The sequence below is a fragment of the Dermochelys coriacea genome, chromosome 6, assembly GCF_009764565.3.
Source record: "Dermochelys coriacea isolate rDerCor1 chromosome 6, rDerCor1.pri.v4, whole genome shotgun sequence".
Classification (NCBI taxonomy): Eukaryota; Metazoa; Chordata; order Testudines; family Dermochelyidae; genus Dermochelys; species Dermochelys coriacea.
In genome coordinates, this window is record NC_050073.1 from 9,074,741 (window position 1) to 9,144,473 (window position 69,733).

General features: G+C 53.2%; 2 protein-coding genes across 15 annotated transcripts; one reads left to right on the forward strand and one right to left on the reverse strand.

The window, feature by feature from the left end:
* The first annotated feature begins 416 nt into the window (after nt 1-416).
* On the forward strand, nt 417-36,298 carry LOC119857784 (MLX-interacting protein-like). Of its 13 annotated transcripts, none has more exons than XM_038407176.2 (18): nt 491-1,013; nt 9,800-9,906; nt 10,330-10,412; nt 11,731-11,844; nt 12,599-12,640; nt 13,950-14,112; nt 14,576-14,671; nt 15,653-15,790; nt 16,744-16,781; nt 17,136-17,598; nt 18,124-18,167; nt 18,517-18,604; nt 31,491-31,567; nt 31,938-32,054; nt 32,445-32,572; nt 32,972-33,095; nt 33,539-33,668; nt 34,353-36,298. In XM_038407176.2, exons 1-18 carry the CDS (start codon nt 697-699, stop codon nt 34,472-34,474), a joined length of 2,391 nt encoding a protein of 796 aa, XP_038263104.1. In that variant the 5' UTR covers nt 491-696; the 3' UTR covers nt 34,475-36,298. The 13 variants fall into 13 exon arrangements, with proteins under 13 accessions (XP_043372797.1, XP_038263104.1, XP_038263106.1 ...); XM_038407177.2 differs by having other exon boundaries at nt 492-1,013; nt 11,755-11,844; XM_043516862.1 differs by lacking the exon at nt 15,653-15,790 and having other exon boundaries at nt 417-1,013; nt 11,755-11,844.
* A 3,556-nt stretch (nt 36,299-39,854) lies between these two features.
* POLD4 (DNA polymerase delta 4, accessory subunit) lies at nt 39,855-50,622 on the reverse strand. Of its 2 annotated transcripts, none has more exons than XM_043516866.1 (5): nt 50,485-50,622; nt 44,784-44,988; nt 43,004-43,111; nt 41,221-41,317; nt 39,855-40,157 (listed from the first exon to the last, which is right to left on the reverse strand). In XM_043516866.1, the coding sequence occupies exons 2-5, from the start codon at nt 44,977-44,979 to the stop codon at nt 40,130-40,132; spliced, it is 429 nt and encodes a 142-aa protein (XP_043372801.1). In that variant the 5' UTR covers nt 44,980-44,988; nt 50,485-50,622; the 3' UTR covers nt 39,855-40,129. The 2 variants fall into 2 exon arrangements, with proteins under 2 accessions (XP_043372801.1, XP_038262574.1); XM_038406646.2 differs by having other exon boundaries at nt 39,855-40,154; nt 41,206-41,317.
* Nucleotides 50,623-69,733: the final 19,111 nt, after the last annotated feature.

The window sequence follows — 69,733 nt, forward strand, 5'->3', positions numbered from 1 at the left end:
AGATGCTGGTATCCCAGTGTAGCTAGGCCCTCAGCAGTGAAATAATTAACACTGTCGCTGTCATTAGGTTCCAGAGCGAACACGCCATGAACTCTGTCCCTCTGAACTCCCTGCACAAAGGGGCTGGACTCAGGGGTTCTGGGTGGGGGAAGCCCCTTCCATCCCCTAAACCCACTAACCCAGGGGGGCATGGTGCTGAGCGGACCCTACGCCAGGGCCCCGTGCACGGGGCTGGGGGGCGTGGAGAGGGGCTTTGGACGGACTGGCCCCTCTCCCCAGCTCCACTGCGTCCCGCAGCCTGCCGGGCTCAGGCACACGGAACCCGCCGGCCGCGGGGCAGCTCGGGCAATGTAGTTCTATTCGACGGCGTCTGGGCTCGGGCGTCATGTTGTGTCTGCCCGGAGGAGCAATCCGCGTGGGAGAGTGTGACGGAACTACAATTCCCATGGTGCCATGCGCAGAGGGGGAGCGGCGGCTGCTGCTCATGCGCACGAGGTGTCTTCCTTGTTGCTATGGCAGCCTGGAGCAGGGGCCTGGCCCAGCTGCAGCTTGCGCTCCGACTCCTGCCAGTGACCAGGTTTTGGGGACGGATTAAGCCCCCACCAACGTTCTGGTTGCCTTGGCAACAGGGGTGTGGTGCCTGGGTGATTGTGGCACTGCCAGGTGGTTGCTAGGGACGTGCCCTGGTTGCCCAGGATGTCGCGACCCCAGGTCATCCACAGTGGCCACTTCATGGTGTCGGAGCCGCACGCTGACCCCGAGCCGGACCCGGGGGGCAGGACTGCAGTTGGGAGCATGGCGGAGCGGGTGGGGGCCGTGGAGCCGGGGGCTAGCAACCGGCGGGAGGGGGCTGGGGCAGGCAAGGGGGCCGCAGTGCCCGGGGGCGCCTACGACTTTGACACAGTCGACGCCTGCACGTGCCGGACCTACCGCTATGGGCCTCGTAGCAGCAGTGCCCTCAGCATCGACGCCTCTCTCACCAAGCTCTTCGAATGCATGACGCTCGCCTACAGGTGAGAAGGTGGGAAAACGAAGCCTGGTGCTAGTGCCCCGGGGTGTGGCTCCTGCTCGGAAGGGCCGGGGCTGTGAATCGTGGTATTAGTGCCCCGGGGCACAGATCCCGCCGTGGGCAGGAGCTGAGAGGGTGAGTTCTCACTGTTGTGCCTCATAGTGTGGATCCCAGTGGGGAGGGGGAGCGTGAATCTCCATTAGGAGTAACAAGGTTATTTTACCTTTGTATTTGACATGGCTGTGACCTTCTGGACTCCTGTGTCCAGTTCTGGGGTCCACAGTTCAAGAAGGATGTTGATTAATTGGAGAGCATTCAGAGAAGAGTCATGAGTATGATTAAAATATTAGAAAACATGCCATATAGTGAGAGACTCGAGGAGTTCAGTCTATTTAGCTTAACAAAGAAAAGGTTAATTGGGTGAGTTGATTACTGTCTATAAGTACCTACATGGGGAACAAATATTTAATAATGGGCTCTTCAATCTAGCAGAGAAAAGTAGAACATGATCTAGTGGCTAGACGTTGAAGCTAGACAAATTCAGACTGGAAATAAGGTGTGAATTTTTGGCTGTGAGAGTAATTAACTACTGGAACAATTTACCAAGGCTAGTGGTGGATTTTCCATCGCTGGCAATTTGTAAATCAAGATTGGATGTTTTTCTAAAAGCTCTGCTCTAGGCATGATTTTTGGGGTAGTTCTCTGGCCTGTATTAAACAGGAGGTCAGACTAGAATGATCTGGCCTTGGAATCTATGAATCTATACAGAGGAAGCCATTTGTAAGCATGACACTTCCTCACTGCTCTAACCTTTGTTCTCTTCATCATGCTAGTGCTGTAATTTCCTGCTCCAGGCCTCTGCGGTTTGTATACACTCAATACATCAGCTTTGCATTAGTATCTGCAGTGGCTTGTGTATGTGGCAGCACAGGGCATTGTACTGAAGAAGGGTTGCTTTTGCTCTGCCATTGTCAGATCAGGAAATCGGAAAGAGCATCTCTTTCGCGGGGCTGTATAGGTGGTTGCACAACACCTGGATAAGTCAGACAGCATTTGTAGGCCCTCCTGAGAGGGAAGGAAATCTTTGGTGCAGATGCAAACAGTTGTGTCTGCTAGATTTCTTCGGGGCACCCCGTGCTGAGCCTGACTACATTTCCACCCTTTCAAAGTTTTTGCTTTAAGTTTAAGCTTAACTCTGAATTTTCTGCAATCGCTATGCTTGGCTTGTGGTTTTTTTTTATACTACAATATTCCTTATAGGGTGTTTGTTAAGTTACCACTGGAAACCTTCAACCGTAACAGAGATTTTGGTCAGGAAATTTCCATAATTTTATAAACAAGACTAAGGTACTCAGTGAGAAGCCAGGCGTGTTAATTTTGAAAATAGCAATAATTTACAGTTAGTTAACAGCCCTGAATCCCTCCTCCATCCTCCAGAGCCCGAAGTATTTGACTTTTGTATACGGTGTCAGTGCAAATTTACAGGTTTCAGAGTAGCAGCCGTGTTAGTCTGTATTCGCAAAAAGAAAAGGAGTACTTGTGGCACCTTAGAGACTAACAAATTTATTAGAGCATAAGCTTTCGTGAGCTACAGCTCACTTCATCGGATGCATTTCGTGAGACGAAAGCTTATGCTCTAATAAATTTGTTAGTCTCTAAGGTGCCACAAGTACTCCTTTTCTTAGTGCAAATTTAGAGGACTGTTTAGCCGGATTATCTCAGTTTGCACTGGTAGCATAGGCACAGTTTGGGATCTGAGAGACAGGGAATGACTTCGCAGGTGTTAATTGACTGTGAATTACCGCTAATTGGCCAGTTAGCACCTCCTGTTTCTCCCTCTCATTCCCCCAAACATCTAAAGTATTTGATTATGCCCTAAAATCCTCTGGATGGGAGGGCTGAAGGGTGGAATATCTCTCTGATCCACTACTTTTTAGCCACCCCACACAGACTCGCTGCCAGTCACATACTTCCCCCCACCCCCTACACAGCCTAACCCACTGCCAGTCACATACACGCCCACCCCCTATACAGCCTAACCTACTGCCAGTCACATACCACTCCCCATACCTCTACACAACCTAACTTATTGCCAGTCACATACCACCCCCACACCTCCTCCACAGCCTAACCCAGTGCCAGACACAGTCCACCTCCATCCCCTTCAGAGCCTAATCCACTGCCAGTCACATACCATCCCCACCTTCCTACACAGGCTAACGCACATTGAGTCACATACCATCCCCCATATCTCTACATAGCCTAACCCACTGCCAGTCACGTACCACCCCCACCCCCTACACAGATTAACCCACTGCCAGTCACATACCACCCCCCACATGCTTCCCCAGCCCAACCCACTGCCAGTCACATACCACCCCTACACAGCCTAACCCACTGCCAGTGACATACTACCCCCCGCCTGCTAGACAGCCTAACCCACTGCAAGTCACATACCACCTCCACAGCCTAACCCACTGCCATTTACTTTCCACCCTCCACATCCTAGCCCACTGCCAGTCATATATCACCCCCTACACAGGCTAACCCCCTGCCAGTCACATACCATGACCGACACTACCACACACAGACAGCCTGAAGTCTGCATTCCTGGAGCTGTGAGAGTGTGGAGCTGGCCTGGAGAAGACAGGCTCCATGCCCTGGGAACTCTTGCATAGCGCACTGTGGATCTGGTCAAGGGTTTAACAGGAGGTGGAGGGGTTGGGAGAGAGAAACTTTACTCACCCAGGTCTCCTGCATGAAATTCAGGGAGGTGTCCTCTGGACCATCTGTTCACTAGCTTCCTGAAGCCAGTAGGAGACCAATGGAGCAATCAGCATGCATGATGCCATTGCCTGAAGTTTTTCTAAGACTTCTTGGGGTCCCAGCCACATATCTATGAGCATCTGTGGCTCCCCTTCCCCACAAACCTCACTAGGCGGCATGGTGCCAGCATGCCTATTCACATGTATGACAACTTGGAAAACGTCACAATGGAGTTCAGAAGCTTGATGCTTCTCGGTTCGTCTCTGCTGGGCTCATGTTACAACCCACTGTGCTGTCCCATCCCCACAACTTCCTGGACCAGAGAGAGATCAAATCTAAAGCCATACAAGTGCTTTAAGAACAATCAGATGACTTCGATCAGCCTCTGATTTTCCCAGACATCCTTTTGCCAGCTGCTTAGCGAATCCACTGCAGTTTGGGTGAGGGGAGCCTCATTTAGCCAGAACCAACTCCCCTAGCAGATTGAGAGCTAAAATTCCACTTACAGGGAATTTCCATCTTGGGAAGGGAAGGTGGGTGAGGAAAGCTTGTCGGTGCCTGCTGTAGAGCAGCTCCCTGAATCCACCAGCCTCTGGCAACACCTGCACTACCTTCCAGGCCTTGACAAGCCTCACTCTCTCTGCGCAGGTTAGATTCACTGTTCCAAAAGGAATAATACACAGCGGCTTGTCAGATTCAACTCAGGATCTCCACTCTACATAACACACAGCACTTAGATATGGTGAAAACCAGAATAAGCTTATTATCATAGAATATCAGGGTTGGAAGGGACCTCTGGAGGTCATCTAGTCCAACCAATCCCCAATTTTTGCCCCAGATCCCTAAATGGCCCCCTCAGGGATTGAACTCACAACCCTGGATTAGCAGGCCAATACTCAAACCACTGAGTTATCCCTCAAAGAACTGAGATTCAAGTGACAGAGAGAGAATACAGGAAACAAACCAACATATAAAACAAAATCATAACACATTTTCTAGAGACTGAACTTAACTAACAAGGCATTTCCCTATCTCCTACATGGTCACTTACCCTGGTGTTTTCAACTAGTTTGGCTGAGACCCTTTCTCATAAAATCAAACTCACTGGTGGCTTGTCCTCACAGATTGAAGGAATGCCAGGGTGTCTCTCTGTACATCCAGATACATCCAATACACCCAGGTACATCCAATCAGACCTTCGATGCTCATCTGAAGATAGTGTGCCACCCTTGCTGTTCACCTTTTCCTGTTAGTTTCCTGCTCAAGTCTCCGTAAACTATGGATTAGCATTTTGTTCAGATTTTAAACGGACATTCATTGCCAATGATACAATCCTCAATTTGAAAACGACTAGCCAGAGTGAGATAAGCATCTCTTCCCTCCTGTCTGCCATGAGTATGTGGGTTACCTTTTGGTGAACTGTCTTAAGTCATAGACAACATAATTTTTAGTATATGTACATAGCTCTTCACATATTCTCTGTACATATATCTCACAAATGATTGGCAAGACCACTATGACACAGGGTTTCATTAGAGACCTTATATGACATTCTTTTGGTGAACCCAGGGGATCACTGTATTCCTGGGTGCTCCTGTGCCCCCAACAGTTGGTATGAAGAAGTCTTTGGGTCACACCTCCCCTCTTTCATTGATCCAGTAGGGTCAGCCAACTGCTGATCCATAGGCATCAGTTCAGAATTCTCTTGCCTGGACAGTATGTCTGCCACTGTATTTTCTCTACCTTTAAAGTTATTTTTATCTCTATACCTTTTGCATCACATAAATGTTGACAGGTTTCCACACATCCCCCTTTTTGCTTTATGACGTACCCCCTAGCTCTCGTTTTTGGATGCGTGCATTTTTGGTGCGGTTGGCCATTTTAAAAAAAAAAGGGCTTTAATTTTTTTTTAATTTAATTTGTCCTTAACTTGCATTAGAACAAGTGAAAATATAGCTTTCATGTCTTTTCCTCATTTTAGAGGAAAAGATGTTTTTTACACATTTAGTGCAATTCTCAATACTATCAAGTAAACAGGTATACAAAGTCTGAATGACAGATAATACAGAAGTGTTAACTTACATTTTGAGAGAAAAATAATTTTAACACCGTATATTTCTAAATAAAGGCACTTCATAATTTACAAAAATCTTAGTACAGTAATGACAGAATACTCTCTCTCTCTCTCTCTCTGTATAACAGGCATTTTTAGAGAAAAAATATTTTATAAGCAGTTAGTCAATTTTAAATAAAACCTTAAGGTCAAAGGAATAAAGGAAAAGCATTATATAGAATAATGCATTTTTAGAGAAAAATATGGTTTATGCATTTATTGTATTTTTAAAAGTCATTAAATAATTTACAAAATCTTAGTAACAACAGAATAAAGAAGTGTGTGTGTATATATAAAAACATGCATTTTTAGAGGAAAATATTCTTTTTGTTAGTGCATTTCTAAATAAAGTCATTAAATAATTGTACAAAGAGGAATAAAGGAGACGTATTAATACACATAAGCATACATTTTTAAAACAAATAATTGTATGCAGTTAGTACAATTCTAAATAAAGTTGATAAAACAATTGCACAGAAGTCATAAAGTATTAGCGATAGAGAGAGAAACTATAACCAGATAGCTTGTTACATACTCCAAGGGACAGACACGAGATAACCAAGAAAGTTTTTAAAACAGAACAAAAGGAAAGAAGATAGAGAAAAGCATTTCACCCCACAGATTGTTACTGTCCGAATGGCAAAAAACTTTGTTGGCTGAGCCAATCAAAAGATACTCTTTAATCACGGGGTGTCTTAAGGAATCGTATTGCATAAAATATTAAAATGCATCCCATTTTCCAGAATCATGCTGAGCATAGCACTTTATGGATTTATCCACTGATATTTAATAATCTGCCCCACGCTGTAGAGGAAGGTAAAGAAACCCCAGAGCCTCTGCCAATCTGCCCTGGAGGAGAATTCCTTCCCTACCCCAAATATGGCAATCGGCTAAACCCTGAGCATGTGGGCTAGACTCACCAGCCAGACACCCAGGAAAGAATTCTCTGTAGTAACTCAGATCACACCCCAACTAACATCCCATCACAGGCCATTGGGCATATTTACCGCTAATAGTCAAAGATCAATTAATTGCCAAAAATTAAGCTATCCTATCATACCATCCCCTCCATAAACTTATCAAGTTTAGTCTTGAAGCCAGATATGTCTGTTGCCCCTTCTGCTCCCCTTGGAAGGCTGTTCCAGAACTTCACTCCTCTGTTGGTTCGAAACCTTCATCTAATTTCAAGTCTAAACTTCCTGATGGCCAGTTTATATCCATTTGTTCTTGTGTCCACATTGGTACCTCACTGACATACTCAAGTACTTGCTGAATTAAAAATCCTGGATTTGTCACTGAGCTCCATCAAAGTTTCCTTTTAACCCACAGTGCTGCCACCTTGAACCACATGACACTGGGGAGGAGATGGGGGTTGCCACCAGGAGGGAGCATCAAGCAGCATTGGAAGGGGAGTGGGGACTGGCATGTTTGGGCCATAGATGTGGGATTCATTATTTCAGGACATAAACCCTTGCTAGCTTCAATTTTGTGGTGCTCATGCCATTGAGCATGTCAGGAATAAAGCCAAGTAGGCAGAGAACTAAGGATGCTGGCTAGGAATGGACACATCTGTCCTCCCGCAGAGCATTGTCTGCCTAACATGGCAGTACCCAGCCAGTACCTGGATAGGAGTTGTTTACATCCCCCATAGAGCCGGAACCTAGACAGATTTTTGTAACACAGCACATAACCCTTAATGGTTGAGGCCCATTCCGCTTTGTCAAGCTGGATCTCAGGGGCTATCTCCAGCACTGGCTCTCCCTAGGTCTTTGGTTCAGCGCTTGGTGTGCCAAAGAGATCTTGGCTGTCTAGGGGAATCTCCTGAGAGTCCGTGATAGATAGGGTGCCTCTTGATGGCATGGGCAAACAATCCAGCATACAGGGGTTCCACAGTGGGCACCCTGGCAAAAATCCAGTCCAGCTCCTCACAGTAAGTGCATGTCCTGGGAGGTCTTGGTTTTTCAATTCTGACAGATTTCCTGGTGATGGGCCTTATCCCAAGAGTGTCCCTTCTCCTGCATATGCTGCCATAGCCACTCCTATATCTGCGTTATGGTGATTCTTGGGTAGATGGAATTGGACATGCTCTCCATCCCATGGAAGTCCCGGACCTCTGGATGGCACCACATGGATCCATGGGGTGGTGTATGGGGTGAGCCGGGGTGTCTGGTGGGGGATACTGACCTGCTCTGTACGGGATGTACGGAAGTACAGGGCATAGCTTGCTATAAGGGATTGGGGGATGTGAGCTTGCCACGAGCTGTGATCACAAAGGTGCATATTTGAGTGTGTGCTGGTATTTAACCTAGGTGTGCGCGTGTGACATATGGTCAAGATGTTCCTGGAACAGTGGAGGGCATACAAGTCATAGAGTTTAAGGCCAGAAGGGACCATTAGATCATGTGAAGTAATGCATTATGGGAGGGCTATCTGAAGCAGTGTAGATAATCCAAAATTGGAATGCATCCACACAAACCTTACAGCTCATTCTGGAATAGAGTTATGTCACTTCCAAAGCAGGGCTCTCCAGGGTCAGTCCAGGAAACTTGTGGCAGTGAAATGTGGTCACTGAGGAAGGCTGAAGAGCAGCAGAAGGATGTTTTTGATTCTTGTTGTCTTCGTCAGCTGCTCCATATCAAATGGCAGAGCAAGATTAGCAATAAGGAGATTCATAGTTGAACTGTCACCATCAGCGCAGGTTTAGGCTCAGTGGCTTTCTTGGTACAGACATATTACTAGGATGGAAGACCAACAAATTATTAAGTGTGTTTACCAAGGAATGTCACTACATGGCCAGCGGTCACATGGACACCAAAAGGTTTGGTGGCACAGGAAGACCTCTGATGATGGACACAAACTGAACATACAGCTAGACTGTCTTATGGATCTTGGTAGAGACTGAGCTAGGTGGCATGCAATTTGCCTTTGTGGCTTACCCTTATGATGTGGATGATGATAACTTCCAGCACAGGATAAGACACTAGATAATGATGAAAAAAGAACTTGTGTGTTTGGATGCAAGGCAGTCCATGCCAAAAAAACTAGATCCATCAAAGAAACATCCCCATGTGGAGAAGCCCTGAGAGTCTTTGCTTTTCTTAATGCCCTGCATCTCCTGGGGCATGTCTTCACTGCACAGTTAGCTCTGGGTGATTGGCACCCAGGTTGGCCTAGCCCAGGTGTCATGTCCTTACTGTTTCTGCACTTGTCTCTATATGTCAGATTGAGTATCCTCTGGTTCTTTGTGCTGACACACTCAGATTCTTTCCAAGTCAGATGTGTCAATTGCAGCAGAATTTGTCTGTCCTTGTGGGGAGTTGTGGGAAGGCATTGGAGGACTATCAGCACTCAAATTATTTAGCCTGCATCCTCACTGCAAAGTGGGTGGGTTCCAGCCCAAGTTAAACCAGAGCCTGGGTTCTAACCTATTCCCATAGTTGGATCAGCTAGCCTGATTGAAGCATCTCCAAACACAGGTCAGAGGTTTTCCTGTGTGTGGATGGAGAGAAATTGGGCTCTGTACGGGATCCATGGGGTGGTGTACGGGATGAGCCGGGGTGTCTGGTTGGGGATACTGACGTGCTTTTTACAGGATCCATGGGGTGGTGTATGGGGTGAGCGGGGGTGTCCGGTGTCAAATACGGACCTGCTCTGTACGGGATCCATGGGGTGATGTATGGGGTGAGCAGGGGTATCTGGTGGAGGATACTGACCTGCTCTGTAGGGGATCCATGGGGTGCCTGGTTGGTGGGATACTGACCTGCCCTGTACAGGATTTCTGTCCCTTCTCCATCTCTGTTCTCTTCTGTCATTGGCTTGCTCCTCCCATTAGGCTGTGTTCTTCCCTGCCCCCGTCCCCCACTCTCTGGATCTGCATCATTAAAGGATTTTGTTCCTTTTGTTTTTCATAGTGGGAAAATCGTGTCCCCCAAATGGAAAACGTTCAAAGGCCTGAAGCTGCTGCCGCGTGACAAAATTCGGCTCAATAATGCCATCTGGAGGGCATGGTATCTGCAGTGTGAGTGGGGGCTGGGGCTGCCCAGGGACACACGGGGCTCTGGAGTCTCCCCAGAGTGGGCACAGTGCAGGCAGTGGCAGGGTGAGCTGACCAAACAGAGCAGCCCATCATACCAGAGGGGCTGCTCAGTCTCCAGGGCTCTGAGCTGAATGGGTGAGGCAACGCCACCTTCAGGGCAGCAAGAACCTGCTTCACTAGACAAAGCACCACATAAAGAGCTTTCAGCCACTGCCCCATCCTAGAGGGGAAAGGTCCCATGTCCCATTCCCTCCGCCCGCCCCCAAGACAGCCAGTCTCCCTACCCTGGGGCCAGATCAGAGTCGGTGGCCCCATGTCCTATTGCAAAATCCCTATGGGAGTGCACCCTGATCTGTGGCAGAGGAGGCTATAGCAAAGGCAACTGTTGTTTCTTGCCCCCTGCAGATGTGGAGAGGAGGAAGAATCCTGTGTGCAATTTTATGACGCCGCTGGAGTGCAGTGACGGGGACGACCACCGCAAACCGGAAGTGAGCGAATGGGGATGAGGGGCAGGGCCGGTGCAACCACAAGGCGACCTAGGCAGTCGCCTAGGGCGCCAAGTGGTTGGGGGAGGCGGTGGAGCGGAGGTAAGCTGGGGCAGGGGGGCGTGGGGAGGGCCGCCTGCAGCAAGTAATGGGGGCGGCACACAGGGGAACCGCTCCCCGCCCCAGTTCACCTCTGCTCTGCTTCCTCCCTTGAACACTGCCCCGCTCTGCTTCTCTCCCTCGCAGGCTTGCGCGCCAAACAGCTGATTGGCGCCCCAAGCCTGGGAGGCGGGAGAAGCAGCCACGTTCTGGGGGAGGAGGCGGAGCAGAGATGAGCTGGGGCAGGGAGCTGCTGCACAAAGCTCCCCGGGCTGAGGGGGAGAAGGAGGGAGAGGGCTGCAGGGAGCTGCCATGGGGCGGGCAGCCCGGGCTGAGGGGAGGGATGTAGGGAGGGGGTGGCGGGGAGCTGCCACGGGGGGCTCCCTGGGCCGAGGGGAGGTGGGGAGCTGCCGCAGGAGGGGCGCCTCAGGGCAGGGGCGGTGGGGAGCTGCCACGGGGGCGGTGGGCTGCACAAGGGGAAATTTTGCCTAGGGCGTGAAAGCTCCTTGCACCAGCCCTGATGAGGGGCACTGCAAGGGGCTCCTCTCCTGCAAGCGACTTTATTGCACCAGTGACACAGATTACTTCATAGGTCCTCCCTGCCTCCTCACCCGTGAGGGTTGCCCCTCACTTACCCTGCCCGTCCCCTCCCAGAGGACTCTGACCAATAGTCCTAGGGTCATCTCTCCACTCCACTCTCCCCAGATTGGGTCCTCATAAGGGCTCTCTGACATTTTTCCATCCAAACTGCCTTTGGCAGAAGATGGGTTTTCCACTAAACAGAATTTTCCAAAAAAATTCTGTGCTTTGCAGGGAAATTCTGATTTTTTCATTGAAAAATGGAATGCCCAAAAATTAAAATGTGATTTGGCAGTGCTGTCCTTCGGTTTCCTCATGTCCCTAGTCTCCATTCTGGGCTGGGCTCCCCAGTGGGACTACATCTCCCATGATGCACCATGGTCAGGGATGCCCACAGTGCACTGCTTCCTTTGCCAAGAGGGAAGATTGTGGTGTTCATGGGAAATATAGTCCAACCAGGAAGGCCAGGGAGAATGGAAGCACGGGGCAATCAAACTACAGCTCTCAGGAGGCATGGCCATAGCATTTATTAATTGAAATATTTCATTTTATATCTGAGATTTTTTGTTTTTTGAATTTCTGCTGAAAAATCTGAATTTTCTTTGGAAACTCCCTCCCACCCCCGTTTTCCAATTGGCCCTAGCCCCACCCTGCCCTTGCCTTGCAGGCCGTGATCATGGAAGGGAAGTACTGGAAGCGCCAGATCGGAGTGGTCATTCGGGAGTATCACAAGTGGCGGACATACTTCTGCACACAGGTAAGACCCCACCGCCACCACCACCACCCCTGCATCTCTGGTGCCCTCCCATTGCTCTGAAAAGTGCCCTGTTCTGCTAGCAGTCCCAGAGGCCACTGTCCTGTATGCCAAAGCAGATACAGCCCAGGCAGCAGTAGATGGTGGCCCCCAGACCTGGTCAGTCTTCAGCCTCTCTGCTGCCACTGCCATCTAGGGAAAAGTTGGCAGCAGTGGGGGCTGGGTTCTGTGATGTGCCCATCAGGAGTAAAACTGAGCCCCCCCTCCCTCTCGGGTGTAAAATGCTTTGAAATCTCTATGCCAAGTAAGGGGAAGAGGGCACTGAGCAGTCTCCAGGTAGAGAGAAACTGCCATTACTGCCCTGCAGTCTAGGGGTGACTCAATGCCCAACTCTGGGCTTCCCTGGAATCCGTCCATCCATCAGTCCCTTCCCCCATCCCTCCATTACTGGACAGCTGGCTGTCATCTCTGCCAGCAGCCACCCCTGCCTGCCCACAGCCCTCTGTAGATCTCCCCAGCTGCTATAATACTAAGTTGGTGGGACCTCCCTGGCCCCTGCATGATTCCCCACTTCCTTCTCAGATCACCCAAATTTACCCCCGTGATTGAGAAAGCAAAGGCTGGCTCAGTGAAATCCCAACCTTCTGGGGATGGGGAGTGAATGGGCAAACAGCCCCATGCCAGAGGACACAACACCCTGGACTGGTGGGCAAGGACCATGTGTTGGTTTTAAAGCTCCTGTTTGTTTAATGTTTAGGTCCAGAAGAAGAAAGATAAACCTGAGTCTTTATCCACCCAGGTACAGATTTCTTGCTCTGTCCCTACAGCTTGCAGCACCTCCTGCTGGGAGAGGCTGGCACTGGAGTAGCCCAGAGTTCCCCCCAATTCCTAACACTCCTGCCCCACTCCCTACAGCACCCCCTGCTGGGAGCTCTCCCCCACAGCCGGAGCTCCTGACCCTGTCTTGGTACATGGCATCGGCTGCAGAGCTAGGGCCAAGGCCTAGCCACGAGTGGCACTGCAACCTGGTGCATCAAACTCAGATTTGAAGGTGGTGGATGGACGGGTTCATAGTCCAGGGAGGTCAGGCTGGTGGAGGGAGGGGTGGGGGAAGCACATGAGAGGGGAAGAGGAGTGTCGGGGGGCCAAATCTATGCTGCTGCCCCAGTCCATTTTAAATGGCACTCAAGAGCCCCAGCGTAAGATGCATCTGCACCTGTGTTCCCCCTCTGTGGTCCTGCAAGGGCACCCACTCTCAGCTGCACGCTTCTCAGACGCCACCTCTCTTGGGTGGAGACACACATCTCCCTCGCCCTGCCTAGGGCATTTCCAGGCTGTGCAGTCCCCTGACTGTGCTGTGATATCCCCCAGCAAAGCAGACTGTCTAAACAGGCCAGCATCTGTGCTGGGAAATCTCATCAGAAACTAATAACAATGACACTGCTAGCAGTTACAAGTGATCACGTGGCTTTTCTGAGCAGGCACTTTTATTCTTAAAGTAAAAGCATTAAAGAGAAAACATGAAAGCAATAACACAAGTTACACACTGGTAATAAGCTTACCAGAGATCACCCCAACTCCAGCAAGGGCTCTGGCCGATGATCCGTCCTCCAGACCTCACTCAGGGATATTTCTGTCGTCACCAGTTCATAGCAGCTCTCAATCAGAACTAGCTCCCCCAGGAGTTAGGGAGTCCCTTCTTTATCCCTTTCGAAGAGACCATGAATGGGTATCAGCCAGGCAATGGGTTTCTCCCCAAGGCGCCACTTCAAAAGGGTAACTCCGCTAACTTGCTTCCCCCCTCACCCAAGTATTTCCAAGGAAACCCACTTAACTAAAAGATCAGTCTAGTCTAGCCCATCATTTTAGAGAGTCCTTTGAGCACGTGCCACTTCCCAGGGTTTGCATTAATCCTGTCTCCCCCTTAAAGGAGTTACATCCTCCCACAGTAATCCGGACACAGCTTTAATAATACAGCAACCTTCCAAGACACTTCACCTTAACTCAGCAAGGTTTGTTCAGGGTGCTGCCGATTATTGTCCCATCTGTCTCAGGATCTGGGTCACCAGTTATCAGTCTGTCTCTCTCTCCTCCCCCCCCCCGGGCAGGGAGTGGCTCATGCTGCCCCGGGCGAGGGGCTTAGCAGTGAGGCCAAGGGCAGCTGCCCCATGGAGCTCGACCTGGACACCCTGGACAGCCTCATCTCTGACCTGGCCGACACCATCTTCTACAGCCGCAACCCATATGGGGGGCCCAACCCCCGCAGCCTTGGTGAGCACTGATCAGCGTCCCTAACACAGGGTATTCCCCTCTCCATGCCCCATAGACATTCCCCTCTCCAGGTCTCAGCCCCCTTTCCGCATCTCTCCATAGAAATTCTTGTCTCTGGATCTCTTCCCCTCCCCAGAGGGATTCCGCTCTCTGGATCTCTGCCCTGCCCCCATGCTTCATAGGCGCTTCTTTCTCTCATTTGCATCCCCTGCCCCCGCAAGTGCTAAAAGGGGGTGGTCCTGAGCTCTGACTCTCCCCCCCCCGTATCCCCCAGGCATTCCTGTCTCCGGATCTCTGCCTCTCTCTATCTAGGGGTGTGAATGGGCCCCCCTAGAGTCCTCGTTCGCTGCCTGGCAGTCTGGTGCCTGAGGGGAGTGAGATGGGTTGGGCAGGGCTCTGCTTTGGGCGGGATGGGAGCAGCTGGTGCTGTGTCTGACACCCATCACCATACTGTGTTCCCCAGCTCACCAAGGCAATGCGGACATGATTCAGCCCACCCTAACCCAGCTGCATCCTAACTTTGAAGAAGATTTCATGGACACCCTGGACCCCATTCATGGTAACTTGCACTGGCTACTGTGCATGGATCCCATCTGGGGTGAGGTGGGCTATCCTGGCGCATGGCGAGGGGGAGGGGTTTCCAAACACCATGCTGCGTGGCGATAGAGGGAATCAGACCAGGGGCGTCCCCTCCCCTGCCACCCTGGGTCAGGCCAGGGGCGTCCCCTCCCCTGCCATCCTGGGTCAGGCCGGGGTGTCCTTTCCCCACCATGGTGGAGCACACTGTTAATCTGTTGCTGGGAGGAATTGGAAATCCCCACGGGCAGGTTGTGCAGCTGAGTGCTGTTCACAGCCTGGCCTGTGACCGACCCACTGCTAGCTCAGCTGGCTGCAGAGATGGCTCTTCCTTCCAGGCCCAGGCTTCTGCCAGATGCTTGCTGAGCCGCCTGCCACCTCACACGCTGCAGGCCAGGTGGAGATCCCATTGTGGAGAGATCCGCCCAGTATCTCACCTGAACCCACCCCTCGTGGGACGGGGTGCTGTACTCTCTACAGACTGGCCCCTGCAGAGGAAGCTTAAAAACTATTCACTTCCCTGAAAGAGATGCCCCCTGCTCTCTGTGCCCTAGGACAGCTATCCCAGCATGGGGCCTTTCTCCTCTAGGGGGTGCCGAGTCTGAGCCAGCCCCAGGACAGGGCACAGGCTGGCTCAGAGGGATGGGAAATGGGACACAAAGGCCTTTTCTCTCTAGGAGATGCCTGCTCCAATCCAGCCCCAGGGCGGGGGACTGGCAGGCTTCGGGGGTGGGGAATGGGGTTTGGCCCTGCGGGCTTGGCATTGTCTGACGGGCTCATCAAAGGGAAATGGCAGGGAGATTGTGAAGTGACTGTGGACAGAGAGCTGCCCCCCGCAGCATGGGACACACCAGTGGAACTTCCTGCTGCAGGGCCTTAACAGGACACCAGAGCTGTACGCCAAGGAGCCTTATCTCAGTCTTTCTCTGCCTCTCTCTCCCCGCACCTCACTTGGACCCAACAGACAGCCCGGCCAGCTCTCCCTTGGGGGCCGCCAGCCCCAGCCTCCAGCGGCTCAGCTGTGCCTCCTCTGGCACCTCTAGCGCCTCTGACTCCCTGAAACTCCTCCTGTCTGTCGCTCATGTAGCCGCTGCCAAGAAAGGTACAGAGCGGGCCCCCAACGTCTGTTCTTCCTGCTTCTGGGCCCGGGGCTGGGCCCATATGCTGCCCAGGCTAGCTGAATGGCCATGCCCCAACTGCGAACGTCCCTGATGCCAAGGGGCAGCCAGCCGAGACTTTGGGTCCCAGCATGGACCCAGTGAAGTATCTCGGGTCAAATTGAAGCAGTGCATTCTGGGATATGTAATGTCTCCAGGCCACCTCCCAATATTCAAGATGAGGTAATTGGGCCAGTGAGCCACCATTTCACCAAGGGGTTTGCCCATATGCTCAGAACTACCATGCACACACCACACCAACCCACAGCTGTCACCCTAGTCACCACTGCTACGGCCCCAGCCACTGTGCATCAGGGAATCCTGTGTACCCTGCAGCCACACAGCTCTGCCGACGCCCCTCAATCCCAACCCGCAGTCCCCTGCTAGCCCAGACCTGAGCTTCCCCTCATAGTTCTGCCGGTGACCCATAATCGTGACCCATAGCCCCCTGCTAGCCTCGCCCTGAGTCATCCCCCACTAGTTCTGCCAGTGCCCCAGAACCCTGACCCACAGTCCCCCTTTGTGATCTGAGACCTGGGACCCTCCTTCTCCCCTCCAGCTCTATTGGTGTCCCTCAATCCTGACCCACAGCCCCCTGCTAGCCTAGCCCTGAGCTTCCGCCTCCCCCCAGCTCTGCCGATGCCCCTCAGTCCTGACCCACAGCCCCCGCAATGTCAGCTCTGGGGTCCCCCAAGTCTGAGCTCTGTAGCTGCCATTTGTACCCAGTGCTGTGATGTAATTATGATCATTCCTATTATGGTTATTCTGCTCTGATTTATCCAGGTCCTTTGCATTTTCTTTCTTTCTCTCTCTTCCCCCTTCCCTCATCTCTCCACCCCCTTTCAGCCTTTCTTCTTTGTCACAAACAGTTCATTCTTTTTCCTCTTTCCCTTCACAGATTTCTTTGCTGCCTGTCGCCCCCAGCCTGTGACCCAGGTGAGTAGCAAGTAGCAGCTGCCCTCTGACTGCTCAGCAATGCCCCCACCCACTGCCTGCAGAGCTCAGCTGGCACCACATTGCAGCCTATGCTTCCCCTTCACTGCAAGGTCTATGACCTTCTCCCTTGTGTCACAGCACCCCTCCACTGGGGAGGGCAGGGCTGGGTGATGCAGGCCCCTCCCTGTTGTCACAGCCCCCCCTGCTGGGAGGGCAGGGCTGGGAAGAGCCGGCCCCTCCACCTGGCCTGCTATCAGGTCAGGGCTGGGTGGTACAAGTCCCTCCTCTTGGCCTAGTGTTGCAGGCCCCTTGCTGGGGAAGGCAAGGCTGATTTTCTCTCCCTCTTTCCCCCAGGCCTCCATGCTGCTGCCAGCTGCTGCCCCACTGGGCTCTCTGTCCAGCACTTGTGACCCGGACGTGACCACACACACTAAGGAGCTGCCTCTCCACAGGAGCTCCCTCACCCCCCTTTCCTTCCCCCTGGACCTGGAGCCCCTCACACCCCTGAACGGGCACCAGACCTTCCTGCCGCTCTTCCCCACCTCCCCGCTGTGGGTCAGCCCGCCCCCGCCCGGCCCTCCCACGCAGCACCCCCAGCCCACCCTTGTCTTCTCTGTCATCACCCACACGGCTGCTGAAAAGCCCCCTTCACCCACCCAACACCCTCCTTTGCCCGGGGGCACCTTTGCCATGCCTGTGTCTGGACCCCTGCCCAACAGGGCAAGGTCCCGGCAACTGCAGCACATTGCCCCAGCGCCCACTGCCACCCACCCCCCAGCAGCCCCCAGTGCCTTCCTTACCCACCTGCTCGTAGCAGGTATGTGCTTGTGTGGGCAGCGCAGCCTGCCTGCCTGGCACTGGGGGGAGGGGCTGTTGTGGTGGGATGCAGGGGAGTGGGTGTTGGGAGAGTGGGCACAGGGGCATTGCTTTTAGGGGCAGGCAGGTGGGGATGGGTGTGTGGGGCACGGGAACTGGGTATGCCTGGGGGTGTTGCTGTCACAGGTCAGTGGGGGGGGGGAATTGCTCTTGGGGGGCTGGGCACAGAGGGTTGCTGTCGGGGTGGGGGACCAGGCACTGGGGGGGGGAGTTGGCAGGAGCTGAACATAAGGGGTATTGCTGGTATGGGGGTGCAGGGGAGGGCTATTGGGTGGGGGAAGAACAATGGAGTTGCTGGTGGGAGGAGTGGGTGGGGGTGTCCACAGTACAGGGTAGCCTCTCCCCCCTCAGATGTGGGCCATCGCAAGACCAAGGGCTGGAGAGACACTGCCCTGGGTGGCTACCTAGGAGCTGTGGTCTCTGTGGGTGAGCCTCACTCCTCCTCTACCCGCTTTCTCCTCCTCAGGCCCATCGCCACAGCCCCTCGCTCCATCCAGGGACTCTTCCCAGGTGAGAGCATCCCCTGCTGGAGAGGATGGGTTTGGGCAGTGCAGGCTCCTCCCCCTGGTGTCACAGCACCCCCTACTGGAGAGGGTGGGGCTGGGCATCTGTTAGCTCCTCCCCCTCTCTGGTTTCATAGCATCCCCTGCTGGGGAGGGCTGGGCTGGGCATCTATAAGCTCCTCCTCCTCCCTGATGTCACAGCACCTCCTGATGATGAGTCATACAATTTAAATCCATCCAGAAATCACTCCGCTAACATTTCTGGGTTTAGGGGTGCCCCACTCTCCCCCAGTGCTTGTGGCTGGGGCAGATTTCTGTCCTGCCGTGCTGACTCCCTCCTCGTTTCTCCCCTCTAGGTCTGCGCTCCCCTGGAGCTCCCTGCAGGTGTCCTGCTGATGGAGAAGCCCATCCATCCTCACTCTGTCACTGCCTCCTGCAGCACTGGTAAGATGGGGGGTGCTGCTGTCAGGCCCCTCATCATATGGGCTCTCGCTGTGGGTGCTTGGCTCTTGGGGGTGACGGGACAGGGGTGATGGGGCTGGGGAAGAGCATCAGGCTGGGGTGGGTACGAAGAGGGAAGGAGCAGGGTGGTGGTTGGCTCATAAGCATCTAGGGAGTGGGAACTTGGTGGGTTCATAGGTAGCTGGAGAGAGGTTGTGGTGGGGGGCTGGCTGGGTGGACTGGGGGGATGACAAGGTCAGGGGCTGGCTAGGGGGACCTGGAGGGATGGCAGGGTGGGGGGCTGGCTGGGGGGACCTGGGGTGATGGCAAGGTGGGGGCTAGCTGGAGACTCTGAGGGGACAGGAAGGTTGGCGGGCTGGCTGGGGGGACCTGAAGGGCTGGCAAGGTGGAGGCTGGCTGCGGGATCGGGGGGGATAGCAAAGTGGGGGGCTTGCTGTGGGATCTGGAGTGATTGCAAGGAGGGGGCTGGCTGCGAGATCTGGGGTGATGGCAAGGTGTGGGGCTGGCTGCGGGATCTGGGAGAATGGCAAGGTGGGGACTGGCTGTGGGATCTGAGGGGCTGGCAAGGTTGGGGGCTGGACGGGGGATCTGGGGTGATGACAAGGTGGGAGCTGGCTGGGGGATCTGGGGGGCTGAATGGGACACCTGTTTGTGTGTGGAGGGGATTGGCTCAGGGGAATGGGGTGACTCACCCTGCATTGCCTGCTGGTCTGAGGCCCAGGCTGTTCAGATTTGGGGATGCCTGCTCAGTGGCACCAATGGGTGATCACACCCAGGACAGCCAGGTCTGTGGGTCAGAGGCTGGTTTGGCCTCAGGCTGGCACTGCCTGGGGCTGATCTGGAATGTGCCATTCTGGGGAGGAGGTGGGGAGGCTGCAGTTTTAGACTCCTCCCCATGGCGAGGGTGGCGCTGGGGAGGGTTCATGGCATCACTGATCTGGTGCTAGGGGTGGATCCTGGTAGTATGGGACCTGGAGCCTTCTCTCCTCCACATGCATAGACCTCTGCTCCTAGATGAGGGCTGGGAGCTGAACCCACTTGGGCAGTGTCTGACAGGTTCCCTCAACAGCTCGTGTGCGCAGAAGTGCTGGGGTGGGATGGCTCACCCACGGTGCCCTACTGGGCTCTGGGGAGCAGCATCAGGATCTTGCCCACATAAGCGACCCAGATCATAGAATCATAGAATATCAGTGTTGGAAGGGACCTCAGGAGGTCATCTAGTCCAACCTCCTGCTCAAGGCAGGACCAATCCCCAACTAAATCATCCCCGCCAGGGCTTTGTCAAGCCTGATCTTAAAAACTTCTAAGGGTATGTCTATACTACACAATTAGGTCAAATTTATAGAAGTCAGTTTTTTAGAAATCGTTTTTATGTAGTCGATTGTTTGTGTGTCCCCACACAAAATGCTCTAAATGCATTAAGTGCATTAACTTGGCAGAGTGCTTCCACAGTACCGAGGCTAGTGTCGACTTCCGGAGCGTTGCACTGTGGGTAGCTATCTGACAGTTCCCGCAGTCTCCGCTGCCCATTGGAATTGTGGGTTAAGATCCCAATGCCTAATGGTGCAAAAATATTGTCGCAGGTGGTTCTGGGTACATGTCGTCAGGCCCGCCCTCCCTCCCTCCCTCCGTGAAAGCAATGGCAGATAATCGTTTCGTGCCTTTTTTCCTGTGCAGACTCCATACCACGGCAAGCATGGAGCCTGCTCAACTAACTCTCACCATACGTCTCCTGGGTGCTGGCAGACACGGTACTGCATTACTATACAGCAGCAGCCCATTGCCTTGTGGCAGCAGACGGTGCAATAGGCCTGATGATCATCGTCATCGTGTCTGAGGTGCTCCTGGCGCCTTGGTAAGGTCGGTCAGGAGCGCCTGGGCAGATATGGGCGCAGGGACTGAAATAGGAGTGACTCGACCAGGTTATTCTCTTTAGTCCTGCTAGAAGTCCTATTGCACCATCTTCTGCCGAGCAGCCAGGAGATGGGGATGGCTAGCAGTCCTACTGCACCCTCTGCTGCCAGCCAAAGATGTAAAAGATAGATAGACCAGATTTGTTTTGTATTCATTTGTCCCCCCGCCCTCCCTTCGTGAAATCAACGGCCAACAATCATTTCGGTGAGATCTGTCAGGGGCACCTTGAAAAGCTGAATAGAGATTCAGTCCTGCCTGAAATACCAGGGGGAGGGATAGCTCAGTGGGTTGAGCATTGGCCTGCTAAACCCAGGGTTTTGAGTTCAATCCTTGAGGGGGCCATTCTGTGTGACAGTTGTTTTTGTTTCTCCTTGATGTAAAGCCACCCCCTTTGTTGATTTTAATTCCTTATAAGCCAACCCTGTAAGCCATGTCGTCAGTCACCCCTCCCTCCATCAGAACAACAGCAGACAATCGTTCCGTGTCTTTTTTCTGTGCAGACGCCATACCACGGCAAGCATGGAGCCCACTCAGTTCACTTTGGCAATTAGGAGCACATTAAACACCACACGCATTATTCAGCAGTATATGCAGCACCAGAACCTGGCAAAGCGAAACCGGGCGAGTAGGCAACGTCAGCGCAGTGATGAGAGTGATGAGGATATGGACACAGACTTCTCTAAAAGCACAGGCCTTGGCAATGTGGGCATCATGGTGCTAATGGGGCAAGTTCATGCGGTGGAACGCCGATTCTGGGCCCGGGAAACAAGCACAGACTGGTGGGACCGCATAGTACTGCAGGTCTGGGACGATTCCCAGTGGCTGCGAAACTTTCGCATGCGTATGGGCACTTTCATGGAACTTTGTGACTTGCTTTCCCCTGCCCTGAGGCGCAAGAATACCAAGATGAGAGCAGCCCTCACAGTTGAGAAGCGAGTGGCAATTGTCCTGTAGAAGCTTGCAACGCCAGACAGCTACTGGCCAGTCGGGAATCAATTTGGAGTGGGCAATTCTACTGTGGGGGTTGCCGTGATGCAAGTAGCCAGCGCAATCATTGAGCTGCTGCTATCAAAGGTAGTGACTCTGTGAAATGTGCAGGTCATACTAGATGGCTTTGCTGCAATGGGATTCCCTAACTGTGGTGGGGCTATTGACGGAATGCATATCCCTATTTTGGGACCGGACTATCAGGGCAGCCAGTACATAAACCGCAAGGGGTACTTTTCAATGGTGCTGCAAGCACTGGTGGATCACAAGGGACATTTCACCAACATCAACGTGGGATGGCCGGGAAAGGTACATGACACTCGCATCTTCAAGAACTCTGGTCTGTTTCAAAAGCTGCAAGAAGGGACTTTCTTCCCAGATCAGAAAATAACCGTTGGGGATGTTGAAATGCCTGTAGTTATCCCTGGGGATCCAGCCTACCCCTTAATGCCATGGCTCATGAAGCCATACACAGGCAGCCTGGACAGTAGTCAGGAGCTGTTCAACTACAGGCTGAGCAAGTGCAGAATGGTGGTAGAATGTGCATTTGGATGTTTAAAAGTGCGCTGGCGCAGTATACTGACTCGCTTAGACCTCAGCGAAACCAGTATTCCCACTGTTATTACTGCTTGCTGTGCACTGCACAATATCTGTGAGAGCAAGGGGGAGACGTTTATGGCGGTGTGGGAGGTTGAGGCAAATCGCCTGACTGCTGGTTACGCGCAGCCAGACACCAGGGCGGTTAGAAGAGCACAGGAGGGTGCTGTGCGCATCAGAGAAGCTTTGAAAACCAGTTTCATGACTGGCCAGGCTACAGTGTGAAAGTTCTGTTTGTTTCTCCTTGATGAAACTCCCCTCCCACCCCAGGCCCCTTGGTTCACTTTACTTCCCTGTAAGCTAACCACCCTCCCCTCCTCCCTTCGATCACAGCTTGCAGAGGCAATAAAGTCATTATTGCTTCACATTCATGCATTCTTTATTAATTCATCACACAAATAGGGAGATAATTGCCAAGGTAGCCCGGGAGGGGTGGTGGAGGAGGGAAGCACTGGGAGGGGTGGTGGAGGGGGGAAGGACAAGGCCACACAGCACTTTAAAAGTTTAAAACTTATTGAATGCCAGCCTTCTGTTGCTTGGGCAATCCTCTGGGGTGGAGTGGCTGGGTGCCCAGAGGGGCCCCCCCACCACATTCTTGGGTGTCAGGGTGAGGAGGCTGTGGAACTTGGGGAGGAGGGCGGTTGATTACACAGGGGCTGTAGTGGCGGTCTGTGCTCCTGCTGCCTTTCCTGCAGCTCAACCATATGCTGGAGCATATTTGTTTGATCCTCCAGCAGCCTCAGCATTGAATCCTGCCTCCTCTCATCACGCTGCCGCCACCGATCAGCTTCAGCCCTCTCTTCAGCCCGCCACCTCTCCTCCAGGTCATTTTGTGCTTTCCTGCACTCTGACATTGTCTGCCTCCACGCATTCATCTGTGTTCTGTCAGTGTGGGAGGACAGCATGAGCTCAAAGAACGTTTCATCGCAAGTGCGTTTTTTTCACCTTCTAATCTTTGCTAGCCTCTGGGAAGCAGAAGATCCTGTGATCCTTGAAACACATGCAGCTGGTGGAGGAAAAAAAAAAGGGACAGTGGTATTTAAAAAGACACATTTTATAGAACAATGGGTACACTCTTTCACCTTGCTGTTAACATTACATACATAGCACATGTGCTTTCGTTACAAGGTTGCATTTTGCCTCCCCCCACCGCATGGCTAACAGAGGGAAACATTTCTGTTCAGCCACAGGCAAACAGCCTAGCAGGAACGGGCACCTCTGAATGTGCCCTTTAAGAAAAGCACCCTATTTCAACCAGGTGACCATGAATGATATCACTCTCCTGAGGATAACAGAGAGATAAAGAACGGATGTTGTTTGAACGCCAGCAAACGTACGCTGCAATGCTTTGTTCTGCAATGATTTCCAACTATGTGCTACTGGCCTGGTGTGGTAAAGTGTCCTACCATAGTGGATAGAATAAGGCTGCCCTCCCCAGAAATCTTTTGCAAAGGCTTTGAGAGTACATCCAGGAGAGCTTTATGGAGATGTCCCTGGAGGATTTCCTCTCCATCCCCAGACACGTTAACAGACTTTTCCAGTAGCTGTACTGGCCATGAATGCCAGGGCAAATTAATCATTAAACACGTTTGCTTTTAAACCATGTATAATATTTAAAAAGGTACACTCACCAGAGGTCTCTTCTCCGCCTGGCGGGTCCGGGAGGCAGCCTTGGGTGGGTTCAGGAGGTACTGGCTCCAGGTCCAGGGTGAGAAACAGTTCCTTGCTGTTTGGAAAACCGGTTTCTCCACTTGCTTGCTGTGAGCTATCTACAACCTCATCATCATCATCTTTCTCGTCCCCAAAACCTGCTTCCATGTTGCCTCCATCTCCATTGAAGGAGTCAAACAACACGGTTGGGGTAGTGGTGGCTGAACCCCCTAAAATGGCATTCAGCTCATCATAGAAGCAGCGCGTTTGGGACTCTGAACTGGCGCAGCCGTTTGCCTCTCTGGTTTTCTGGTGGGCTTGCCTCAGCTCCTTAAGTTTAACGCGGCACTGCTTCGGGTCCCTGTTATGGCCTCTGTCCTTCATGCCCTGGGAGATTTTGGCAAACGTTTTGGCATTTCAAAAACTGGAACGGAGTTCTGATAGCATGGATTCCTCTCCCCGTACAGTGATCAGATCCCATACCTCCCGTTCAGTCCATGCTGGAGCTCTTTTGTGATTCTGGGACTCCATCATGGTCACCTCTGCTGATGAGCTCTGCATGATCACCTCTTCTACTGAGCTCTTCACTCACCTGCAGCTTGCCACGCTGGCCAAATAGGAAATAAAATTCAAAAGTTCGCAGGGCTTTTCCTGTCTACCTGGCCAGTGCATCTGAGTTGAGAGCGCTATCCAAAGCGGTCACAATGGAGCACTCTGGAATAGCTCCCGGAGGCCAATACCGTCTAATTGCATCCACAGTACCCCAAATTCAGTTCGGCAAGGCTAGTTTCAGTGCTAATCCCCTTGACGGGGGTGAAGTAAAGAAATAGATTTTAAGAGTCCTTTAAATCGAAAAAAAGGGCTTCATCGTGTGGACGGGCGCAGGGTTAAATTGATTTAATGCTGCTATATTCAACCTCAACTCCTAGTATAGACCAGGGCTAAGGAAGGAGATTCCACCACCACCTCCCTAGGTAACCCATTCCAGTGCTTCACCACCATCCTAGTGAAAATGTTTTTCCTAATATCCAACCTAAACCTCCCCCACTGAAACTTGAGACCATTACACCTTGTTCTGTCATCTGGTGCCACTGGGAACAGTCTAGATCCATCCTCGTTGGAACCCCCTTTCACTTAGCTGAAAGCAGCTCTTAAATCCCCCCTTATTCTCTTCTGCAGACTAAATAATCCCAGTTCCCTCAGCCTCTCTTCATAAATCATGTGCTCCAGCCCCCTAATCATTTTTGTTGCCCTCTGCTGGACTCTTTCCAATTTTTCCACATCCTTCTTGTAATGCGGGGCCCAAAACCAGACACAATACTCCAGATGAGGCCTCACCAATGCGAAATAGAGGGGAACGATCACGTCCCTCGATCTGCTGGCAATGCTCCTACTTATACAGCCCAAAATGCCATTAGCCTTCTTGGCAACAAGGGCACACTGTTGACTCATATCCAGCTTCTCGTCCACTGTAACCCGTAGGTCCTTTTCTGCAGAACTGCTGCCTAGCCGCTTAATCCCTAGTCTGTAGCAGTGCATGGGATTCTTCCATCCTAAATGCAGGACTCTGCACTTTTCATTGATGAACCTTATCAGATTTCTTTTGGCCCAATCCTTTAATTTGTTGAGGTCCCTCTGTATCCTATCCCTACCCTCCAGCGTATCTACCACTCCTCCCAGTTTAGTATCATCTGCCCTAGATGTTTCCCTGTCTTCTTTGGGAAGTGAATTGGATTGAAAAACTTGTGGATCTAAAGGCGGAGAAGGCCTGGAATTACTTCATGTCAAGTTGCAGAAACTATCAGAAGCCTGCATCCCAAGAAATGGGAAAAAATTCATAGGCAGGAGTTGTCGACCAAGCATCTCAGAGAGGTAATTAAGAAAAAGCAGAAAGCCTACAAGGAGTGGAAGATGGGAGGAATTAGCAAGGAAAGCTACCTTACAGAGCTCAGAATATGTAGGGATAAAGTGAGAAAGGCCAAAAGCTACGTAGAGTTGGACCTTGCAAAGGGAATTAAAAGCAATAGTAAAAGGTTCTATAGCCATAGAATAAGAAGAAAACTAAGAAAGAAGTGGGACTGCTTAACACTGAGGATGGAGTGGAGGTGAAGGATAATTTAGGCATGGCCCAATATCTAAACAAATACTTTGCTCAGTCTTTAATGAGACTAATGAGGATCTTAGGGATAATGGTAGGATGATAAATGGGAATGAGGATATGGAGGTAGATATTACCACATCCGAGGTAGAAGCCAAACTCAAACAGCTTAATGGGACTAAATTGGAGGGCCTGGATAATCTTCATCCAAGAATATTAAAGGAACTGGTACATGAAATTGCAAGCCCATTAGCAAGAATTTTTAATGAATCTGTAAACTCGGGTTGTACCGTATGACTGGAGAATTGCTAACATAGTTCCTATTTTTAAGAAAGGTTAAAAAAGTGATCCGGGTAACTACAGGCCTGTTAGTTTGACATCTGTAGTATGCAAGGTCTTGGAAAAAAATGTTGAAGGATAAAGTAGTTAAGGACATTGAGGTCAATGGTAATTGGGACAAAAGACAACATGGCTTTACAAAAGGTAGATAGTGTAAAACCAACCTGATCTCCTTGTTTGAGAAGGTAACATATTTTTTAGATTTCAGAGTAGCAGCCGTGTTAGTCTGTATTCGCAAAAAGAAAAGGAGTACTTGTGGCACCTTAGAGACTAACAAATTTATTAGAGCATAAGCTTTCGTGAGCTACAGCTCACTTCATCGGATGCATTTGGTGGAAAAAACAGAGGAGAGATTTATATACACACACACAGAGAACATGAAACAATGGGTTTATCATACACACTGTAAGGAGAGTGATCACTTAAGATAAGCCATCACCAACAGCAGGGGGGGGAAGGAGGAAAACCTTTCATGGTGACAAGCAGGTAGGCTAATTCCAGCAGTTAACAAGAATATCAGAGGAACAGTGGGGGGTGGGGTGGGAGGGAGAAATACCATGGGGAAATAGTTTTACTTTGTGTAATGACTCATCCATTCCCAGTCTCTATTCAAGCCTAAGTTAATTGTATCCAGTTTGCAAATTAATTCCAATTCAGCAGTCTCTCGTTGGAGTCTGTTTTTGAAGCTTTTTTGTTGAAGTATAGCCACTCTTAGGTCTGTGATCGAGTGACCAGAGAGATTGAAGTGTTCTCCAACTGGTTTTTGAATGTTATAATTCTTGACGTCTGATTTGTGTCCATTCATTCTTTTACGTAGAGACTGTCCAGTTTGGCCAATGTACATGGCAGAGGGGCATTGCTGGCACATGATGGCATATATCACATTGGTAGATGCGCAGGTGAACGAGCCTCTGATAGTGTGGCTGATGTGATTAGGCCCTATGATGGTATCCCCTGAATAGATATGTGGACAGAGTTGGCAACGGGCTTTGTTGCAAGGATAGGTTCCTGGGTTAGTGGTTCTGTTGTGCGGTGTGTGGTTGCTGGTGAGTATTTGCTTCAGTTTGGGGGGCTGTCTGTAAGCAAGGACTGGTCTGTCTCCCAAGATCTGAGAGAGCGATGGCTCGTCCTTCAGGATAGGTTGTAGATCCTTGATGATGCATTGGAGAGGTTTTAGTTGGGGGCTGAAGGTGATGGCTAGTGGCGTTCTGTTGTTTTCTTTGTTGGGCCTGTCCTGTAGTAGGTGACTTCTGGGTACTCTTCTGGCTCTATCAATCTGTTTCTTCACTTCAGCAGGTGGGTACTGTAGTTGTAGGAATGCATGATAGAGATCTTGTAGGTGTTTGTCTCTGTCTGAGGGGTTGGAGCAAATGCGGTTATATCGTAGCGCTTGGCTGTAGACAATGGATCGAGTGGTATGATCTGGATGAAAGCTAGAGGCATGTAGGTAGGAATAGCGGTCAGTAGGTTTCCGATATAGGGTGGTGTTTATGTGACCATCGCTTATTAGCACCGTAGTGTCCAGGAAGTGGATCTCTTGTGTGGACTGGTCCAGGCTGAGGTTGATGGTGGGATGGAAATTGTTGAAATCCTGGTAGAATTCCTCAAGAGCTTCTTTTCCATGGGTCCAGATGATGAAGATGTCATCAATGTAGCGCAAGTAGAGTAGGGGCATTAGGGAACGAGAGCTGAGGAAGCGTTGTTCTAAGTCAGCCATAAAAATGTTGGCATACTGTGGGGCCATGCGGGTACCCATCGCAGTGCCGCTGATTTGAAGGTATACATTGTCACCAAATGTGAAATAGTTATGGGTCAGGACAAAGTCACAAAGTTCTGCCACCAGGTTAGCCGTGACAGTATCGGGGATACTGTTCCTGACGGCTTGTAGTCCATCTTTGTGTGGAATGTTGGTGTAGAGGGCTTCTACATCCATAGTGGCTAGGATGGTGTTTTTAGGAAGATCACCAATGGACTGTAGTTTCCTCAGGAAATCGGTGGTGTCTCGAAGATAGCTGGGAGTGCTGGTAACGAAGGGCCTGAGGAGGGAGTCTACATAGCCAGACAATCCTGCTGTCAGGGTGCCAATGCCTGAGATGATGGGGCGTCCAGGATTTCCAGGTTTATGGATCTTGGGTAGCAGATAGAATACCCCAGGTCCTGGCTCCAGGGGTGTGTCTGTGCGGATTTGTTCTTGTGCTTTTTCAGGGAGTTTCTTGAGCAAATGCTGTAGTTTCTTTTGGTAACTCTCAGTGGGATCAGAGGGTAATGGCTTGTAGAAAGTGGTGTTGGAGAGCTGCCTAGTAGCCTCTTGTTCATACTCTGACCTATTCATGATGACGACAGCACCTCCTTTGTCAGCCTTTTTGATTATGATGTCAGAGTTGTTTCTGAGGCTGTGGATGGCACTGTGTTCTGCATGGCTGAGGTTATGGGGTAAGCGATGCTGCTTTTCCACAATTTCAGCTCGTGCACGTCGGCGGAAGCAGTCTATGTAGAAATCCAGGCTGCTGTTTCGACCTTCAGGAGGAGTCCACCTAGAATCCTTCTTTTTGTAGTGTTGGCAGGAAGGTCTCTGTGGGTTAATATGTTGGTCAGAGGTGTGTTGGAAATATTCCTTGAGTCTGAGACGTCGAAAATAGGATTCTAGGTCACCACAGAACTGTATCATGTTCGTGGGGGTGGAGGGGCAAAAGGAGAGGCCCCGAGATAGGACAGATTCTTCCGCTGGGCTAAGAGTATAGTTGGACAGATTGACAGAGCCAGAAGAGTACCCAGAAGTCACCTACTATAGGACAGGCCCAACAAAGAAAACAACAGAACGCCACTAGCCATCACCTTCAGCCCCCAACTAAAACCCCTCCAACGCATCATCAAGGATCTACAACCTATCCTGAAGGACGAGCCATCACTCTCACAGATCTTGGGAGACAGACCAGTCCTTGCTTACAGACAGCCCCCCAATCTGAAGCAAATACTCACCAGCAACCACACACCACACAACAGAACCACTAACCCAGGAACCTATCCTTGCAACAAAGCCCGTTGCCAACTCTGTCCACATATCTATTCAGGGGATACCATCATAGGGCCTAATCACATCAGCCACACTATCAGAGGCTCGTTCACCTGCGCATCTACCAATGTGATATATGCCATCATGTGCCAGCAATGCCCCTCTGCCATGTACATTGGCCAAACTGGACAGTCTCTACGTAAAAGAATGAATGGACACAAATCAGACGTCAAGAATTATAACATTCAAAAACCAGTTGGAGAACACTTCAATCTCTCTGGTCACTCGATCACAGACCTAAGAGTGGCTATACTTCAACAAAAAAGCTTCAAAAACAGACTCCAACGAGAGACTGCTGAATTGGAATTAATTTGCAAACTGGATACAATTAACTTAGGCTTGAATAGAGACTGGGAATGGATGAGTCATTACACAAAGTAAAACTATTTCCCCATGGTATTTCTCCCTCCCACCCCACCCCCCACTGTTCCTCTGATATTCTTGTTAACTGCTGGAATTAGCCTACCTGCTTGTCACCATGAAAGGTTTTCCTCCTTCCCCCCCCTGCTGTTGGTGATGGCTTATCTTAAGTGATCACTCTCCTTACAGTGTGTATGATAAACCCATTGTTTCATGTTCTCTGTGTGTGTGTATATAAATCTCTCCTCTGTTTTTTCCACCAAATGCATCCGATGAAGTGAGCTGTAGCTCACGAAAGCTTATGCTCTAATAAATTTGTTAGTCTATAAGGTGCCATATTTTTTAGACAAAGGGAATGCAGTAGATCTAATTTACGTCGATTTCAGTAAGGCATTTGATGTGGTTCCACATGGAGAATTATTAGCTAAATTGGAAAAGATGGGGGTCAATATGAACTTTGAAAGGAACTGGTTAAAGGGGAGACCAGCAGGTCACACTGAAAGGTGAACTGTCAGACTGGAAGGAAGTTACTAGTGGAATTCCTCAGGGATCGGTTTTGGACCAATCTTATTTAATCTTTTTATTACTGGCCTTGGCACAAAAAGCGGGAATGTGCTAATAAAGTTTGCAGCTGGGAGGTATTGCCAATACAGAGAAGGACCGGGATATCATACAGGAAGATCTGGATGACCTTGTAAACTGGAGTAATAGTAATAGGATGAAATTTAATAGTGAAAAGTGCAAGGTCATGCATTTAAGGATTAATAACAATAATTTTTGTTATAAACTGGGAATGCATGACTTGGAAGTAACAGAGGAGGAGAAGGACCTCAGAGTACTGGTCGATCACAGGATGAATATGAGCCGCCAATGTGATACGGCAGTCAAAAAGGCTAATGCGGTCTTGGGATGCATCAGGTGAGGTATTTCCAGTAGAGATAAGGAGGTGTTAGGACTGTTATACAAGGCACTGGCGAGCCCTCATCTGGAATATTGTGTGCAGTTCTGGTCTTCCGTGTTTAAGAAGGATGAATTCAAACTGGAACAGGTACTGAGAAGGGCTACTAGGATGATCCGAGGAGTGGAAAACCTATCTTATGAAAGGAGACTCAATGAGCTTGGCTTGTTTAGCCTAACTAAAAGAAGGCTGAGGGGAGATATCAGAAGGATAAATTCCATGGAGAGAGAATTATTATTTAAGCTCAGTACCAATGTGGACACAAGAACAAATGGATATAAACTGGCCATCAGGATGTTTAGACTTGAAATTAGACAAAGGTTTCTAACCATCAGAGAAGTGAAGTTCTGGAACAGCCTTCCAAGGGAAGCAGTGGGGGCAAATGACATATCTGGCTTCAAGACAAAGCTTGATAAGTTTATGGAGGAGATGATATGATGGGATAGCCTAATTTTGGCAATTAATTGATCTTCAACTACTAGCGGTAGTTATGCCCAATGGCCTGTGATGGGATGTTAGATGGGGTGGGATCTGAGTTACTACAGAGAACTCTTTCCTGGGTGTCTGGCTGGTGAGTCTTGTCCACATGCTCAGGGTTTAGCTGATCGCCATATTTGGGGTTGGGAAGGAATTTTCCCCCAGGGCAGATAGGCAGAGGCCCTGGGCGGTTTTCACCTGACTCTGCAGCGTGGGGCACGGGTCACTTGCTGGAGGATTCTCTGCACCCTGAAGTCTTTAAACCATGATTTGAGGACTTCAGTAGCTTAGACATAAGTTAGGGGTTTGTTACAGGAGTTGGTGGGTGAGATTCCTGCGTTGTGCAGGAGGTCAGACTAGATGATCATAATTATCCCTTCTTACCTTAAAGTCTATGATTCTGTGATTCCCCCAGATGCCAAGTCTGAAGACAGAGCTGAGCGCCTTGGACCCCACACTTTCCACCAGCCCTGTAGCCTCCCCAGCACCAAGGTAACATGGGCCCTTGCCAAACCACCCACACCTGGGCCCCTCCCTGTTGAGTGGGGCAGCAGGGAGACTTCCCAGGGAAAGCCAGGGGTGCTGTGGGGAGCAGGGTAAGGGCTCAGTAGAGGGCCCTGTCAGTGTTAACTCCAGTGCGGCACTAGTGGGTGCTGTGCTGCCTGAAGTGCGGTGGGGGCTTGGTAGGGGGGTGCTTTCCCCTCATACTCAGTGCTGATCCCAGTGCACCAGCGGGTGTCGTGTGTGAGATGGATAGGCATGACTGCCCCTTCTGTTAGCTCCTGGCTCTGCGCTGTTGGAGAGGGATCAGTTCTGATCCCTGGGGCGGGGCTCACAACCTGGTTTTGATTGGATCCTGCAGGGCAATCGAAGAGCTGGCTTTACCTCTGCTGACCACGCCCGGCGCATGAACATCAGCTGCGCCTTCGACACCCTTGCCAGCCTGGTGCTGCCGGGCTTGGCCCAGCCCAATGTTAAGGTACATGCCATGTGGTGCCCTCAGCCATGCCTGCTATGCAGCCCTCCGGTCCCACTTCTCTTCGCTGCGCGGCCCTGTTCTCCCCAGCAGGGGGTGCTGAAACACCTGGCTCCACTTTGCTGTGCCGGCCCAGTCCCTCATCCTTCCCTGTCTCTCTGTCTATGCCTCACCCTTGTCCTTCCCCCCTTCTCTGCTCATCCCTGGTCCTCATCCCTCCCTCCCCATCTCCCTTTCTGCTCGTCCGGGTCCTCGTCCCTTGCTCCCTGTACCCTCTCTGTCCATCCCTGCCCTTCGTCCCTCTCTGCCCGTCCTAGTCCCTCGTCTGTCCCCCCCATCTCCCTCTCTGCCTGTGGATGGCTGCTGTGTCTCATGCTCACCTGTTTCCCCCAGCTCAGCAAGGCCATGCTGCTGCAGAGAAGCGTGGTGTACGTGGGGCGGCTGCAGCAGGAGCGCCAGCAGGTGCAGGAGATGGCCCGCCGCCTGCGGGGTGAGATTGAGGAGCTGAGCGCTGCCATTGGGTGAGTGTGGGATGGGGGCGGGGCTTGATTGTTGTCATTGGGTGAGTGCAGGAAGCGGATGGGACCTACGGGGTGAGAGCGAAGAGCTGAGTACCGCCATTGGGTAAGTGCAGGGAGGGGGCAGAACCTGATCACTGCCATTAGGTTAAGTGCAGGGAGCCGGTGAGGCCTGTGGAATGAGATTGAGGGGCTGAGCTCTGTCATTGGGTGAATGCAGGGAAGGGATGGGATCTGTGGGGTGAGATCGAGGGGCTAAGCAGTGCCACTGGGTGAGTGCAGAGAGGGAGTGGGGCTTGCAGGGTGAGATCGAGCAGCTTGAGTGTTGCCATTGGGTGAGTGCAGGGATGAGATGGGGCTGTGCCCTGGACTGGTTTTACCTTCTCCCCCCTCTCACCCCAGGGAGTTCCAGCGCCAGCTGCCCCCCAGCGGGATCCCGGTTGCCCCTCCGTGCTCAGACCACACAGGCCAGCTGTATGACGACTATGTGCGCCAGCGCACCCTGCAGAACTGGCGCTTCTGGCTCGTATCCGCTGGCATGATTGTGTCCAGGGCATAGGGTGACCAGACAGCAAATGTGAAAAATCGGGATGGGGGTGGTGGGTAATAGGAGCCTATATAAAAAAAAGACCCAAAAATCGGGACTGTCCCTATAAAATCAGGACATCTGGTCATCCTACCAGGGCATCCTGGGGAGCGGGGACACCGCAGGGCCCTGGCTGGGAGGGGGCAGGGATGGCTTTTCCCAGGGCAGAGTGGAGGGATCTCTGGGGGTGGGGCAGGACAGGACAGGGGCTTTGGGGCCCATGGCAATCCCTGAAGAGTTGGGGTGTTCCTTTCTGGGTTAGGGAGGGCAGGATGGAGCAGATGGCCCTACAGGTGGGGGTGGGGGGCTAAGCCAGCCCTTCTTGGTCCCCTTAGTTAGCTCCGGGGCAGGGGGATTCTCCTTAACCCCCCCTCTGCCCACAGTTCAGCATGCTCATCAAGCCACTATTTGAGAGCTACAGGGTGGCGGTGACCACCCGCAGTGTCAAGGAGTTCTGCCAGTCGGTGCTGGGCTGGCTGGAGCAGCACTGCGCCTTGCCTATGCTACGCCCTGGTACGTCCCCACACCCCCAGGAGCTCGGGGGAAGGGCCCACTCCGGGGAAAAGGGATTCCAACCTCTTAAGGAGCTTCTGTGATCCCCCTCGGCCTCCAGGAAAACCCCGTCTCCTGAGTTAGTGCCCCCTGAGTTCCAAGAGATGGGCACTTATTCATCCTGCCTGCCTGACGGGGGTGTCCTTAGTCACAGGCACACAGAGGAGAGGTAGTAACCCAATCAGTGGTGGAGATGAGGATAGAACCCAGAAGTCCTGGCTCCTAGACACCCCCCTGCTCTAACCACTAGACCCTACTCCCCTTCCACAGCTGGGACTAGAACCCAGGAGTCCTGGCTCCCAGCTTCCCTTCCCACTCTACCCATTAGACACTAGTCCCCTAGCCCAAGCCTTTCTGAATCAAATCCCTACAGTCGGGGTCCAAAGCCTAAATCGGGTTGGCTCCAGAATCACTGATTGCTTTGGAATGTGCTGCCCTGGATTCAATGTCACCCCCAATCCCCAGTCACCCCCAGGCATTCCCTCACAACCTGATCACTGGGTGGGGCTTTCTGAGCCACCTCCTCTGCCTAGCCTGCCAAACCCAGCTCAGGGTCTTCGGGCTGATAGGCTTGGGATAAGGATGTGGGCGGGCGGCTTCCATCTGGAGTTGGTGCTAATTTCTCCCCCCCTCCCCCACCCCCAGCTATCTCCAGCTCCCTCCTACAGCTCAGCAAGCTCACGGCCATCCTCACCCAGCCCTCGCGCCTCCCCGAGCAGGCCCTGCAGGCCGTCTGCCACCCCCCGCACGGCAAGGGCCACAGCTAGTGGGCCCCACCGTGCCTCGTGAGGACATCCCGATGCCACCTACCTGCAGAGAAGAGAGGATGGCAAGGACTCGGACATCTTCGCCTCCTGGGTGCTGCTCCACCCCACCATGGGCCCAGAAGCATCTGGACGGACATGCGGGGGCTACAGTGGGCCCTCTGTAACAGCCCTAGAGGGGGGAGGCTGATTGATCCACAGAGGTGGAATTGGGGGGCTCATAGCTGGGCATCACTACAGAGTGAAATGGGAGGGCCCTTCAGAGCTGGGGATCGCGTTAGCCCCCACTGACATGGGAATGGGGTGGCTCAGAGCGAGATTCCCCTGTAGCATCCATAGAGAGGGGGATCTCTCAGAGCTGGGGATTCCCCTATACACCTCCAGTAAAGGGGAGCTGGAGGGATGAGTAGAGGGTTCCCTTTAGAACCCCCCCATGGGGGCAGGGGGATGCTGGCAGGTCATGACTCTGTTTGGACAGTGATAGCGGGAGTTGTATTAAACCCCCAGCATGTGGGACTGGCCAGTGCCTCAGATCTCTCCTTGCAGGGGAAAATGGGGGGAATGGACAAGCAGGGAGCAGCTGGAGACACCTGCCCTCCCCAGCTTGCCCACCAGAAGGCACTAAAGTGCTGCTAAGGCAGTGGGCCAGCCAGGGGTCAGGGATTAATCCGGGCTCTTCCTTTAGTCTCAGCCAGCCCCTGCTCTAGGAACCGTCAATGCCTATGGGATGGGGGCCCAGTTACTGCATCCTACCTGCTCTCCCCACCCCCAGTGTCTCAACCCCGCTCCTGGGCCCCCAGGCAGCAGCAGAGTCACCTGCCAGAGCGAAGCCCCATCCCTGCCCCCTTGGGAACCATTAGCCCCCTGTGGAGGTTTGATAGGCACCCAGGCCTCGGGAGGTGAGGGGGGCACACAAGGAACTAATCTCAGTGATTGACTTGTGATAGCTGCTGTGCCTTGTGGGAATGTGGCTCCCAGCAGGAGGGACTGGGGCAGGAGCACTGGCTGTGGGGGGAAGCTCCTGGCTACACCAGTCCCAGCCTGTCCCAGCAGAAGGCGCTGCAGGAGGTGGCAGGGGGGCAGGTAGCACCAGGCGGTGCTAATGGGCCTGGCCTGGCCTGGCCTGGCCCCAGGAGGATGAGTTGCTCTGGTTTCCTTGCATGTCTCTCTGGGGTTGCCTCTGCCCTTTGCTGACACAACCACTCTGGTCAGAGATTCAGTCCCACCAAGGTGCTGCAGCTGCTGGCTATCCACATGGGCCCATGGCAGCTACCCAGCTCTGAGCCCTGGGCGCTAGGGCGACAGCTCCCTGCTGGGGTTGGCAACATCCCCAAACCCTGCCCCCTTCCAGGGCTCCCTTATTGCTGAGCCCACCACACTGGGGTGCTGGGTCCTTCTACTCCCCTTCCCCCTCACACAGCTCTGAAGCGCCTTCCTCCCCCACCCCCAGCTAACCTCATGATGCTTGCTTGATGGCAGTGCCTAGGGAACTGGCAGGCCTGGGGAGGCAGACCTGGGGTGTGGAGCGGGGGGAAGCCTGCTCCCTGCTTGCTGTCTCAGTTTCCCCGTGGTGCAGAGGGCAGAGGTTGGGGAGAGAGTACATGGTGAATGTTTAACCCCAAAGAGCCCAGCCTGGCCATGGAGGGAGATAGCTCAGCTCAGCCCATGGAACTGCACTGGGCAAGGCCAAGAGCCAGCAGCCATCCCCCAGGCCTCCTGGCACAGGGGGCCCTCCATGTGCTACACCCTGCAGGCACAGTCCAGGCCCCCAGCTGGGAAAGCCTCTGTCTCCCTTTCCCCAGAGCCAGCCCGTCGCCTACTCTGCATCACTGGATGACTTAATGCTTTTTGTGCACTGTGAGGTATGGGCTGGTCCAGGCTGAGTAGCCTGGGCTGATGAGCGCTTCTTCCCTGGGGGTTCCTGCCAGCCTGTGTGTGGGGCAGGGGTTCATGCGCTGAGACTGAGGTTCACTTGCCCCTGCAGCTGCTGGGTGGGCTGTCACTCCTATAGGGCCAGGCCATGACTTGGTTGTGCTCCGGGCTCACAAAGGCTCTCACAAGACACCACGGTGTGGTTCTAGACTCACAGGCAGTAGAGCTGAACAGTTGTGTGCTGGAACTGACCCACACAGGAAAATGTTCTAGACCAGACAGGTGCATTGATGTTCTGGAGCTGGTCCCTTGGATAGAGAAAAATCTGCTTCTGGAACTGATTAGCAACAGCTCGAAGTCAGCTGGGCAAGCCTGGTGCCAAATGATCTAGAATATGTGCATTAGCAAGATGGTGTTACAGAGCAGATGGCATGGCCAGATGGTTCTAGACCACATGCCTTACTTGGTCACACCATCGCTCTAGAACATGCACTGTGGGTCATAGAATCATAGAATCATAGAATATCAGGGTTGGAAGGGACCCCAGAAGGTCATCTAGTCCAACCCCCTGCTCAAAGCAGGACCAAGTCCCAGTTAAATCATCCCAGCCAGGGCTTTGTCAAGCCTGACCTTAAAAACCTCTAAGGAAGGAGATTCTACCACCTCCCTAGGTAACGCATTCCAGTGTTTCACCACCCTCTTAGTGAAAAAGTTTTTTCCTAATATCCAATCTAAACCTCCCCCATTGCAACTTGAGACCATTACTCCTCGTTCTGTCATCTGCTACCATTGAGAACAGTCTAGAGCCATCCTCTTTGAAACCCCCTTTCAGGTAGTTGAAAGCAGCTATCAAATCCCCCCTCATTCTTCTCTTCTGCAGACTAAACAATCCCAGCTCCCTCAGCCTCTCCTCATAAGTCATGTGCTCTAGACCCCTAATCATTTTCGTTGCCCTTCGTTGTACTCTTTCCAATTTATCCACATCCTTCCTGTAGTGTGGGGCCCAAAACTGGACACAGTACTCCAGATGAGGCCTCACCAGTGTCGAATAGAGGGGAACGATCACGTCCCTCGATCTGCTCGCTATGCCCCTACTTATACATCCCAAAATGCCATTGGCCTTCTTGGCAACAAGGGCACACTGCTGACTCATATCCAGCTTCTCGTCCACTGTCACCCCTAGGTCCTTTTCCGCAGAACTGCTGCCGAGCCATTCGGTCCCTAGTCTGTAGCGGTGCATTGGATTCTTCCATCCTAAGTGCAGGACCCTGCACTTATCCTTATTGAACCTCATTAGATTTCTTTTGGCCCAATCCTCCAATTTGTCTAGGTCCTTCTGTATCCTATCCCTCCCCTCCAGCGTATCTACCACTCCTCCCAGTTTAGTATCATCCGCAAATTTGCTGAGAGTGCAATCCACACCATCCTCCAGATCATTTATGAAGATATTGAACAAAACGGCCCCAGGACCGACCCCTGGGGCACTCCACTTGACACCGGCTGCCAACTAGACATGGAGCCATTGATCACTACCCGTTGAGCCCGACAATCTAGCCAGCTTTCTACCCACCTTATAGTGCATTCATCCAGCCCATACTTCCTTAACTTGCTGACAAGAATGCTGTGGGAGACCGTGTCAAAAGCTTTGCTAAAGTCAAGAAACAATACATCCACTGCTTTCCCTTCATCCACAGAACCAGTAATCTCATCATAAAAGGCGATTAGATTAGTCAGGCATGACCTTCCCTTGGTGAATCCATGCTGACTGTTCCTGATCACTTTCCTCTCCTCTAAGTGCTTCAGGATTGATTCTTTGAGGACCTGCTCCATGATTTTTCCAGGGACTGAGGTGAGGCTGACCGGCCTGTAGTTCCCAGGATCCTCCTTCTTCCCTTTTTTAAAGATGGGCACTACATTAGCCTTTTTCCAGTCATCCGGGACTTCCCCCGTTCGCCACGAGTTTTCAAAGATAATGGCCAAGGGCTCTGCAATCACAGCCGCCAATTCCTTCAGCACTCTCGGATGCAATTCGTCCGGCCCCATGGACTTGTGCACGTCCAGCTTTTCTAAATAGTCCCTAACCACCTCTATCTCTACAGAGGGCTGGCCATCTCTTCCCCATTTTGTGTTGCCCAGCACAGCAGTCTGGGAGCTGACCTTGTTAGTGAAAACAGAGGCAAAAAAGCATTGAGTACATTAGCTTTTTCCACATCCTCTGTCACTAGCTTGCCTCCCTCATTCAGTAAGGGGCCCACACTTTCCTTGGCTTTCTTCTTGTTGCCAACATACCTGAAGAAACCCTTCTTGTTACTCTTGACATCTCTTGCTAGCTGCAGCTCCAGGTGCGATTTGGCCCTCCTGATATCTTTCCTACATGCCCGAGCAATATTTTTATACTCTTCCCTGGTCATATGTCCAACCTTCCACTTCTTGTAAGCTTCTTTTTTATGTTTAAGATCCGCTAGGATTTCACCATTAAGCCAAGCTGGTCGCCTGCCATATTTACTATTCTTTCGACTCATCGGGATGGTTTGTCCCTGTAACCTCAACAGGGATTCCTTGAAATACAGCCAGCTCTCCTGGACTCCCTTCCCTTTCATGTTAGTCCCCCAGGGGATCCTGGCCATCTGTTCCCTGAGGGAGTCAAAGTCTGCTTTCCTGAAGTCCAGGGTCCGTATCCTGCTGCTTACCTTTCTTCCCTGCGTCAGGATCCTGAACTCAACCAACTCATGGTCACTGCCTCCCAGATTCCCATCCACTTTTGCTTCCCCCACTAATTCTACCCGGTTTGTGAGCAGCAGGTCAAGAAAAGCGCTCCCCCTAGTTGGCTCCCCTAGCACTTGCACCAGGAAATTGTCCCCTACGCTTTCCAAAAACTTCCTGGATTGTCTATGCACCGCTGTATTGCTCTCCCAGCAGATATCAGGAAAATTAAAGTCACCCATGAGAATCAGGGCATGCGATCTAGTAGCTTCCGTGAGTTGCCGGAAGAAAGCCTCATCCACCTCATCCCCCTGGTCCGGTGGTCTATAGCAGACTCCCACCATGACATCACTCTTGTTGCACACACTTCTAAACTTAATCCAGAGACACTCAGGTTTTTCCACAGTTTCATACCGGGTCTAGATTGCACATGCCCTAACTGGCTGCGACTGGCTTCTCGAATGCATACCATGCCATGGTTCTAATTGCACAAGCTAGACAACACAAGGTGAGTGAACATTAGGAGACACCATGGTTCCAACATGGCAGCACTAGTTATATACTAGGAGGTTCTAGAGCACAAGGCTAGCTAGACATAAGGGTCTAGACCAGCTGCAAGACTCAGTGTTTTGGAGCAGAGATAACTAAAGGGCCCCAAAAGTAGCTGCTTGGCCTGTTCATCTCTAGAGGGACTGTGTATGCACTGAAGTCAACTGTTTCCCCACAATGCCCAGACTTTTCAGAAGAGACACATGGTCCTTCTGCCCCTGCCTTGCCCCAGGCTGTAGAATTCACCAGGCCTCAGAGGTTCTCAGACAAGCCCTTTAATCTGGAATACGGCCCTCTCCAGCTGATGTTACAAAGCACGGCTTGGTCTAGGCTTGTCAGGACCTGGGCTTGCCCATCCAATGTGGGCCCTGGGCACCCCATACATCAATCACCAGGGGACCCTCTCCCCCAACCCCCCCCATTACAAGCACAGATCTATTTTCCAATCAGGAACCAGAGTAAAGTGCTGTGGAGTCCAAGCGGCAGCATCATTCCCCCTTCCTCGCTGTATGACAAGGCCAGCCCTGCCTCATCTCAGAATGGGTAGTCATGCCAGAGGCTGCAGAGGAAGGCAGAGAGAATGTGGTTACTCCCTGGGGTCCCTGGCTCTGCATCCTGCCCCTCCCACTCTCTCTACTGGGCCCAGCCAGGGCCGGAAGGTCTGGAATGCAGCTGGTGCCGCGCAGCGCTGCTGTGGCGGGTCTGCAGGAGACAATTTTACGGTTGACTTAGGGAAATGATGCGGCTGGGTCCCACGACTATTGGCTTTCAGGGATGGCCAGCCTGCAGTGGGGGGGAGGGGAGCCCAGATCTTTTACTCCCCCTCAAACCCCTTCATTTCTTCCTTCTCTTTGCCTAGCCCTCAGAGCCAAGGGCTCTGAGCCCCAAGGCAGGGCTGGGAGGGGGTAGGCACCGGCTGGGAGAACTTCCAAGAAAACCGCAAGGGCTGCATGGAGCAGGGCTCAGCTGTGGCACTCTCCCCTTGTAGTCACTGCTGGCACCAATGCTCTAGTGCAGCACTAGGGGGTGCTGTGCTGTGCTGCAGGGGCAGGGTGAGGGGCTCAGTCAGGGGGCTCTCTCCTCACAGTCAGTGCGGGCACCAACTGTATTGACCTTTGAATCACCCTCAATAGGTTTCAGGATTAATGCCCCACATAGGAGTGCTGGGGCAGCTCTCCTATGTGGGAGCTGTGGGTCTAGGCTCTCTGCAGACTCTGGCAAGTGTCACTGCAGGAGGAGCATTGCTTCATAACTGAGGGAAGAGGATTCATTTTTTCACTGGGAGTTGGGGGGAGGAAGCAGATCCTGAGCCTGCAAAGGGGTGTGGAGATGCCCTAGATCTGCAGTGATCATTTGTGGAGCCCTCTTGCTCCTCAGATCTATGCACAAAGCTCTGAACTCAAACTGCTGCGAGCAAAGGGAGTGGGGGCTGAGTTTCACCTGATGCACCCAGGAGACTGATCATGTTTCTCCTCACACACATGCAGCAGGGAGATTTACTATCCTAGGGTGTTGATGCTACTGGGCAGCAGCTGGGAAAGCAACACACACACACACACACACACACACACCCTGCAGTCCCCTGGGAAGGGGCTGGGCCACAAACCAACCAGTGCATGAAGCTGGGGTCTCCCTCATGCTCCAGCAGTGTCTCCCGCACCGTGACAGGGGGGCTCAGCCCCAGGGACTCAGCCCGCTCCCAGCGCTGCAGCCGGGTGATCCCTGCCAGCAAGAGAGTGAAAGGTTAATGGGGGGTAGGGTGGCAGGAGGGCACAGACAGCTGAAGGCCCAGGTGCCCCCCGCATTGTCCCAGGCACTGCACAGAGCCTGACCAAGACCAGGGCCCCCACTGTGCTGGGTGCTACATAGACCCTGACTGAGATCAGGGCCCCCATTGTGCCAGGTGCTGCACAGATCCTTCCCTATAGAGCTTCATTTTAAAATGGCAGAACAGGCTCAGCCCTGAGCAGGGAGGATGGGAGTGCTGCCTCCTCAATTTTGATCGGGGGGCCAGCCATGAGAAAATGGGGGAAAGCTGTAGCTCCTCCCCTCCCCCCAGGGATCCCCAGACAACTGAACCAAAAAGAGGAAACGTGGTGTTTGGGTGCCGCCATGAAAGGCCTGGCCCATGTCCACGAAGGTTCTGGAAAGACAATGGGCACCCCAAGGACTGAGCACCTGACACCTCCTTCCCGGCAGGTGGAGCCCAGGAACTCAGCATGGCTCTGGCATCGGACTGACGGGCCAGGCAGCTGGGCTAGGAGCCAGCCTTTGGGGAGCCAGAGCCAAACAGGATTCCACTACAGGAATGGGCGCTCAGCTCTGTGACCTTTGCTTCTCTGTGCTGCCTTGAGGACTCCCCGTGCCGCATGCCAGCAGGTTAACGAACCCTGCCCTGGTTGGAAAAGCTGCCCCGTGTCACTGGCTGGGGTGCCTGGGGCCCTGGAGAGGGGGACAGTCTCTGACCAGGCATCTGGCTCAGTTGGACTTGCTGGGCAGAGTTCATGGTGCAAAGCAGGAGCCCAGAACCCAGTGTCTCGGAGGCGTTAAGGCCTTGAGGAAGCTTGGGACCCCCCTTGCGGGTCAGGCACATTGACAGGGGTCCTCCAACAAACTATTTCAAAGCTGGGGTGTAGTGCTCACCCTGTGGATCTGTGACAGAAGGGATGTGGGGCCTTCCCCTATAGGGAGTGCTGGCTCTGATCAGGTTGGGGGGCTGGTTGGCTCAGGAGGGCAGAGAATAGGACACCAGCTCCAATCCAGCCCAACCCCAGAGTTCAGGCTCCCAATGCTGTTCAGCAGCAGTGGGCCAGGTGGCGTGGCATTCATTTCCCACTGGCCCAGGCTCCCATCATCACGTCCCCCAGTATATGGCCTCGTTGGCCACCTGGGGATGGGGAAGGAAGCAGCCCCAGTGGGCAAGGCACAGGGTGACTAGGATGATCCAGGGGCTTCCCCCCATGCTGCCCCAAAAGGGGCCAAGCAGTGAGCTGGCCTGGCAACCCCTCAGCAGGAGCTGGCTGGCCTCATGGGGAGGCCCTGTGTAGTCCACACTGGAGTGGGATCAGGGCACAGCTCTGTCAGTGCAGGGATAGGGGGCCGAGCAATCATGAGTGTGTGGGGGGAGGGAAGGAGGTGGGGCTATCACCAATGTGGGGGAAAAAGGGGCAGGGCTGTCATTGTTGGGGAGGGGAAAGGGTAGGGACACACATCCGTTCAGGATGTAAGGGGTGGGGCTCTCACCAGTTCAGGACGGAGGGGGTGGGGCTGTCACTGGTGTGGAGGGAGAAGGGGGCAAGGCTCTCTCCTGTGTGGCACAGGGAGAGCTCATCAGTGGGGGGGCTCTCATTGGTGGGAGGAAAAGGGCAGGGCGATCACTGGTTCAGGATGGAGGGGCGGGGCTCTCACCAGTGCAGGGTCCATACTCCCAGCTGAGGTCGAACTGTTTGAGCATCTCCAGCTGGTCCGGGTGCAGGGAGCCACCTGGGGGGACATCAGCTGGGACCAGCACTGCCTCTGAACAGCAGATGGGGACAGACAGACAGATCAGCATTGCTGTGGAAATAGGCCCAGGCCCACCAGCACCCCCCACAACACAGCACAAGCCAGGAAACCCCAGGCCCAGCAGTTCCCCCAGGGCAGAGCCAGAGGGGTCATGGCTTGAGAACACAGGCCAGTAACCGCGGCTGGCCCAGCTCCCAATGGCCAGGGGGAGATGGAGTGGCAATGGTTATTATGGGTCTGTCCATGGCTCCAGGTCTGTCCCCTGCCCCTGACTCTCCCCCAACCCAGATGGTGGGGTATGTTCCAGGGACAACGTCTCCCCCCCAGGATTGAACCCAGCCCCAGCTCTGAGAGCGCAGCTCACTTGGTCCGAGTCGCCCCAAGCTGGAAGGCTGAAACAGGCTCCAGTCTGCACCCCTGGCTTGACCACTTTGGGATGACAGTGAGTAGCATGGGAACAGAGCAGAGAGTACTCACGCCCCCAACCCCGGAGACAGATCTACTCCTTCATCCCCCACACTAAGACTACTCCGGTCCTGTACCCCCACAATGTACCCTGAGACAGCTCTGCCCCCTGCACTCCTCCAGCCCCTGAGACAGCTCCACTCCTTTGCACCTCCCAAAACAGCCCCCCCATACCCTGCAGCTATTGAAGCAGTTCTGCCGAGGGTAACCAGGTGTCCAGTTCTCGACTGGAACACTGAGGCGAAAAGGGGTGCTGGCAGCTCCAGTCAGCAGCACTGACCACGCCATTAACTGTCTGGTTGATGGCACCGTGCAGCAGGGTTGGCAAGCTCCCTGTTAGCTCCTGTGCCATGGGGCTCCTGGAAGCAGCAGCATGTCCCCCCTCTAGCTCCTACATGTAGGGGCAACCAGGGGGCTCTGCACATTGTCCCTCTGCCAAGTGCCACCCCCACAGCTCCCACTGGCTAGGAACTGCAGCCAATGGGAGCTGTGGGGGTGGTGCCTGAGGAAAGGGCAGCGAGCAGAGACACCTGGCCGTGCCTCTGTGTAGGAGCCAGAGAGGGAACATGATGCTGCTTCCAGGAGCTGCTTGAGGTGAGCGCTGCCCAGAGCCTGCACCCCAACCCCCTCCCAGGCCTCAACTTCCTACCCCACCCCTGATCCTCTGAACCCCTTGGTCCCGGCCCAGAGCACACTCCTGCATACCAAATCCTTCATCCCCAGCCCCACCCCAAAGCCCACATCCCTAGCCAGAGCCCTCACCCCATGCACCCCAACCTCCTGCCCCAGCCTGGAGCCCCTCCCATACTCCAAACCCCTTGGCTCCAGCCCACAGCCCTCTCCTGCACCCCAAACCCCACATCCCTGGCCCCACCCCAAAGCTCACACCCCCCAGCTAGAGCCCTAACTCCTTCTCGCATGCCAACCCACTGCCCCAGCCTGGAGCCCCCTCAACTCATTTCTGGCCCCACCCTGAGTCCCCACTCCCAGCCAGAGCCCTCACCCACTTGAGCCAGTCCAGTGAAAATGAGTCAGTGACGGTGGGGAGAGGGGGATGGAGTGAGCGGGGGTGGGGCCTTGGAGGAGAGGCAGGCCAAAGTTGTTTGGTTTTGTGCTAGTGGACAGTTGGCAACCCTAGTTCTGCCCCCTCTGCATCCCCCAGCTTGAGATGGTTCCACATCCACCCCCAACCCCATGCCTCTTCCAATCCCTGCTCTACCTGCATCCTGAGATCCGGCTGTGCCATCCAGGACCCCAGCTGTGCCAAGCTGGGGTATGAGCCCATCTTCTGAGGGCCCTGCCCCTCCATGGGCCAGGCATTCACATGGCTGTAGGGTCCCCTCCTTAGTGTCAGGGTCCCGCTGCTGCCTCTTCACCACCTGAAAGGAGTCGGTGATAAGCCGCTTCCTGCCCATGGCTCCCAGCTGCATGGGAGAGGAGGAAGGTTGGTCAGTGGGGAAAGGGGGTTGGGCCGGGGGCAGCTTCCAAGAAAAGCCTGAGGGAGATGCCCCAAGATGGCAGAACTAATGACCATTACATTTAACTACCCCGAGCTACACTCGGCTCTAACCCCTAGATCCCCCTCCCCTCCCAGAGCCAGGATAGAACCCAGGAGTCCTGCCAGGCCAGCCCCCTCCCCTCTAACCCCTAGATCCCCGCCCCTCCCAGAGCCAGGATAGAACCCAGGAGTCCTGCCAGGCCAGCCCCTCCCCTCTAACCCTAGATCCCCCGCCCCTCCCAGAGCCAGGATAGAACCCAGGAGTCCAGCCAGGCCAGCCCCCTCCCCTCTAACCCGAGATCCCCCGCCCCTCCCAGAGCCAGGATAGAACCCAGGAGTCCTGCCAGGCCAGCCCCCTCCCCTCTAACCCCTAGATCCCCCGCCCCACCCAGAACCAGGATAGAACCCAGGAGTCCTGCCAGGCCAGCCCCTCCCCTCTAACCCTAGATCCCCCTCCCTCCCAGAGCCAGGATAGAACCCAGGAGTCCTGCCAGGCCAGCCCCCTCCCCTCTAACCCCTAGATCCCCCGCCCTCCCAGAGCCCGGATAGAACCCAGGAGTCCTGCCAGGCCAGCCCCTCCCTCTAACCCTAGATCCCCCGCCCCTCCCAGAGCCAGGATAGAACCCAGGAGTCCTGCCAGGCCAGCCCCCTCCCCTCTAACCCCTAGATCCCCCGCCCCTCCCACAGCCAGGATAGAACCCAGGAGTCCTGCCAGACCAGCCCCCTCCCCTCTAACCCCGAGATCCCCCGCCCCTCCCAGAGCCAGGATAGAACCCAGGAGTCTGCCAGGCCAGCCCCCTCCCCTCTAACCCCGAGATCCCCCGCCCCTCCCAGAGCCAGGATAGAACCCAGGAGTCCTGCCAGGCCAGCCCCCGCCCCTCTAACCCCGAGATCCCCCGCCCCACCCAGAGCCAGGATAGAACCCAGGAGTCCTGCCAGGCCCGCCCCCTCCTCTAACCCCTAGATCCCCCGCCCCACCCAGAGCCAGGATAGAACCCAGGAGTCCTGCCAGGCCAGCCCCCTCCCCTCTAACCCCTAGATCCCCCGCCCCTCCCAGAGCCAGGATAGAACCCAGGAGTCCTGCCAGGCCAGCCCCCTCCCCTCTAACCCCTAGATCCCCCGCCCCTCCCAGAGCCAGGATAGAACCCAGGAGTCCTGCCAGGCGAGCCCCCTCCCCTCTAACCCCTAGATCCCCCGCCCCACCCAGAGCCAGGATAGAACCCAGGAGTCCTGCCAGGCCAGCCCCCTCCCCTCTAACGCCGAGATCCCCCGCCCCTCCCAGAGCCAGGATAGAACCCAGGAGTCCTGCCAGGCCAGCCCCCTCCCCTCTAACCCCGAGATCCCCCGCCCCTCCCAGAGCCAGGATAGAACCCAGGAGTCCTGCCAGGCGAGCCCCCTCCCCTCTAACCCCGAGATCCCCCGCCCCTCCCAGAGCCAGGATAGAACCCAGGAGTCCTGCCAGGCCAGCCCCCTCCCCTCTAACCCCTAGATCCCCCGCCCCTCCCAGAGCCAGGATAGAACCCAGGAGTCCTGCCAGGCCAGCCCCCTCCCCTCTAACCCCTAGATCCCCCGCCCCACCCAGAGCCAGGATAGAACCCAGGAGTCCTGCCAGGCCAGCCCCCTCCCCTCTAACCCCGAGATCCCCCGCCCCTCCCAGAGCCAGGATAGAACCCAGGAGTCCTGCCAGGCCAGCCCCCTCCTCTCTAACCCCGAGATCCCCCGCCCCTCCCAGAGCCAGGATAGAACCCAGGAGTCCTGCCAGGCCAGCCCCCTCCCCTCTAACCCGAGATCCCCCGCCCCTCCCAGAGCCAGGATAGAACCCAGGAGTCCTGCCAGGCCAGCCCCCTCCCCTCTAACCCCGAGATCCCCCGCCCCTCCCAGAGCCAGGATAGAACCCAGGAGTCCTGCCAGGCCAGCCCCCTCCCCTCTAACCCTAGATCCCCCGCCCCTCCCAGAGCCAGGATAGAACCCAGGAGTCCTGCCAGGCCAGCCCCTCCCCTCTAACCCCGAGATCCCCCGCCCCTCCAGAGCCAGGATAGAACCAGGAGTCCTGCCAGGCCAGCCCCCTCCCCTCTAACCCCTAGATCCCCCGCCCCACCCAGAGCCAGGATAGAACCCAGGAGTCCTGCCAGGCCAGCCCCTCCCCTCTAACCCCTAGATCCCCCGCCCCTCCCAGAGCCAGGATAGAACCCAGGAGTCCTGCCAGGCCAGCCCCTCCCCTCTAACCCCGAGATCCCCCGCCCCTCCCAGAGCCAGGATAGAACCCAGGAGTCCTGCCAGGCCAGCCCCCTCCCCTCTAACCCCTAGATCCCCCGCCCCACCAGAGCCAGGATAGAACCCAGGAGTCCTGCCAGGCCAGCCCCCTCCCCTCTAACCCCTAGATCCCCCGCCCCTCCCAGAGCCAGGATAGAACCCAGGAGTCCTGCCAGGCCAGCCCCCTCCCCTCTAACCCCGAGATCCCCCGCCCCTCCCAGAGCCAGGATAGAACCCAGGAGTCCTGCCAGGCCAGCCCCCTCCCCTCTAACCCCGAGATCCCCGCCCCTCCCAGAGCCAGGATAGAACCCAGGAGTCCTGCCAGGCCAGCCCCCTCCCCTCTAACCCCGAGATCCCCGCCCCTCCCAGAGCCAGGATAGAACCCAGGAGTCCTGCCAGGCCAGCCCCCTCCCCTCTAACCCCGAGATCCCCCGCCCCTCCCAGAGCCAGGATAGAACCCAGGAGTCCTGCCAGGCCAGCCCCCTCCCCTCTAACCCCGAGATCCCCCTCCCCTCCCAGAGCCAGGATAGAACCCAGGAGTCCTGCCAGGCCAGCCCCCTCCCTCTAACCATAGATCCCCCGCCCCTCCCAGAGCCAGGATAGAACCCAGGAGTCCTGCCAGGCCAGCCCCCTCCCCTCTAACCCCGAGATCCCCCGCCCCTCCCAGAGCCAGGATAGAACCCAGGAGTCCTGCCAGGCCAGCCCCTCCCCTCTAACCCCTAGATCCCCCGCCCCTCCCAGAGCCAGGATAGAACCCAGGAGTCCTGCCAGGCCAGCCCCCTCCCCTCTAACCCCGAGATCCCCCGCCCCTCCCAGAGCCAGGATAGAACCCAGGAGTCCTGCCAGGCCAGCCCCCTCCCCTCTAACCCCGAGATCCCCCGCCCCTCCCAGAGCCAGGATAGAACCCAGGAGTCCTGCCAGGCCAGCCCCCTCCCCTCTAACCCCGAGATCCCCCGCCCCTCCCAGAGCCAGGATAGAACCCAGGAGTCCTGCCAGGCCAGCCCCCTCCCCTCTAACCCCGAGATCCCCCGCCCCTCCCAGAGCCAGGATAGAACCCAGGAGTCCTGCCAGGCCAGCCCCCTCCCCTCTAACCCCTAGATCCCCCGCCCCTCCCAGAGCCAGGATAGAACCCAGGAGTCCTGCCAGGCCAGCCCCTCCCCTCTAACCCCTAGATCCCCCGCCCCACCCAGAGCCAGGATAGAACCCAGGAGTCCTGCCAGGCCAGCCCCCTCCCCTCTAACCCCGAGATCCCCGCCCCTCCCAGAGCCAGGATAGAACCCAGGAGTCCTGCCAGGCCAGCCCCCTCCCCTCTAACCCCGAGATCCCCCGCCCCTCCCAGAGCCAGGATAGAACCCAGGAGTCCTGCCAGGCCAGCCCCCTCCCCTCTAACCCCGAGATCCCCCGCCCCTCCCAGAGCCAGGATAGAACCCAGGAGTCCTGCCAGGCCAGCCCCCTCCCCTCTAACCCCGAGATCCCCCGCCCCTCCCAGAGCCAGGATAGAACCCAGGAGTCCTGCCAGGCCAGCCCCCTCCCTCTAACCCCTAGATCCCCCGCCCCACCAGAGCCAGGATAGAACCCAGGAGTCCTGCCAGGCCAGCCCCCTCCCCTCTAACCCTAGATCCCCCGCCCCTCCCAGAGCCAGGATAGAACCCAGGAGTCCTGCCAGGCCAGCCCCCTCCCTCTAACCCCTAGATCCCCCGCCCCACCCAGAGCCAGGATCGAACCCAGGAGTCCTGCCAGGCCAGCCCCCTCCCCTCTAACCCCTAGATCCCCGCCCCTCCCAGAGCCAGGATAGAACCCAGGAGTCCTGCCAGGCCAGCCCCCTCCTCTCTAACCCGAGATCCCCCGCCCCTCCCAGAGCCAGGATAGAACCCAGGAGTCCTGCCAGGCCAGCCCCCTCCTCTAACCCCGAGATCCCCCGCCCCTCCCAGAGCCAGGATAGAACCCAGGAGTCCTGCCAGGCCAGCCCCCTCCCCTCTAACCCCGAGATCCCCCGCCCCTCCCAGAGCCAGGATAGAACCCAGGAGTCCTGCCAGGCCAGCCCCCTCCCCTCTAACCCCGAGATCCCCCGCCCCTCCCAGAGCCAGGATAGAACCCAGGAGTCCTGCCAGGCCAGCCCCCTCCCCTCTAACCCCGAGATCCCCTCCCCTCCCAGAGCCAGGATAGAACCCAGGAGTCCTGCCAGGCCAGCCCCCTCCCCTCTAACCCCTAGATCCCCGCCCCTCCCACAGCCAGGATAGAACCCAGGAGTCCTGCCAGACCAGCCCCTCCCCTCTAACCCCGAGATCCCCCGCCCCTCCCAGAGCCAGGATAGAACCCAGGAGTCCTGCCAGGCCAGCCCCCTCCCTCTAACCCCGAGATCCCCCGCCCCTCCCAGAGCCAGGATAGAACCCAGGAGTCCTGCCAGGCCAGCCCCCTCCCCTCTAACCCCTAGATCCCCCGCCCCTCCCAGAGCCAGGATAGAACCCAGGAGTCCTGCCAGGCCAGCCCCCTCCCCTCTAACCCCGAGATCCCCCGCCCCTCCCAGAGCCAGGATAGAACCCAGGAGTCCTGCCAGGCCAGCCCCCTCCCCTCTAACCCCTAGATCCCCCGCCCCTCCCAGAGCCAGGATAGAACCCAGGAGTCCTGCCAGGCCAGCCCCCCCCCTCTAACCCCTAGATCCCCCGCCCCTCCCAGAGCCAGGATAGAACCCAGGAGTCCTGCCAGGCCAGCCCCCTCCCCTCTAACCCCTAGATCCCCGCCCCACCCAGAGCCAGGATAGAACCCAGGAGTCCTGCCAGGCCAGCCCCCTCCCCTCTAACCCCTAGATCCCCCGCCCCTCCCAGAGCCAGGATAGAACCCAGGAGTCCTGCCAGGCCCGCCCCCTCCCCTCTAACCCCGAGATCCCCGCCCCTCCCAGAGCCAGGATAGAACCCAGGAGTCCTGCCAGGCCAGCCCCTCCCCTCTAACCCCGAGATCCCCCGCCCCACCCAGAGCCAGGATAGAACCCAGGAGTCCTGCCAGGCCAGCCCCCTCCCCTCTAACCCCGAGATCCCCCGCCCCTCCCAGAGCCAGGATAGAACCCAGGAGTCCTGCCGCCCCAGCCCCTCCCCCTCCGTCCGCAGGGCGGGGCTGGGGGTTCCCCTTCCTGCGCTCCCAGCTCCGGGGGCGGGGCGGGGCGGGACGGTACCGGGACCGGCTTCCCGGGGCAGCGGCTGCGATCGGCGCCAGGACCCGTCACCCGAGAGCCCAGCGGGGGTCCTGAGGCTCCGCCCCCCCAAGGGGCCCCGCCTTCCGGGCCGGCAGCCAATGGGAGCGCTGCTTTCGCTTCGCCTTAAAAGGGCGAGCGCAGCGCCGCGGGGGGGAAGTGGCGGAGCTGGGGGCACGGGGTAGGGTTGGCCGCGCTGAAAATAAGTGGGCACAGAGCACGGGTGGGGGGACATAGGGCACGCACACAGCAGGGATGGGAGCAGAGGGGGGATGGGGTGGGGGGCACACGCAGCAGGGATGGGAGCAGAGGGGGGATGGGGTGGGGGGCACACGCAGCAGGGATGGGAGCAGAGGGGGGAAGGGGTGGGGGGCACACGCAGCAGGGATGGGAGCAGAGGGGGGATGGGGTGGGGGGGCACACGCAGCAGGGATGGGAGCAGAGGGGGGAAGGGGTGGGGGGCACACAGCAGGGATGGGAGCAGAGGGGGGATGGGGTGGGGGCACACGCAGCAGGGATGGGAGCAGAGGGGGATGGGGTGGGGGGCACACGCAGCAGGGATGGGAGCAGAGGGGGGAAGGGGTGGGGGGCACACGCAGCAGGGATGGGAGCAGAGGGGGGATGGGGTGGGGGGGGCACACGCAGCAGGGATGGGAGCAGAGGGGGGAAGGGGTGGGGGGCACACAGCAGGGATGGGAGCAGAGGGGGGATGGGGTGGGGGGGTACACGCAGCAGGGATGGGAGCAGAGGGGGGATGGGGTGGGGGGCACACGCAGCAGGGATGGGAGCAGAGGGGGGAAGGGGTGGGGGGCACACGCAGCAGGGATGGGAGCAGAGGGGGGTAGGGGTGGGGGGCACACGCAGCAGGGATGGGAGCAGAGGGGGGATGGGGTGGGGGGACACACGCAGCAGGGATGGGAGCAGAGGGGGGAAGGGGTGGGGGGCACACAGCAGGGATGGGAGCAGAGGGGGGATGGGGTGGGGGGACACACGCAGCAGGGATGGGAGCAGAGGGGGGAAGGGGTGGGGGGCACACAGCAGGGATGGGAGCAGAGGGGGGATGGGGTGGGGGGGCACATGCAGCAGGGATGGGAGCACGGGGGGAAGGGGTGGGGGGCACACAGCAGGGATGGGAGCAGAGGGGGGATGGGGTGGGGGGGAACACGCAGCAGGGATGGGAGCAGAGGGGGGATGGGGTGGGGGGGAACACGCAGCAGGGATGGGAGCACGGGGGAAGGGGTGGGGGGCACACAGCAGGGATGGGAGCAGAGGGGGGATGGGGTGGGGGGGGCACACGCAGCAGGGATGGGAGCACGGGGGGAAGGGGTGGGGGGCACACAGCAGGGATGGGAGCAGAGGGGGGATGGGGTGGGGGGCACACGCAGCAGGGATGGGAGCAGAGGGGGGATGGGATGGGGTGGGGGGGCACACGCAGCAGGGATGGGAGCAGAGGGGGGATGGGGTGGGGGGCACACGCAGCACGGATGGGAGCAGAGGGGGGTAGGGGTGGGGGGGCACACGCAGCAGGGATGGGAGCAGAGGGGGGATGGGGTGGGGGGCACACGCAGCAGGGATGGGAGCAGAGGGGGGAAGGGGTGGGGGGCACACGCAGCAGGGATGGGAGCAGAGGGGGGATGGGGTGGGGGGGCACACGCAGCAGGGATGGGAGCACAGGGGAGAAGGGGTGGGGGGGCACACGCAGCAGGGATGGGAGCACAGGGGGGAAGGGGTGGGGGTACATAGGGTACGCACGCAGCAGGGATGAGAGCAAAAGGGGTGGGGGGGCATGCATACAGCAGGGATGTGTGCTGGGATAATCCTCCCACCTGCCCAGCCCACTGAGCAGGGTGAATGGTTCAGCAGGGACCCCCTCCTTCCACATGAAGAGTTTAGGGGGAGGTGGCGGATACATACAGCTGGCTTATTGGCGGCTGCCCAACAGGGGGCAAGGCCAGGACCAGACCCATCCCTCAGTTTGATCTCCTCTAAAATTGAGGGGGATACATGGGGGCCCTGGGTATGGGAAGGAGAGGACCATGGCAGGGTCTCACTCTAGGGTGTAGGGGATGCTGGATATGGGGGGAGGAGAGGAGTACAGCAGGATCTCGGGTGCAGGGGGAGAGAAAATTGGGTCTCACTCTGGCAGTTGAGGACATGGAGGGCAGCGCACTACAGTCTCCGATGCAAGGAGTATGGGGCGTCGTAGCACAGCAGGGTCTCATTCTGGGGCTGTTGGACTGAGCAGGTGCCTGTCTGGTGGGGGAGGGGGACTAGAGAGGTCCTTGAGGCCCAGGGGGAGGGCAGGAGAGTCTCATCACTGACTGGTCTGGGGACAGGTACCTGATATAACCAGGTGCAACAGTGATGGGCATGCTGTGGGAGGGAGGATGGAGACAGTTTGGGTTCCCTGTTTATGCTGACGTGCTGCTGATCCTTCCCCAAGGACAGGACGGGGAAATGGAAACGGAAACACAGCAGGGCTCTGGTTTTGCTGGGGAATCACCCTGGAGTCCAGTCAGGGGTAGGAGCCTCACTGCACCAGGGGCTGCACAGACATAGATGGTGCCTGCCTTTGGCAGCCAGCCCTGTGGGCAGCACTAGAGAGCGCAGAATGGGACCATATCCATGGGGAACCCTTGCCCTGCCTGCCTCAGCTCTGTTCCTGTCCTTGCCCCACAGGACCCTGCTCCTTCCGTGGGCTGGGGAGATGGGAGTCCTGGCCAGCCATGGGGCAGAGTTAAGTTTGTTGTGGGGGCAGGGAGGAAGAGTGTGATGATCTCGATCCCTACGTTCACGTCCTGCCTTTCTTCTCTCCCGTCTACTGCTCATGCTCCCTGGGCCACTTTCCTTTGGCCTTTGCACCTTCTCGGCCCTTTCTTTCAGGGGTCTCAGCCTGGCAGGTATCAGGCTGGAGCTTTTGCTCTGCTCCCCTGAGCCTGCTCAGCATTGCTCTATCTAAGGTGCTATCCCTAGAAGCCAGTCCTCCCTGCTTGCTTATCAGAGAGAGACTGCTGTCTTCTCTGCTTTGCAGCCTTTATATAGGGCCGAGCCTGGCCCCAATTGGCTGCCTTTCTGCCCTTCTCTGATTGGCCAGGTTCAGCACAGGATCCCTCCAGCCTGCTTTAACCCCTCCTCTGCCAAAGTGGGGCAGCTGCCCCACTACAATGTCATAGTAGTATAGTTGGCAGGATATATGCACAGATAGTTATTTTAAATGAAGTGTATATGTTAAGCACTGGTACAGTGATTTTAAGAGCATCTCAAGTATGGTGGCTGGAAACGGTCAAAGAGAGGTTGCTGTTTGTTGTTTTCTATTTGCTTATTTGGGGTGAGGGAAATAGAAACAGGAAAGCATAAAAATGAACACCAGTGAAACAACTGCAAAGTTAGATCTGGCCAGATTGAAGGCAGAAGAGAGAGAGAGAGAACACAAATTCCAAAAGTGGCAGGTAGAAAGGAGACTGAAAGAAGCAGTTGGAAAGAAGCTGAAGGAGACAGAGGCAGCTGCTGCATGGGAAACTGAAGAAGCCTCCCATAGGAGTGCCATGGAGCCAAAGCATCAAGAAACTGAAGCCCAGAAGTGAACCGAAGAGGGAGAGGAAATACAATCTGGAACTGTTAGAAAAGCATGGAAAGATCCTGGAGTCACCAACATCTCCCTCCACTTAAGGAACTCTCAGCTGGGACAAGTTGTGCTGTGACTTCAAGTAACATGTACTTGATACAACCGCAGCCATTTTGTGTACTCAGCTATGATTAATTAAAAATGAGAACACTACATAGTTAGAAATAATGTGGTTGTTGCCTAAAGTAAAGCAGATAAATAACTGTACAGCTGCACCTTTGATCAAATTTATTTAAATTTTTTTTTAAAGAGTGTAAATAACTTACCTTGGATCTGTGTATCTTACTGTTATGACTAGGAGTTACTTTGCTGATAAATAATATTATGTGGCATGGAGAAGGGTTTTTTTTGTTGTTGTTTTTTGCTGTTGCTAGGAAAATGTTAGCCTAGTAGAGGTTACTATAAGTTATAAATATGTACTTTGTTTTGAGTAACTTAAAAACATTAGTTGAAAAGTGTGCAATTTGGAGCAATTCAAGGAAGATTTCTAAGACCTAGCAAACTGCCATCTTAGTCCCCAGCAGCTGGAAGAATGGGTGATTACTGGAAACCTGGCGTTGAACATTTGATACCACATCAAACTCTGGGTAACTATATCTGGGGTGCTGTAGACTATTGCTGTTGCATATTTGTGTGTGCTTGAGCCTTAATAAAAAAGGAGCTTTAAGTGAAAGCACTCTTGTTTGTACCAATCATTTATCAGAGGGACGATCTGTGTCCCCATTGATCTAATTCCTGAAACTGCTTGGAAGACAAAAATTAGTTACCAGAGTATCATGTTCAAATAAATCCTAGTAACAAAATTTGGTGAACCAGCCAGGAGTGGTGGAGAGGAAGGGGATGATTGGTACAAAGTTTGTTGCAACAGGGACTAGAGGATGGTGGGACAGGGTCGCAACCTGTAATTCCCATGCTGTATCTGTAAATTGACTCACAGACTACAATCCGTTACTAGGACACAGGCTACTAGCCTGATCAAATAAAAAAATATTTCAGAAGAAAAGGGAACATCTGAAAAATATGGAAAGGTTGGAAATAATTTTGGGTAACAGCTTGACAAATTTTGTATAGGAATATAGTAATAGTCTTTGGAAGCCTTGAGCCTTCACCAGCCTTGGGGCATTCCTGCAGCTCTGTAAGCAAATGGTTGCAATAATAGTAAATAAAAAACTAGATCAGTTAAAGGCAAAAGTAAAGGAGTTAGAAAAGAAAGCAGATAGCCTAAGGCAGTCAGATACCCTTAGGGCTTTGACTCTGAGTCAGGCAGCACAGAGAGTGGCAATGCAGAAGGAAATGTGTAGTAGTAAAAAAAAGTGAGTGAAAGGCTGGAGCAGGAAGTATATGAATTGAAAAGGCAGACAGAGGAAAGCGAGGCAGTGGTTACAGCCTTATTAAAGGACTCCCATAATAAGACTTAGGCAGACCATGGGGAATGCAAGAGACACATTTGTGCCCTTAAAGCAGAGCTGGGATGCAAAGGGGAATAGTGGTGTGATAAAGAGGGCTCATAGTCTGGGGGGAAACAGGACAGGGGGACCCTGATTTGTATCTTCTTTGTTATAACTATGAAAGGGAAGATTAATGATTTTCCCCTGGCCCTTTTGGGCAGTACCCATGTGGCCCTTTGCTCCAGATACTAGAAGGGCTGTGGAAGCCCCTGCCCATAACCCAAATAGTAAACACCACGGTCAGGAAAATTGGTCTCCAAGAGCGTAGCCAAGGATGAAAGGAATGGGTAAAGATCAGGCCCTTCTCCCCTGACCAGGTTAGGGCCACAGGGAAAATCGGTAGGTCTGCCAAACTAGAGTACAGCCTTGGGATAGCTGACGAGGATAGCTGATCCCCCCGGTTTCACTCTGGTAGATGTAGTGGCCTTGGCCAGAAAATGTATGACACACAAGGACTTTGCAAAAAGAAAAGGAGTACTTGTGGCACCTTAGAGACTAACAAATTTTTCTGAGCATAAGCTTTCGTGAGCTACAGCTCACTTCATCGGATGCATGTTGTGGAAAATACAGGAGATTTTATATAAACAAAGAACATAAAACAATGTCTGTTACGATACACACTGTAACGAGAGTGATCAGGTAAGGTGAGCAGCAGGAGAGCGGGGGCGGGATGACCTTTTGTAGTGATAATCAAGGTGGTCCATTTCCAGTAGTTGACAAGAACGTGTGAGGAACAGTGGGCGGGGGGGGGGGGGAATAAACATGGGGACCGGCATGGCCCCACAGTATGCCAACATTTTTATGGCTGACTTAGAACAACGCTTCCTCAGCTCTCGTCCCCTAATGCCCCTACTCTACTTGCGCTACATTGATGACATCTTTATCATCTGGACCCATGGAAAAGAAGCCCTTGAGGAATTCCACCATGACTTCAACAATTTCCATCCCACCATCAATTGCAGTCTGGACCAGTCCACACAAGAGATCCACTTCCTGGATGCTACGGTGCTAATAAGCGATGGTCACATAAACACCACCCTATACCGGAAACCTACTGATCTCTATGCTTACCTACATGCCTCCAGCTTTCATCCAGACCACACCAAAACCCACTATCCATTGTCTACAGCCAAGCTCTACAATATAACCGCATTTGCTCCAACCCCTCAGACAGAGACAAACATCTACAAGATCTCTATCAAGCGTTCTTACAACTACAATACCCACCTGCTGAAGTGAAGAAACAGATTGACAGAGACAGAAGAGTACCCAGAAGTCACTTACTACAGGACAGGCCCAAGAAAGAAAATAACAGAAGGCTACTAGCCATCACCTTCAGCCCCCAACTAAAACCTCTCCAACGCATCATCAAGGATCTACAACCTATCCTGAAGGACGACCCATCACTCTCACGGGTCTTGGGAGACAGGCCAGTCCTTGCTTACAGACAGCCCCCCAACCTGAAGCAAATACTCACCAGCAACCACACACCACACAACAAAACCACTAATCCAGGGACCTATCCTTGCAACAAAGCCCGTTGCCAACTGTGTCCACATATCTATTCAGGGGACACCATCACAGGGCCTAATCACATCAGCCACGCTATCAGAGGCTCGTTCACCTGCGCATCTACCAATGTGATATATGCCATCATGTGCCAGCAATGCCCCTCTGCCATGTACATTGGCCAAACTGGACAGTCTCTACGTAAAAGAATAAATGGACACAAATCAGACATCAAGAATTATAACATTCAAAAACCAGTCGGAGAACACTTCAATCTCTCTGGTCACTCGATTACAGACCTAAAAGTGGCAATTCTTCAACAAAAAAACTTCAGAAACAGACTCCAACGAGAGACTGCTGAATTGGAATTAATTTGCAAACTGGATACAATTAACTTAGGCTTGAATAAAGACTGGGAGTGGATGTGTTATTACACAAAGTAAAACTACTTCCCCATGTTTATTTCCTCTCCTACAGTTCCTTGCACATTCTTGTCAACTGCTGGAAATGGTCCACCTTGATTATCAATACACAAGGTTCCCCTCAGCCCGCTCTCCTGCTGGTAATAGCTCATCATACCTGATCACTCTCGTTACAGTGTGTACGGTAACACCCATTGTTTTATGTCCTCTGTGTATATAAAATCTCCCACTGTATTTTCCACTACATGCATCCAATGAAGTGAGCTGTAGCTCACGAAAGCTTATGGTCAAATAAATTGGCTAGTCTCTAACGTGCCACAAGTACTCCTTTTCTTTTTGCGGATACAGACTAACACGGCTGCTATTCTGAAACCTGTCATTAAGCAAAGGACTTTGCAGGCTCCCTTTATGCTATCCAAGTAGGAATCTTAAAAATTAATGCTTTAAAAGAATTGAAAGTGCTGATTGAGTTTACTGACAGGGTTCTATGGAAGATGCTCCTGACACACCCTGAGATCTGGTGGAGATTTTGGCTCACAGCCTTAAGGCATCTGACGAACTGAAGTGGCCTAAATAGCCCCTGGAAGTTCTTGTAATTGCAAAAAAAAACACTGGAGGGTATGAGCTAACAAAATAAAGAAATGGGTTGCCTCCCCAAACTTCCTGTGAAAGTTGACGGGGCACGAAGGAAAGACCCCAAGTCTGAGTGCGCCACCCATTGTCTCCCTATAAGGAGGCTGGGCACCTCTTGTTTGTCCAATAGTGGCACATTTGGACACCGATGGGTTGGAAAGGTTCAGGGTTTATGTAAGATTTAAAGAAGAGGTGTTAAAATAAAATTTATTGGTAGAGTCAGGTGCCCCTTATGTCCCACCCAGAAGCAGTTCAGGTATTAAAAAAAAGCAAGTCAGCCTCTCCCCTCCAAAAAAACAAACAAACCACACCACAATAGGCTCTTAAGCCAAGGGGTCCTAGTAAAATAATCAAACCCCAAGCAATCCAAAATTAATAAATTTGCTAAACGCCGAATAGGTGCTTGAAGCACAGTTAAAAGCCCCAAAGCCCCCCGCTTGGTAAAAATCTACTTGGACTCAAATGAGTCTAAGTTAGTGCTGTTGTTTAAATGTATATTAGTACCTCCCACTGTATAGGAAGGGGAAAAGTTTTGTTGTGCTTTGTATTTCAAATTATTAATAGTGCAAATATTAAAAATAATGCACACCTGTGTGCTGTTTCGCTGGCATTCAGGTTACAGGCCTATTCCTCTTGTAATATAAGTCAGGAACACATCTGCAGCATGGGGAAACAATTCATGTATAACTGTAAAATGTAAAATAAACAATGCAAAAAAAAAAAGTCAGTTGGAAAACCCCAGGAAGCAGGAAACAACGCTGCCAATGTTTTCTCAGCATGTTTCGTCACTGGGACAAAATGAACGCCGCCACCTCCCTCACCCCTCCAGACTTTCCAAGAGCGGATTTCATGTTGTTAATAAAAAATACTAGTGCTGTCAAGCGATTAAAAAATTAATTGCGATTAGTTGCACAATTAAAAATGTAATCATGATTAATCGCACTGTTAAATGATAATAGGATATCATTTATTTAAATATTTTGGATGTTTTCTACATTTTCAAAAATTGATTTCAGTTACAACACAGAATACAAAGTGTACAGTGCTCACTTTATATTTTTGATTATAAATATTTGCCCTGTAAAAAACAAAAGAAATAGTGTATTTCAATTCACCTAATACAAGTACTGTAGTGCAATCTCTTTATCATGAAAGTTGAACTTACAAATGTAGAATTAAGTACAAAAAATAACTGCACTCAAAAATAAAACAATGTAAAACTTTAGAGCCTACAAGGCCACTCAATCCTACTTCAACCAATCACTCAGTCAAACAAGTTTGGTTACAATATGTAGGAGATCATGCTGCCTGCTTCTTGTTTACAATGTCACCTGAAACTTAGAACAGACGTTCACATGGCACTGTTGTAGTTGACATTGCAAGATATTTACATGCCAGTTGTGCTAAAGATTCATATGTCCCTTCATGCTTAAACCACCATTCCAGAGGACATGCATCCATGTTGATGACGGGTTCTACTGAATAACAATCCAATGCAGAGTGGGCTGACACATGTTCATTTTCGTCATCTGACTCAGATGCCACCAGCAGAAGGCCGATTTTCATTTTTGGTGGTTTGGGTTCTGTAGTTTCCGCATCTGAGTATTGCTCTTTTAAGACATCTGAAAGCATGCTCCACACCTCGTCCCCCTCAGATTTTGGAAGACACTTCAGATTCTTAAACCTAGGTTTGAGTGTTGTATCTATCTTTAGAAATCTCACATTGGTATCTTCTTTGCATTTTGTTAACTCTGCAGCAAAAGTGTTCTTAAAATGAACAACACGTGCTGGGTCATCATCCGAGATTGCTACAACATGAAATATATGGCAGAATGTGGGTAAAACAGAACAGGAGACATACAATTCTCCCCCAAGGAGTTCAGTCACAAATTTAATTAACACATTATTTTATTAACAAGTGACTTCAGTATGGAAGCATATCCTCTGAAATGGTGGCCGAAGCATGAAAGGGCATATGAATGTTTAGCAGATCTGTCATGTAAATACCTTGCAATGCTAGCTACAAAAGTGCCATGCTGACTCCTGTTCTCACTTTCAGGTGACATTGTAAATAAGAAGCAGGCAATATTATTCCCATAAATGTAAACACACTTGTTTGTCTTAGTGGTTGGCCGAAAAAGAAGTAGGACCAAGTGAACTTTTAGGCTCTAAAGTTTTACACTGTTTTGTTTTTGAGTGCAGTTAGGTAACAAAACAAATCTACATTTGTAAGTTGCACTTTCATGATAAAGAGATTGCACTACAGTACTTGTATGAGGTGAATTGAAAAATACTATTTCTTTTGTTTATCATTTTTACAGTGCAAATATTTGTAACAAAAATAGTAATATAAAGCAAGCACAGTACTTTGTATTCTGTATTATAATTGAAATCAATATATTCGAAAATGTAGCAAAACATCCAAAAATATTTAATAAATTTCAATTGTTTAACAGTGAGACTAAAACTGAAATTAATCGCGATTAATTTTTTTAATCATGATTAACTTTTGAGTTAATCATGTGAGTTAACTGTGATTAATCGACAGCCCTACTAAATATATATTTTTAAAAAGCAAGGCTTCAGGTAGTAACACCAGAAGGGGAGTGGGAAGTTACTTTGCCCTGCACTTCAAAAGCCCCAAGTCCCCCAAAAATCTACAATATAAAAATAATGAGAATCATTATTCTATAAATCCATTTGCAAATAAATTTATAGTTGTGTATGTAGGTAATAACTGTGCATATTTTAAAAATTAGTGCCCGTTGCTTATAATTAAGCCAGTGCTAGCGTCCCGTTATTGGGGGAAAGGGGTATATTGGGGTCCCTGGATGTTGCTATTTATTAAACAACCAAGAAACCTCCCAGGGCCTAGTTTGATCCCTGGGAAATCTTAGATTTTTAATTTAAAAAGGTACAATGAGACTCCTTTGTTAGTATTTTGTCACTGTCACTTCCACTGGTTACCAGTGGGAACTTGACCTGTATTTGTCCTGCAGGTGAGGCTCCTGAATATAATTGGAGGGTGGGAGAAATGTCCCCTTTGCCCTCTTGGTAGTGACAAGCCTGCACCTATCTAAATTGTACCATCCAAATCCCACAACACACCATACAAGATCCAAGCGTCCTATACATGCCAACCCCAGCATGTGGTGCTCCTTGTGCAGTGCACCAAATGCCCCAATAGCCACTGTGTGGGTGAAACCAGACAATCACGACTCTCTCAAATGAACTTCCCCAGGAATGTGATACACGACTCTCTCAGCCGCAGGCGAACCCTTCTCACAAAAAAACAAACAAACAAGGAGTCCTTGTGGCACCTTAGAGACTAAAAAATGTATTTGGGCAAAACCAGTTCATCAGGGTTCTAGCCCCCGAAAGCTTATGTCCAAATAAATTTGTTAGTCTCTAAGGTGCCACAGGGACTCCTCGTTTTTGTTTTTGATGATACAGACTAACACACTACCACTAAAACCTTTTCACGAAGTGATCACTCCATATCTGGCCTCTCAATCCTCATCCTCAAAGGAAACCTGCATGATGCCTTCCGAAGGTGAGCCTGGGAGCTTAGAGTCATAATGCTGCTAGACATGGAGACTCATGGACTGAACAGAGACACTGGATTTATGGCTCATTACAACAATCTGGAACCTACCAAGCCTCCTGTGTCCTGCAGACCTGTTAACTGCCAACTTCACCGTGACTGGTCGCTTGCAATGTGCTCACTCCACCCTGTATTGCCTGGGATGCTCTGGGGACCTTTCCCAGACCAGAAGAAGAGCTCCGTGGTGCTTGCAAGCTTGTCTCCCCAACAGAAGTTGTTCAATCAAAGATACTAACTCACTCACCTTGTATACCCTTGATTTATCCATCTCAGTGCAAAGGTCCCAGTTCTCCCCCTCCAGGGAGGAGGGACACTCCCCACCCTAAAGCAGTCACATTGGAGATATACAAGCCAGACAAAGGGGGTGTGGGGAAACTGAAGTAGGAGGAGACCAGGGACATGTCCACGGTCACATGATAGGTTAGAAGCACAGCTGGGAACAGAATGTTTTTCTGTGTTTGGGGCATTGTTATTGTAGGGTCTCTGGTGGGCACAGGTGTTGTAACCAGACTAGTTTGTTATTGTAGAGTCTACCCACAGCATTTGTTATTTTGGCAGGGCTGGAATGTTGCAGATACCCCTTGTGTCACCAGGAAGGTGTGTGCGGAAGGGGTATGGGGGGGAAAGTCACAGGAACTGATAGGTCTCTTTCACACAGGGCATCCTGTGCCATCCTGGCTGGAATTTGCTGAGGGCCCATCCCCATCAGAGATGCTGATCCTGAGCTGCTTCTCCAAGCTGTGGCTGCTGGAGGGGACACCATGGAGGGCCCTGCCTGATACATTGCCGGTGACATGGACCCATCTTTTTTCCCACATGCCACTTCCTGGGATGGGGTTGGGAGCAGAGCAGAAAGTTCTCTCTCCCAGGGTGATGGGGTGGAGATTGGGCTGGCTGGGGAAAGCCCCAACCTCTGGGTCAAGAGCTAGCTGGGGGGGCAGGTCCCTCCCCCAGGTGCTGGCTGCTCTCCCAGCCGCCCCCTCTCCACTCGCATCTCCTGTCTCCCAAAGTCAAACCCAGGATATTCCTGCTGCTCACTCAGCGTAGCCAGCAGGCTCCATGCCAGCCAGTCAGAGAGCTGGGTAGCTCTGCCTCCCTTCATGGCTCCAGGTCTCAAATACATTGGAGGGGGGGCGCATCACCAGCCCCTTCCCCCCTCCACCACGCTCAGGGTCACCAGTCTCGGAGGCCACCAGTCAGGAGAATAAACCCTAGGGGCAGGCAGGTGGGTGGGGGGTGAGATGGAACATTGATTCCCACCCCCCACGTTCTGAGGCCATTGCTGGGTGCCAGTCTCCTGAACCCAGGCGTAATCACTTAGGCACCTGCCAGCCTTTTGCTGCCCTTCAGGTGGCCAGGCCATGCTGTCGCCCCCTGTTACTAAGAGGGAACTGGGGCCAGTACCAGATTTACCATGACGCCGGGCCCACGGTCCAAAGGGGTCCTGGCCCACTCTTCTCCACCCCCCGCTCTCTCCTAAGGGGGTAGAAGCTTGGTGCTGCTGGCTCCTGGGGCACCTGCTGCAGCCGGGCAGGCTCCGCCAGCAGCCAAGCTCCTCCCTCACCTCTTCCCTCCCCTCCCCCGCTCCGTGCCGCCAATCAGCTGTTTGCAGGCAGGAGGGAGGGGGAAGAACGGAGCCTCAGCGGCTTGCTGCTCCGAGGAAGGGGAGGAGAAGAGGCAGGGGCGGGGCCTTGGGGAAGGGGCTGGAATCGGAGCATACCCCCTCCAACCCCCTGCCGTGAGCACCCCCACAACTCCAGCCCACATCCCCAGCCCTCTGCCCACCCTGACCCCTGCACCCCCTCACACCTCCCTAGCCCCCTGCATCCCCCCACCACATCCCCAGCCCGCCTACACCTCATGCCCTGACTCCTGAACCCCCCCACACACATCCCCACCCCCAACCTGAGCACCAAACAGGAGCTCCTGCATCCCCGCATTCCCACCTGCACCCCTTGCACCAAACAGGAGCTGCCCCAGGTAAGTGCTTCACACCCCAACCTCCTGCCCCAACCCTGAGCCCCCTCCTGCACCCTAGCTGCTGGCCAGACCCCACACCCCAAAGTTTTTTTACAATATTTGGAAAGATCATTAAGTGTCCGTCGAGACCCTCCGTGATTTTCAAGTGTCTGTGGAAAAATAAGTTAGACTACAAGAACAATCAAGGTACCCCCCTTTATTTTCATTTACTTGCTATTAATTGTAGGAGGAGGATGAAGGGAAAAAATGAAAAACAGGGGCAAGGGGAGATAAGAGAGAATGTTTCAGAGTAGCAGCCCTGTTTTTCTGTATTTGCAAAAAAGAAAAGGAGTACTTGTGGCACCTTAGAGACTAACACATTTATTTGAGCATAAGCTTTCGTGAGCTACAGCTCACTTCATCAGATGCATTAGGTGGAAAATACAGGGGGGGAGATTTATATACACACACAGAGAACATGAAACAATGGGTTTTATCATACACACTGTAAGGAGAGTGATCACTTAAGATGAGCTATTACCAGCAGGAAGGAGGGGGGAAAAGGAGGAAAACCTTTTGTGGTGATAATCAAGGTGGGCCATTTCCAGCAGTTAACAAGAACTTCTGAGGAACAGTAGGGGGTGGGGTGGGGGGGAGAAATAACATAGGGAAATAGTTTTACTTTATGTAATGACTCATCAACTCCTAGTCTCTATTCAAGCCAAAGTTAATTGTATCCAGTTTGCAAATTAATTCCAATTCAGCAGTCTCTCGCTGGACTCTGTTTTTGAAGTTTTTTTGTTGAAGGATAGCCACTCTCAGGTCTGTAATCATGTGATCAGAGAGATTGAAGTGTTCTCCAACTGGTTTTTGAATGTTATAATTCTTGACGTCTGATTTATGTCCATTCATTCTTTTACGTAGAGACTGTCCAGTTTGGCCAATGTACATGGCAGAGGGGCATTGATGGCACATGATGGCATATATCATATTGGTAGATGCGCAGGTGAATGAGCCTCTGATAGTGTGGCTGATGTGATTAGGCCCTATGATGGTCTCCCTTGAATAGATATGTGGACACAGTTGGCAACGGGCTTTGTTGCAAAGATAGGTTCCTGGGTTAGTGGTTCTGTTGTGTGGTTGCTGGTGAGTATTTGCTTCAGGTTGGGGGGGCTGTCTGTAAGCAAGGACTGGCCTGTCTCCCAAGATCTGTGAGAGTGATGGGTCGTCCTTCAGGATAGGTTGTAGATCCTTGATGATACGTTGGAGGGGTTTTAGTTGGGGGCTGAAGGTGATGGCTAGTGGCGTTCTGTTATTTTCTTTCTTGGGCCTGTCCTGTAGTAGGTGATTTCTGGGTACTCTTCTGTCTCTGTCAATCTGTTTCTTCACTTCAGCAGGTGGGTATTGTAGTTGTAAGAATGCATGATAGAGATCTTGTAGGTGTTTGTCTCTGTCTGAGGGGTTGGAGCAAATGTGATTATATCGTAGAGCTTGGCTGTAGACAATGGATCGTGTGGTGTAATTTGAATGAAAGCTAGAAGCATGTAGGTAGGAATAGCGGTCAGTAGGTTTCCGATATAGGATGGTGTTTATGTGACCATCGCTTATTAGCACCGTAGTGTCCAGGAAGTGGATCTCTTGTGTGGACTGGTCCGGGCTGAGGTTGATGGTGGGATGAGAGAGAATGTTCTTTTTCTTGGCTGGGTCCCAAGGACGGGCCCCAAAAATGAAGCTGAGCGTAGGGCCGGGGGCCCCCAATAACTCTAAATACACCACTGGCTGTCAAGTCACCTGGGCTGGGGATCTTGTGTCAGGCGTCAGCTGATCTCCACAGTCTCCAACCTACCTGAGCAGTACAGCAGATATGGCCCTGCCCACTAGCTCCTCTCCACTACCTAGCCCACCCCCCACTTGCTCCCCACCCCCTGCCCATTGAGGCTTAGCCCTCTCACTTTTAAAAATGATTGCTTGCCCCACCCCGCTCAGGCATTTCTGGCAGTCTGTTGCCAGGTGCCCAGTTTTAGACTCCAGTAGAAAATGGGACCCAAGCGTCCGGTTAGCAGTGCTGACTGGAAACTAAAAATCCGGTTATAGGAGTAACCACATTAGCCTCCGCTCCTCTCACTCCCAACACCCACCCCAGCGGGCTGGAAGAGAACCTGTCCTGCTGCTGCGGGAGGAGGGGCAGCTCAGTGCAGAGAGAGGCGAAGAGAATGGGCTAGAACCAGGTAGGTACCCGCTCTATGTGGGCAGGGGCAGGGAAGATCCTGTTTACTCCCTCTCCATCCCTGCTGCCCTTTCAGTTTACCTCTGGCCCCTCCCTTGCTCCAGGGACCAACCCTAACTCCCGCCCCACCGTGCTTTTACCCCCAGCCCCTTTTACAATCATTCCCTGGGGGGCCCACAAAAACGTTTGGTGCCGGGCCCACAAAAAGTTAATCCAGCCCTGACTGGGGCTCACACAAGCACAGTGATGCCCACACAGGCAGGCTGGGGCAGAGCTGGGGTCTGAGGTCTTGGCACCCAGACTGCTGCCCTAACCACTGTGCTATGCTTCCTCTGCACAGCCGCTCACCAGTGCGCACAGACAATCGCCCTAGCCTGTGCAGAGGGGGCTGCCTTGTTGGGGGGGGATAGCTCAGTGGCTGGAGCATTGGCCTGCTAAACCCAGGGTTGTGAGTTCAATCCTTGAGGGGGCCATTTAGGGATCTGGGGCAAAAATTGGGGATTGGTCCTGCTTTGAGCAGGGGGTTGGACTAGATGACCTCCTGAGGTCCCTTCCAACCCTGATATTCTATGATTCTATGACACACTCCTACCCTGTGTATGGGGAGCTGGGATTGCACCACTCTGCATTCCCATCATTCCCGTCTCCCTTGGCCATTACACCCCTTTGTACCCCCCATCCCCACCCTGCCTCCCTCGGCCATCACGTCCCCTCTTACCCCCCATCCCCGCCCTGTCTCCCTCAGCCATTGCATTACATCTACCCTTTCCACTGACCTGCTTCCTCCACACCATACATTTCAATAGTTCATAGGGCCTGGGGCAGCCAGTCACCCACTCCAGGGCCCCGGGCTCCCCAGCCCGTGTTTGTAGGGACATCAGGCAGCTTTTCCAACCAGAGCCAGGTTTGTTAACCACTGGCACACGGCACAGGAAGTCCCTAAGCCCAAAAACACGAAGGTTCAAACCTAGGCCAAGCTGGCCAAGCCACAATTCACCAGCCAAGCAGTAGTGACCCTCCGCTGTTCAGGTTCTGTCTCTCACTGACCTCCTTCCTTAGTTAGTTCCCTGGGTGAGAGCCCCTGACTTGTTCCACCAGCCATCCCTTCTCCTCACACCTTCCTGGCCTTTGTCCCTGAACTGGGCTTGCCACTCTGCTTCCTGGCTGAGAGTGTCCGTTCCTGAGTCACTAAAGAATCTCGCTTGATCTAGATCAGTTCAGCCAATTCCTCTCTTCATTCCACCTAGCCCAGGAGGTGACACCCCCCTCCCTGCCCATGTCTCTTAGGCCTAGTCTACACTACGAGTTTATGTCGGATTTAGCGGCATTAAATCGAATTAACCCTGCACCCGTCCACACAACGAAGCCATTTTTTTCGACATAAAGGGCTCTTAAAACCGATTTCTATACTCCTCCCCAATGAGGGGATTAGCACTGAAATCGACATCGCCGTTTCGAATTAGGGTTAGTGTGGACACAATTTGAAGGTATTGGTCTCCGGGACCTATCCCACAGTGCACCATTGTGACCGCGCTGGACAGCACTCTGAACTCAGATGCACTGGCCTGGACCAGTACAGTACAGGAAAAGCCCCGGGAACTTTTGAATCTCATTTCCTGTTTGGCCAGGTGAGCTCATCAGCACAGGTGACCATGCAGTCCCAGAATCGAAAAAGGCTCCAGCATGGACTGAACGGGAGGTACTGGATCTGATTGCTGTATGGGGAGAGGAATCCATGCTATCAGAACTACGTTTCAAAAGACAAAATGCCGAAACATTTCAAAAACTCTCAGAGGCCACAGAGGCTACAGCAGGGACGCAACACAGTGCCATGTGAAACTTAAGGAGCTCAGACAAGCGTACCAGAAAACCAAAGAATCAAATGGATGCTCAGGCACAGAGCCCCAGACATGCTGCTTCTACGCTGAGCTGCATGCAATTTTAGGGGAGGCCGCCACCACTACCCCACCCCTGTTCATTGACTCCGATGATGGGGTACTCTCAGCCATACCTGAGGATTTTGAGGACAGGGAAGATGAGGAGGAGGACGAGCTTGAGGAGAGCAGAAAGTACACCGTTCTCCCCAACAGCCAGGATCTTTTTATCACCCTGACTGAAATATCCTCCCCTCCCAACTCAACCAAGCCAGAGAAGGGACCTCTGGTGAGTGTACCTTTTAAAATATAATACATGTTATAAAAGCAAGCGATTTTTAAACGATTAAGTAGCCCTGAGGACTTGGGATGCATTTGTGACCAGTACAGCTACTGGAAAAGTCTGTTAACGTATCTGTGGACGGAGCGGAAATCCTCCAGGGACATCTCCATGAAGCTCTCCTGGAGGTACACTAAAAGCCTTTGCAGAAGGTTTCTGGGGAGAGCAGCCTTATTCCATCCTCCATGGTAGGACACTTTACCATGCCATGCTAGTAGCAAGTAATCTGGTATCACTGCATGACAAAGCCTGGTAGCGTATGGTCCCGGTGTTTGCTGGCATTCAAGCAACATCCATTCTTTATCTCTCTGTGTTATCCTCAGGAGAGTGATGTCGTTCATGGTAACCTGGTTGAAATAGGGGAATTTAATTAAGGGGACATTCAGAGGTGGCCGTTCCTACTGGGCCGTTTGCCTGTGGCTGTCCCTGCAGTTAGCCACACGGTGGGGGGGGGGCATTGGCGCTGAGCTGTTCGCGTTTGGCTAGCAGGGATCTTCCCTGATACCAGCCAGGCAGTGGGGGGAGGGGTAAAGCGATCATCCCAAAGAATTGGATGGGGGCGGGGGGCATTAGTTTGATTTCTGCTGCTGCATGTTAACAGGAAAACCACAGCACTAAATGGCCAACTCAATGTGCTTTGCTTGGTAGGGGAGAGGAGGGCACTGCTGTTATGAAGGTTGCAGAAGCCAAAAGACTATGGCTTACCATGACTGCCTGCAAGACGAATTCTATTGCCCGGCCCTGCGTGTGTGATCTCTAACACCAAAGCCGCAAGCACTCAATATAAGATGCAAAATGCGACCTTGTACCAACATCACATGTGCTATGTAACGTGAATAGCGTTGTTCACCATGAAAGCGTATAGCCATTGTTCTGTAAAATGTATCTTTTTAAATACTTCACTCCCTTTTTTTCCCCTCCAGCAGCTGCAAAATGTTTCAAGCCTCCCTCCTCCATCCCAAAGACTATCTCAGATAAGGCAGTGAAAAAAACGCACGCGTGATGACATGTTCTCTGAATTCATGCAGTCGTCCGGCACTGACAGAGCTCATCAGAATGTGTGGAGGGACACAATAGCAGAGTACAGGAAAGTGGCCGATGAACGTGAGGAGAGGTGGCGGCAGGAAGATCAGAGGAGGCATGAGGCAATGCTGGGGCTACTGTGGGATCAAACGGACATGCTCTAGCGTGTGGTGGAGGTTCATGAACAGCAGCAGGATCACAGACTGCCACTGCAGCCCCTGTTTAACCACCCTCCGTCCTCCCCAAGTTCCATAACTCCTCACCCAGATGCCCAAGAACGCGGGGTGGGGGAGGCTTCGGGTACCCAACCACTCCACCCCAGTAGACAGCCCAAGCAACAGAAGGATGTCATTCAAGAAGTTTTAAAGTTGCCTTTTCCTTCCCTCCTACCACACCCCACCCAGGCTACCTTGTAAGTTATCAATTAATAAAGAATACATGTTTTTTAAACAACAGTGATTTTATTTCCTTTGCAAGCAAGCTTTTATTGAAGGTGGGAGGGTGGGTGGCTTACAGGAAATTTAGAGGCAACCAAGGGGGTGGGTTTTCATCAAGGAGAAACAAACA

Bases quoted from the DNA above. Each gene is read 5' to 3' on its own strand.
- POLD4 (XM_038406646.2), bottom strand. From the start codon at position 44,979: ATGGGCAGGAAGCGGCTTATCACCGACTCCTTTCAGGTGGTGAAGAGG. The intron at 41,318-43,003 runs GTGAGAGCCCCG...TCTTGCTGGCAG, and splicing joins GGAGTATGGACCCTGCACTG to GGATCACCCGGCTGCAGCGC. The intron at 40,155-41,205 runs GTTGGTTTGTGG...CTTCCTCTGCAG, and splicing joins GACCCCAGCTTCATGCACTG to CCTCTGGCATGACTACCCAT.
- LOC119857784 (XM_038407176.2), top strand. From the start codon at position 697: ATGTCGCGACCCCAGGTCATCCACAGTGGCCACTTCATGGTGTCGGAG. The intron at 9,907-10,329 runs GTGAGTGGGGGC...TGCCCCCTGCAG, and splicing joins GAGGGCATGGTATCTGCAGT to ATGTGGAGAGGAGGAAGAAT. The intron at 16,782-17,135 runs GTGAGTAGCAAG...TCTTTCCCCCAG, and splicing joins GCCCCCAGCCTGTGACCCAG to GCCTCCATGCTGCTGCCAGC.